The sequence below is a fragment of the Miniopterus natalensis genome, chromosome 1 (assembly GCF_054644295.1).
Source record: "Miniopterus natalensis isolate mMinNat1 chromosome 1, mMinNat1.hap1, whole genome shotgun sequence".
NCBI lineage: Eukaryota > Metazoa > Chordata > Mammalia > Chiroptera > Miniopteridae > Miniopterus > Miniopterus natalensis.
Window position 1 is genome coordinate 85,867,176 of NC_142081.1, and position 72,089 is coordinate 85,939,264.

Consider the following 72,089-nt stretch of genomic DNA (forward strand, 5'->3'; position numbering starts at 1 on the left):
TGTTGCTCTGTATAGTTCCTATAAATATGCTGTAATCAAATATAATCAATTATATAGTATTTGTATCTTTTACCCTGATGCAAAGTCTGGGGTGAAAGAAAGAACATGGGGTTTAGTGTTACATAACATCCAGATGCATTTTTACTTCTTTCTTTTTTCTTTCTCTTTCTCTTTTTTTTTCTTTCTTTCTTCTTTCCTTTTTTATTTTTTGCCTTTTACTAGTGTGATTTGGAAAAGCTACTCAATCCCTCTGAGCTTATTTATGAAGCCAGGATGCTTAGTAAAGATGGTTCTTATTCCAGTGTTTAAATGGAGAAAATATTGAGACTTTATGAAAACAAATGGCATATACAGAGTGATAAAATGTAATGTCTTCAAGCAGGGGAACTTCAGTGCAGGCCTTGGTGGTGGTTGGGTATTTCTTTCAACTGACTAGGGCTCTAGTTAGAAACAGAAACCCCTGGTCTGTGCGTGGAGAAACCTGGCTAACTAGTTCAGCAAGTTGAAGCCATATCACTGTGGTTTTTCTTTTTAAGATACCAAACTTTTGGGTTTTCTCTCGTGGCTCTTTACACTTTATTTATTACATCATAAGCTGTGTGGTAGTGGTTTCACTTTTACCATGTGAACTGGATTATTCCACTGCAAATCTCCCTGGGGTTCTTGGAAGAAAATTGATAAGAAACAGGACATTTTCAGGAAATACCCAACTAAGGAATTGTTGAATATTTCATATAGTTTGCAGAGGTCTTAACTGTTTCTCTAGAAAGGTCAGTTTAAGGGCCTGTTTTTATGTCTCAGGGGCTTTCATGGAGTGCTTATTTTCAGAACACTGGAACAGACAGGAATAAGCCTAATTTGTAATGTCTGTGGGCCTTTAGCTGTGAGGCTTCTTAGGCAGGCTTCTCTTTTCCTAACCCAGCTGGGTTGCCATAGACCAAGCAGAAGTGGCTTGACCCAGCAAGAAAACGTGGGCTCCATCCCAAGGAGCGAGAGCACACTGTTCCCAGCAGTCACAGGTCCCCATCCAAGCTGGTTTCCTCTGCCTTGTGGCAGGCACTTCGCCCACAAGAGGACAGTCTCACCACAGCTTGGCTGCAGCAGCATTTCCAGAGAGGGGAACAAGGGAGCTAGTGACAGATGGCTCTGAGAGGGACAACAGCCTGCACAGGAAAGAAACATGGTAAAGCAATCTTGCTTCCCTCTTTTCTTCTTTCTTTTTTTTCTTCCTTTACTTTTTTAAAGAGAAGAAGATACGAGTTAGTATAAAATGTGGCAAGAGTAGAAATGAGTATTTCTGTACTGGTGACTATGTGTCTGAGTTCATGAGCTTGTTGAGGTCTCAGTGCCTAAAATTCATTAAAAGATGGGGTCACAATTAAAAGTGAATCAATAAGCTTCTTTGTAATCTGAGTAAAAATTAGTATAAACAAATTTAGCAAACATAGCAAATATTTTTTTTTAACAAATATAGCAAAAGAGCATTAACTTATTCTCTGTGAAGAAAAGTGATTAACGCTTACAATAACTAGATTAGGTGAGGTGTTTTTCATGTGGAAAGACAACCTCTTTAGGAAAGTGTGGAATTCCATGGGATCACACACACAGGCACACACACACGCATACATACACACAGTGATGGTCTCCAGCAGTGGTTCTCAGGGTTAGCTTATCTAACAGCTTGTAAAAAATGCAGATTCTTGAATGCTACCCCTCAATAATCTGATTAATAAATAAGTCTGGCAGTACAACCCAGAACTCTTTCTCTCTCTTTTTAAAACTTTTCTCATTTTTTAAATTATTTAAAAATATTTTTTAATGTTCAATATTACTTTGTATTAGTTTCAAGTATACAGTATATTGGCTAGACAATCATATAACTTTACAAAGCGTTTCCCCCATAAGTCTAGTACACACCTGACACCATGTATGGTTATTACATTATTGACTATATTCCCTATGCTGTACTTTACATTCCTGTGACTGTTTTGTAACTACCAATTTGTACTTTTTTAAAAAATTGATTTTAGAGAGAGGAAAGGAGAGAGGGTGGGGGGAAGAGAAACACTGAGCCACTGTTCCACCCATTCATGCACTCACTGGTTGACTCCTACACACGCCCAGACGGGGATCCAACCTGCAACCCTGGCACATTAGGATGATTCTCCAACCAACCAAGCTAACCAGCCAGGGCCCAATTCATACTTCTTAATCCCTTCACCTTTTTCATCCAGTCCCCTAACCCCTCTCCCCTATCTCTGGCAACCATCAGTCTTAGAACTCTTTATATTTTAGTAAACTCATCAAATGTTTCTGATGCCAGAATAAGGGCCCTGGATAAACTCTGGAAACCCTAGCCTCCCCCTAAAAAGAGAAGTAGAACTTAATGTGAAATATACAAAGTCAAAGCTGATGGTCACACTTAAAAACATTTGCTTACAAGCAGGTGTACTTGACTTTAGCGTCCATGATTTTAAATCTGCCACTTCATATTAACAAAATAGCAACATTTGCTTAGGAAAAAAAAATCACAGGGGAAAGAGAAAAGTTGTCAATGCTCCTTGTTTACATAGAGCATGTGAGTGAAGAATATAACAAAACTTTCGATTAAGGCAACTTTGTAGCTCAGAGCTCTTCAATTCACTGAACAGTTCCTGTGGTCCTAATTGAAATATTTTCCATGGTTTAAGGCCTGTCCAACATCCCTCTGTGTTTTGAGGTACCTGAATTATTCTCTAAGGGTCTTTTGTAGGTTTTTTGAAAAAAATTAAAATATATTTTTCCTTGAGAGACCCCCCCCGCCCTCCCCCGCCCACACCCACACATACCCACACACACAAGCTTGGACTGTTGGTCACCTTAATTACTATTCTACCTTTACATACAGCTTTTTTTTTTTTTTTTTTTTTTTTTAACTTTTGGCAAATTATTTCATTTCTCTGTGCCTCAATTTCTTTTCAAAAAAATTTTTAAATTGATTTTAGAGAGAGAAGAAGGAAGAGGGAGAGAGAGAGAAACATCGATGTGAAAGAGAGAAACATCAATCAGTTGCCTCATGTACACTCCCAGACTGGGAATCGAATTGAATCCTCAACCCTTCTGTGCATAGACAATGCTCCAACTAACTGAGCCATACTGGCCAAGGCAGTGCCTCAGTTTCATTACCCATAAAATGAAGGACGATAATAGCTTATTTTATCAATTCTAAACTGAACATTTCCCCCATAGTTTAATATCTCTGAAATCAGAGTATGCCTCACCATTTACAGTGAAAAAGCATTGCATCTGAGATTAATTGGTAGCATTTTTCTTAGAGGTGCATAAAATAATGGAGTGTCTTATAATGATGATGTCTTAGAATAAATGATATATGAGAATAATACCTACATCCTAGGGTTTTGTGGGGGTTCAGTTAAGAAACAAGATGCTTAGAATCTTTTTGTTTGTTTGTTTAAAATATTACAGGTGTCCCTTTTTTCTCCTCAATGACCCATTCCATCCCATCCCACCCCCCTCCCCAGGCCCTCTCCACACCATAGTCTGTGTCCCTGGGTAGTGCATAGCATGCATATGAGTTCTTTGGTAAGATGCTTAAAATCTTGACTGGCTAATATTTTGATCATTTAATGAACACAATCTATTAGTGTTCTAATATGTAGATGGATTATGAATGAACTGGTCCCTCCTTGTTGTGCCTTTCAATTATTTCCAATATTTCTACCATTATAGACTGCACTGATTATTCTTGTGTGTAAAGCTTTATGTGCATCTCTAAATAGGATAGGTTCCTTAAAGTGGAATTATTAGGTAAAAAACATGAGCATATTGAAGGGATGGACTTATAATCACAGTGACTAGAAAGTCAGTCATACCAGGGTTAAAATGACCACTTACCACGTGATCGTGGTCATTTTATTTAACCTTTCTACATTTCAGATTTTGCATCTATAAAATGAGAATAGCATTCACAAGCATATTGTGAGGTTTAAATAAGGTGATGCAATCAGACACAATACCATACTGGCCCACAGGAAGTTCAAAATCAAAGTAAACTATTTTTTACTTGTATAGAGAGGCAGCGCCCTGCCTGGCTTCCTGCTGCGCTGGTTTGGGAAGAGTATGCCTCGCGTTTCGTAAACCACCGGTTTTCAACAGTGACTCCGTGTGGCCACAATGGAAACAGCAGCAGCAGAAAATAGACGTGTCATCAGAAACTATCCGATTGATTCATCCGTTTTTTTCTCCTGGTGTTTGTTGACAAGACCGTCCATTGGGATGACAGGAGCCTGTGCCTGAGACTCTTGAACCACCTGAGACAGACAGACTCAGGAAAGGGATAATGAACGCTGCCAATCTGAATATGAGAGCGAGCCTGAGCAATTGCTTTTTATTTTTATTCTTAATATATCTTTATTGATTTCAGAGAAAGGAAGGAAGGGGGGGAGAGAGAGATAGAAACATCAATGATGAGAGGGCCATTGATCGGCTGCCTCCTGCACGCCCCCAACTGGAGATCGAGCCCGCACCCCGGGCATGTGCCCTGACCGGGAATCGAACCGCAATCTCCTGGATCCTAGGTCCATGCTCAACCGCTGAGCCGCGCCCAGTCGGGCTGGATTGCTTTAAATACTGAAAGATGATGATCTCATTTAGATCTTATAGGTATATATTAACTGGTGAAAGAATTCACCATTATTTCTACAGAAACAGCATTTACCTCTCTGAATAATATAATCATGAGAAACCACTTTGGCATTTTTACTTGTACCTTATAAATCCTAACAAGTTCTAAGACTGAATTTTAGTTAATGGTTGGGATTGGCATGGTGTTACCCAAACTGTAATTCATAAAGGGCCTTCTGGGTTGAACTTCTGGAGAGATTAGGACTAGTGTTTATAAATACAACCAGAGTGGTTATATAAAGAACACATTGAATATATTAACCAACTGGCTTGTCAGATTATGGATTTACATATTTCGTAAATTTTATTTTAGAGACCATTAGGCCAATCTTAATTCCATGGTTTCTACAATCTACTCATAAGGTTAAACAAAAGAAAATATGATTTTAAAATAAGCTTTTACTTTATTAAGTCTATGAATATCTAGAACTATAAGATGCAAGTAACAGTTGAAAATTAACATTGATAGTAAAACCATAAACCCCCAAAGAAATGGATATGAATAGTCAGTTGGAATTATAGTAAGTTTAGAATATGTGATTATAAAGATCTATATGATATTTAAAGGTGTTTAACCACATTTAAAAATTTATATAACTTCATTAACAAAGTTATATGGAAGGTCTGAAGTGTTTAAAGGTAGTTCCTTCTCTGCCCCTGTATAAATACAGTACAAAATTAAAAGGGTGCAAAAAGGTGGACAGTGAAAAGAGAGTTTCCCTGCCTTCCCTATTAACTACTCAATTTATCACCTCTGAAGCAAACTATAGATCTGAAGGTATTTTACATTTTTTTCTAATTGTTAAATTTTTATTTAATAGCTGGATAACATAACAAGAAAAACCAGTGACTTCATTTTTAGCAGCAGTCTGTATTTCTTTTTACTTGGACCCCTTGGTTAAAAAAAAAAAAAAAAAAAAGTAGAGTAATTCTTTGTCAATAGAGTACATTTTGCAAAAGTGTCAAATAATTTCCTTGAAAATTTTCCCAATATGAAAGTAATATGTATTCAATATAGAGAATTTAGAAAAAAAAACAGACAAAAATAATTAAAATAAAAACATTTTGACCTGGCATTTGACCCAGTGACCCCCACTTCTAGGAATATATCCTAAGGAACCCGAAACACCAATTACAAAGAACTTATGCACTCCTATGTTCGTAGCAGCGTAATTTACAATAGCTAAGATATGGAAACAGCCCAAGTGCCCATCAATAGATGAGTGGATAAACAAGCTGTGGGACATTTACACATGGAATACTATGCAGCTGTAAAAAAGAAGGATCTTTTATCTTTTGGCACAGCATGGAGGGAACTAGAAAGTATTATGATAAGTGAAATAAGCCACTCAGAGAAAGATAAATACCACATGATCTCACTTATATGTGGAATATAATAAACAAAATAAACTGATGAACAAAATGGATCCAGAGACATAGAAGCATGGAACAGACTAAAGGATTTCAGAGGGAAGTGGGTGGGGGAGTGAGTGGGGAGAGATTAATCAAAGAACTTATATGTTTATAAGCATAACCCATGGACATAGACATTGGTGTGGGGAAGGCCTGGGGGTGGGATGGATGTGGGGTGGAGGGGATCAATTCAATGGGGATAAAAAGGGGACATCTATAATATTTTCAACAATAACGATAAAGAAACTTAACAAAAAAAGATTCATTGCATAGTGAAAAAATACGAGCATATGTTTCCATTTTATTATAGGGCAAAGAATCATTTAAATATATTATTATTCTATGTCACAAATTGAAGACAGCTCTGAAAATAAATGTTAAAATCTCAAGAACATTGTCAAATGTTCAGTTAAGATACTGAATAGTCAAAACATCAAAACACAAATGTGTAATCATTTATCATATTTCCCTTAGCTTGTCTAAAAGTGTTAAGCCTAAATTTCTGTTATTTCCTATTATTTATACCATATTTATACCATAATATTTAAATATTTTCAGCTTACTTTTCACACAAGCAAAGATTACTTCCCCTAACCTTTGCTTCTTCAATTAAAATACCAGGAATATCTTTTCAAAAACAAACAAACAAAATTCCACATTTTTAATTAAGAAGTATTTTAAATATTTAAAATAAAATTTAAATTATGTGTTTAAAATCTTTAAAAATTCAAAGGTATAAATAATCCTCTTTCCATACTTGCCTTCCAGCCTTCAGTTTCATTTCCAAAGTCAAACAAGGCTACCAGTTTTTTGTATATCCTTCCAGAGATAGTCTGTATGTATACAAGCAAATGTGTTGTGTTTGTGTGTATGTGTATAGTGTCCTACCCATTGTTTGTTTTACTTAGCAATTTTAATAATATATCTTGAAGATAGTTACAGATGAAAATAAAGAGCCTCCTTATTTATTTAGGTTATTATCTCTTGCTATAAGAAATCAGCTGCAAGATTGAGCAAGTATATCTATACAATAAATTTCTAGAAGTAGAACTCTAGATCAACGCTTATATGCATTTGTAATTCTGACAAATATCGCCAAACTATCTGAAGGACATTTTAGAAGGTTGTTTGTCAAGTAGTTCAAAGAAACTCAGACATGGTTTACATTTTAATTTTTATTACAAATTGTGTTTTCATAAATAATAGAGTGGAAAAGAAGCCCCCTACAGGGTTTTGAAAAAAGGGAATGGCATGATCACAACATTCTAGCCAGTGGGCTGAGGACAGACTATACTGAGCTTGGTAAAAAGAGGCAAATCAATTATGAGGTTATAGCAAAAATATAGGCAAGTTGAATGCAGCAACATGTAAAAAAGATTATACACCATGACCTGGTGGGGTAATTGTAGGAATGCAAGGTTGCCTTAACATCTGAAGATCAATTAATGCAATACGCCATATTAAAGGAATAAAAAACAAAACCATAACATCATCTTGATTGATGAAGGATAAGAAGATAACAATTGACAAAATGCAACACCCTTTCATGATAAAAATGCTTAACAAACAGAAAGAGAAAGTAACTTCTTCAACTTGGTAAAGGACATCTGCAAAACAGTCACAGCCAAGATCACACCTTATGGTGAAAGACTGAATCATTTTCACTAAGAACAGGAACATTATAAGGATGTGCATTCTCACTACTTCCATTCAACATTGTAGCCAGGGTAATTGGGCAAGAAAATAAAAGCTTCCAGATTGTAAAGGAAGAAATAAAACTGTCTCTCTTTACAAGATGACATGATTTTGTATATAGAAAAATCTAAGTCCCTACAAAAAAACAAAAACTATTAGTACTAATAAATAAGTAAGAGAGATTATAAGATATAATGTCAATATACAAAGATTAATTCTATTTCTATAAATTTGGGTGAACAATCCAAAAACAAAATTGAGAAAACATCTCTATTTAGAATTGCGTCACAAAGAATTATTTAGAAATAAATGTAATAAGATTGTAAAGCTTATACACTGAAAACTGGAAAACATTGTTGAAAGAAATTAAAGAAGAACTAAATAAATGGAAGGATCTCCCATGTTCATGTTTTAGAAGATTTAATATTGTGAAGATGACAATACTACTGAAATTGATCTACAGAGTCAACACAATCCCTATCAAAATCCTACCTGCCTTTTTAGCAGCAACTGACTAGTTCGTCCTAAAATTTATATGGAAATGCAGGGACTCTTAATAGCCAAAACAATTATAAAAAAGCACAAAGTTTGAGGACTCACACTTCTTGATTTTAAAACTTTCTACAAAGCTACAGTAATTAAGACAGTGTGGTACTATAAGAATAGACATAGAGGTCAATGAACTAGAGGCAAGAATCCAGAAATAAACCCAGGTGGTTTTTGATCAACTGATTTCAATAAGTATGACAATACAATTTAATGGGGGATAGGAGAGTCTTTACAACAAATAGTTCTGGGACAATTGGATATTTACATCCAAAAACATGAAGTTGGGCCCCTACCTCATACCATATACAATGATTAAATCAAAATGGATCAAAGACCTAAATGTAAGAGCTAAAAATATTTTAAAAATCTTAGAAATAGGTATAAATCTTCATAATCTTGAATTAGGCAATGTTCCTTAAATATGACACTAAAAGCATAAGCAATAAAAGAAAAAATAAATAAATGGATTCCATCAAAATTATCTTTATGTTTCAAAGAAAACCATCAAGAAAGTGAAATTCATCCCTCAGAATGGGATAAAGCAAATCAAATACCTGATAAGGGATTTATATACAGAATATGTAAAGAACTTTTAGAACAATAATAAAAAGACAATTGAATTTAAAAATATCTGCTCTGGAAAAACATTTCTCCAAAGAAAACACACAAATAGCCAATAATCACATGAAGAGAGCTCAACATTCATCAAATCAAAGGTAAGATACTACTTCAGACTCATTAGGATGACTATTTAAAAAAAACACACACACAGAAAATAACAAGCATTGGTAAGAACGTGCAGAAATTGGAACCCTTGTACACTAGTAGTGGGAATGAAAATGTACAGTTGCTTTGAAAATAGCCTAGTAGTTACTCAAAAGATTAAATATAGAGTTATAAGACCCAGTACTTCCACCCAAGAGAAGTGAAAACATATGTGCACACAAAAGCTTGCACATGAATGTTCATAGCAGCATTATTTATAATAGAAAAAAGATGTAAACAACCCAAATGTCCATTAAGGGCTGAATAGATAATCATATGTGGCATATCATTTGTTAAAAACAAGACAACAGGCTTTACATGGACTTGCTTATGCTAAGCCCCAAGTCACCAAACCAACTTAATTACAATTTCAGCTCTGCTAGAAATGGAATCAAACCAGTCATCGCCTGATCAGCACTATCTAGGAAATCTGCCCGGTAGACCTCTGCCATTCCCTCAAGTAAAGTCGCTTTGCAATATCCAACCTGCTTTTTTGCTAGTGTAACTTCCTTGTTCTCCCTCCCTTCTGCCTATAAAAGTCTTTTATTTTGTACAGATCCTTGGAGCTCCTTTCTATTCGCTAGATTGGCTACTTCCCAATTTAAATTAATTTTTGCTCAAATAAACATTTTTAATATGCCTCAATTTATCTTTATCACCATATGAAGAAATATTACTTGGCCATAGAAAGGAATGAAGTACTGAAAGATGCTGCAACATGGATGAATCTTGAAAGAACCAGTCACAAAAAACCAACATATTGCATGACTCTATTTGTATGAAATGTCTAGTAGAGGCAATTCCGTAGAGACAGAAAGTAGACAAGCGGTCACTAAGGGCTGGGGGGAGGTGGTGGTGATGATGTGGGCGTGGGTGACGGCTAACGAGCACAAGGTTCCTCGTGGAGGTGATGGTCTGCAGAATGACTGTGGTGCATTTTGTACAACTTTGTTACTGTACTAAAAACAAAAACCATTGCATGGTATACCTAAAGAGGCGAACTGTTTAGTATATGGATTAAATAACAATAAATTTGTTTACAAGAAAAAAAGAAAAATGAACCCCGTACCAGACCACCTGGGTTTAACGCCCATCTCTGCCCCTGACTGGCTGTGTGACTTTAGGAATATTAGTTAACTTGAGTATGCCTTCACCTCCCCATAAACAGAGATTATTAATAATAGTTCCTACCTCACAGGCTTGTTGTAAGGATTAGAGTCAATACATGAAAAGACTTAGAACAGCGTCTGGTAGAGAAAAACTGTCGTCACTTATACCCAAAGTATAAATTCTCAAGATAGTATCTCCTCCTCATGACCTTGCTCTGTTTCTTTTCACGACTATTTGAAAGAGAACGTGGCACGCTCAATCTTTCGGGTCTTCTTTTACAGAACAGTGGGAGAGCGGAAATAAAACATTGCTGGAAGCTCCAGCGTCTTCATTCGGACTTACTAGCCGCCTTTATAGCGGACGCCTTCCACCTGGTTTGACCCTCTAGGCTTCCCATTCTTTTGGCGTCAGCGCGCATGCGCGGAAGCCGCTTGCCCTTTTGTCTCAGCGCTTCTGCGGTTCTGACAATGGCGGCTCGCGGCGTGGGCAAGTTGACCCTTTTACACCGGTGTGCTCAGAGAAGTCGGCTCCTGCGTCCAGCCCACAGGCTTCTGAGCTGCCCAGGAACGGTGGCCGCAGACGCCAAGAGAGAAGAGCAGTCCTCGGGGAGCGCGAAGACAGGTGATGGCGTCGTGGCCTCGGTTTGCTCTATAGCCCGGTCCGACCGCGGGCGAGGGAAGGGGGAAGAGACTGGGATCGCGGGCGAACGTGTGGCCCGTGGAAACGGCCGTGGAACCTTTGGCAATAGGGTGAGGCTGATGTCCTGTGCTCCTCTGATATCACTAGGGCGACCTGGGGCAGTCTCTGTTGCGCGTGGTGGTGGTGGGCGTGTGATGTCATTTTCTTGGCGGACTCCTGTGCACCGTAGTAAAATTGCTTAAACCTCTAAAGTTCAGGTCGAGAGCACAATTTGCTAGTATTTTACAATCTGGCGAAATAATGTTCCCAATAATGTCATGGATGCCACACACCGGTGAGTGACTTCATGATTCACAGTTGTATCTGATTTTGATACAAATTGCTGATAGAGGCCAAGTATAGTGAAATCTTGATGAATAACCAGGGTTCCTGGCTTTCAGATGTAGGGCTTTGCCAATGAAGTGTACTGCTTTTGACTTCTTTTATCCGTTTTACGCAAAATAAACCTGGTAACAGATTTGCATGCAGTGGAACAGGCTGTTGCCCCGCAGGCATTCTGAATGTATATGCTTGTGTATTGACAAGCCCACTATTACTGAACCCCTCTTGTGGTCCAAGAACTGTGTAGGTTATTTGCAACCCTTAAAACAGTCTAGCAAGAAATGTGTCAGTGTCTCCATTTTACAGATGTAGAAAGAGGCTCAAAGAGCTGAATGTCTTTTGCAGTAACTCAGTCACATTAGCTGAGTTAATTTAGACTCAAGTGGAGCTGTAAACAAAATGTGTTGAATTCATATTTCTTGGAGCTGTAGTTTTAAGATATGAAGTTGTTTCTGGGAACAGTTCTAAAGTAAGCTAAGCAAGCAAAATATTTTCCCATAAATAAATGATAGGATTGCTTTCCTCATCAGACTCAACAGTGAGAAATGTTGGTTAATATGACATTTCGTTGGACTGCTGATTGGATTGTATTTAGAAGATGCTTCTGTTAAAAATTCTTAAGGAACTGAAAATTTGACTAAGGATTATACCAGAGAAAGTATTAGAATTTAACATCTGTATAGTTATTTTATTTAAATTTCAGAGTGCTTTTGTATGCTCTGAAAAAATATGACTCTTTAAAGTAGGTATGGAAGGAATTACTATTACGTTATTTGATAGATGAGGAAATAGGCTAGTCCAAATGGCTAGGTGCTACTTACCCAGCTGTAAGGTAAGAATAAAACCTTCTGATTCCAAGGCTACTCACTTATTACAGCTTTATTGTTTTTCTTAAGTGTGTTTCATTTTGTATCATTAGGCTAATATAACTGGCTAAGCATTCAGGGACTCCTTTGGGGCATAACAAGTAACAAAATCCTCATTTGAATTTCTTCAGTTTTAAAAAGAGATGATAACTACACTTTCTACTCACTTAGAAGCATATAATTTTATAATTGAAAGGAACTTGAGAAATATCCAATTCAGTTTTTCACTCAGTGTGGGAACTCATTGCCGAAACATCCCTAGTAATATTTTCTAGTAACAAGGAAGACACTGTTTCATAAATAAGGAATTTGATTTTTGGTCAAGTTCTAATGGTTGAAAAATGTTTATAATGAGCTAAAATCTACCAATTTCCCATTTCCATGTTAACCTTAGTTTTGACATAGTTTTCATGTGAGTAGTGGAAGGAAACCTGGTTTAAGAATAATAATTACGTAGTATATTTTCAGGACTCTTGGGTGCAGGTGACAGAAACGAATTCAGATTAGCTTCAGTAGAAAAGGGAGTAATACCAAACCCTATAACCAAACTCCAGAAAGAGACATAGTTGCTTTAAGGTTGACTGGATGGATGTGATCTGTGTGAGGTATTGTTTTCCTCAGCTGTTGTTTGGTGGCCTCATTATCTGATTCTTCTACTTGGAGATGTTGATGGTGGGGACCATGGCCACCAGTAGGTCCGTGTTCACGTGTTCATAGCTTTCTTCAAATGAAGGGAAGAATAAAAATAATCGTTTACCTGAATTTGAAAAATTCTAAGAAAGAGCTTTTTATTGATCTATGAGGATGTCTTGGAGTTTGCTGAAATCAAGGCACAGTGTGTTTGCAGTATTTCCTTTATTAGTTTTATAACAACCTTTTGAAAGAAAATGAGGCTAAAGGCCTCTTTTATTTCCATGCATCAGTTACATTTTCTATTTAATCTCTTTGGAATTTTGTCGAGTGTACTGATACTAGATTTGGTGGATTATAATCTCTAGAATATACCATTCCAGAGTTTTAGAAGAAGCACTTTTAAGCCACCCAACTATAAGTTAAGCATGTTGGATTAAAAAATGAGTTCCTGCCCTGGCCAGTTTGGCTCAGTGGTTAGAGTGTGGGCCCTTGGACTGAAGGGTCCCATGTTCATTCCGGCCAAGGGTATGCACCTCAGTTGCAGGCTGATCCCTGGTCCTGGTCTAGGTGCGAGTGCTGTAGGCAACCATTCGATGTGTCTCACATCAATGTTTCTCTCTCTGTCCCTCCCACTCTGAAAAGCAACGGAAAAAATGTCCTTGGATGAGGATTGAAAAGATTTTTTTTTTTAAGTGAGTTCCTGAGATTTAGTGTTTGGCTTTAACTTGATTTTCTTTTTCCTTATACTTGGTTCACTTGTTGATCTTTTCTTTGTGGTCAGTGGATCAGTAGTGTTTAATTCTTGACTATCTCAGCTCTTGTCTCCATTTCCTGTGATTATAAAACCCCTAACCTCTAGAGTGGTTTTCAATAAAAATAAAAAAATGTACCCTATATTTCTTTAGTAAAATTATCATGAGCTCTTTATGAGCAGCAACTAGGTTTTAAATTCTTTGATTTCCCTGCGCACATTATAGTTGATAATTCATTGTTAATTGTTTGAGCCTGATTAAGACCCTAACAAAGAAAAACTGTCATAACTTCACTATATTAAACTTCTAACCTCATTGTCTCATTACACTCAAGCTTGTGAAATTTCAGGCTGTGAAATGTTACAACTTACACAGATTTTATATGTGTGTATTTGTGGAAATGTTAAATGAGTGACTTTACTTTCCTGCTTTTGCTTTTAAAATTTTGTGGAACTCTTTTTAGCACTATGCATTGAATATAGTAAATCAAAACAGAGAAAGTAGACAGTTTTAATGATAGTCACAAGAGAATGGTAAAATGAAAATTGAAGTAGTATAGCTTTGTCCTTAGAAGAGAAGAAAGAAGATAAAATTAGGATAAAGTTGGCTTTAGTTAGATATAAAATTTTTATGTACCTTATCAAAATGTGCTTTAAATTTTACACAGGTATGTGTAAATGGTTTTGTCTCATTCATAGGCTCTGAAGACGGGACTCCCAAAAAGAGATTCTCTGAGGTGCAGAAAGAAAGACGAGAACAGGCACAGCGGACTATTTTAATACTTTGCCCAAATAAAATCAGTGAAAAAAAGTTTCTCAAGTATTTATCCCAACATGGACCTATTAATAATCATTTCTTCTTTGAAAGCTTTGTAAGTATTTGAAAAACAGTATAACTTATTTTTATTTCTTGCCTTTTGCAGTATGATAAAGTTACATTCTCTTTTGCTATCCTACATTTTTTTCTTATCTAAATTTCTTTAATGAGGTATTTTTTGAGATATGAGAATAGGACTCCTTACTGGAGGATTACAGAATTATAAGCAGTGTATAAGCGAAGGATTTCATTATTTGAATACTTTAAGTAATCCCATTGTCTTAGGGATAAAGGCCAGTGGGAGGGATTTTTGTTTTGCCTTTTAATTTTCTATTTTAGCATTCTTTTCAGCTTTTCTTGACTATTACCACTTTATAGTAGTCCTGTTTTTAATCTGTTCATAATGATTAAAACCAATGCTCCTGTTAGAAGCGTATCATTTGCAAATTTTAAAAATTACTATTTTCTCATGTTAGGATAATTGCTTTGAAATATGAACTAAAATATTGTGGTAAATATATCATTTTGAAATGTGTTCTATTTTTATGTTTTTGATACAGGGTCTTTATGCTGTTGTAGAATTTTGTCAAAAGGAAAGTGTAACTTCTCTGCAGAATGTAACTCGTACTCCGAGCCTGGGCACAGAGGCTGCAATTCCATTCAGATCACGTTTCTTCAATTTTAAGTTGAAGAATCCATCAAACCAGACTTCTGAACAGTCATGTATACCATGTAGTAATCAGTCTCCTCCTTCAAACAAGAAGCTTTTTGAATTACTTTGTGATGCTGAAAGTGTAAGTTTATAGGTATACTTCCCCAACTTTAAAAAATGTATTTGCATTATTTTGTATATTACGAGTTCTTATTATTAAATATTCAAACTACAGAATATGTTGAGTGAACAGTGGAAGTAGTCCTTCCCCATTCCCTGCCCACAATTCCCATTTGTACTCCTCAGAAGTAATCACATTCTTCCAAAGTTTTGGGCCATTAGACTATTCAGGCTTTCTTTCTCTTGTCAACATAATGACATAATTTGTATGTGGCATTATTCTCCAAATTTTAAAATATCTTTTTTCTGGTTTTGTCTGTTTTTTTCCACTTTAATAATGTTTATGTTAGTTTTGGTTTTATTAGACTTGTCAGAGGTTTAGCTAGTTTAGTAGTCCTTTCAAAGAATCAGTTCATGGTTTTATTTATCAAATTAACAGTTTGGTTTGATTTTCTAATTTTTAAAATTTTATTTCTGGCCTTTCATAGTTCTTTTATTTTCTTAATATTTTCAAATATGGACATTTAAGGCTATGATTTGTATTTTAAATATTTAATTCCAGCCCACACCTTCAAAATGTAATCATTTTAGCATCAGTCATATGACTGATGCTAGTATACACACACACACACACACAATATACACACATACACGTATATAAGATTGTTATTTTAGGGAACATAGATCTTGGGCCTTCATTACTTGAAGCAATGCTTATTTCTGGTGTTTCTTGCCTTTAACATTAGTTCTTCTGTCCCCCCCCCCCAACTTTTTAAAAAATGTCTAGCTTTTTGGTTGTTTTTGACCTCCACTTCTAAGCATTTTAATATTTTCATTTTCCTAAAACAATACTTTGTACTCATTGCCTAAGAAAAGTAGTAGTTTTAATTCTGGTTAACTTTTATTTTGCTAGTGTCATTATTTCTCAGTGCTTTTTAAAGGGTATTTTAAAAAATCTTTTAAGGGTGAAGAAAAAAGATTGCATATTTTTAAGGTAGGTCTCCAATGTCATTAAATCTCTAGAAGTAAAATGAGAATTATTTTATATGACTTGTACATTTTCTATATTTTTTGTTTTTGTTTTGGCCAGCTAGATAGATGATCAGCTGAACACGCTCTTGAAGGAGTTCCAGCTCACAGAGGAGAACACAAAGCTCCGCTATCTCACCTGTTCTCTCATTGAAGACATAGCAGCTGCATATTTTCCAGATTGTGCAGTCAGACCCTTTGGCTCTTCAGTGAACGGTTTTGGGAAATTAGGATGTGATTTGGACATGTTTTTGGATCTAGATGAAATTGGAAAATTCAGTGCTCAGAAGGTAATTATATTTCTTTAGATACTAAAATTAAGATATTAGAAAAGTAAAGAAAATCTATTTATAAAATTATAACTTGACTTCTAAACTTAGTAAGTATTGTGGTTAAAGAATATGGTCTATTTGATATTGATTCTTTGGAATTGTAGTCTTTCTTTGTATTTGTTTAATATGTGATAATTTTTTTGGTGATTATTGTATACAAACAATATGGTTCTTTTCAAGAGTTCAGAAGTTTTTTGGTGAGGCTAAAATTACTTATTGTGTTATTCAAATTATCTGTATCTTAACTAATTTCTTATCTGTGTGATCTAGTTATTGAAATGTTTTTGAATCTCATGGTGTTTGGCTTTGTTAACTTCTTAGAATTCTTTTGATTTTTTTGTTTCGTTCAATGGCTATATTAGGTACATATAGGTATATGGTTATTATATCTTATTGGGGTCATTTATCATTAAATTATGTTATTTCTAAATGCTTTTTTCTTCAGTTCTTTTGTTTGTTTAGATGGCCACTTGCTATTTGCCTCACATGTCTTTTATGTTTTTCTTTTCCGCTTTTATATATGTTACATTTTGGTTATATCTCTCATAAACAACAAATCACTAAATTTTATGCTTTTACTCAAATCTGTGAGTCTTTAGTTCAATGTATTTGTTTATTATTAATGATAATTTTTGGATTAATTTCTAATTTTTATTTTCTATTTTTAATACTTTTTCATTACTTTTTATTCCCTTTCTTTCCTCCTGCTATTGGATTAATGCTTTCTTTATTCCCACCTCCCCTTTTCTCACAGTTTAGAATTTATATATTCCATTCATATTCTTATTAACCTTCATGTCTAACAGTAAAGTTAACCAATATCTCTGCCATCCTCCCCAGAACTGTAAGGGATGTGTTAATTACAACTTTGAAAAGGCTTCTGTGTTTTTATAAAGTGTTAGATTTTTTGACTGTCTTTTCTTATGTATTTTTAACTATTAGTCATCTCTACGTGGATATCCAATTGACACTTCAGAGTTAACATTTTGAAAACAAAACTTATTTTTATCTCTTGTAAATATCCTTTATACATTTTAATAAATGTTCTTACATATGCTTAATTAGCAGTATTTTAGCTTTCCTCACTTTTGCCATCTTTTTTTGTTTGTTTTTGTTAATCCTCACCCAAGGATATTTTTTCCATTAATTTTTAGAGATAGTGGTGGAAGGGGGTGCAGGGAGAGACATCAGTGTGAAAGAGACACATTGATTGGTTGCCTTCTGCATGAGCCCTGACCAGGGTGCGGGATCGAACCTAAGATCCTTTGGTGCCCAGGCTAACACTCTAACCAGTGAGCCACACTGGCCAGGGTGTCTTCTTAATTCTGCTTCTAAGTTACCTTTTGTGTTCCCTTAATTTACATCCTCAAAGCTATGGTCACACAGTCCCTTATAAACTCTCACTTAGATTATTGTCACAACATCCTGCTTTCTACTTCTTTATTTCTTGTGTCATGTCTTGGTATTCCAACCTTCAGTCTGTACAGCATACTAGCGTTCTTAAAACACAGGTTGGGTCTTCTCATAAACTTAGAATGGTTCATCTCTTTAGCTTAGTATTGAAATGATTTGCCTCTTAATTTTAGTAATCATTTATCATGACATATTTTCACACACCTAGTTTTCTACTTACATAATTTAATTATCATTTCCAGACTTTTAGAATATGAATAATAACCAAACACTTCTTCTGTCCCTTCAGAGAGGAGTCCTTTCTTCCTCCATTCCCGGACTGTCAGGTGTCAATTCTTGCAGCTTTCAAGGCCTAGTTCTGATGCTGCCTTTTTTATTTTTATTTTTTGTAATTTTTTCATTAATTTTTAGAGAGAATGGAAGGGAGGGAGAGAGAGAGAAACATTGCTGTGAGAGAGACACATTGATTGCTTGCCTCCTGCATGTGCCCTGATTGGAGCTGGGGATTGAACCAGCAACCCAGGTACATGCCCTTGACTGGGAATCAAACTCATGACCCTTTGATGTGCAGCTGACACTGATCACTGAGCCACACCGGCCAGGGCATGACTCTGCCATCTTGAAACTGTCCGTGATTTTTTTTTTCTCCAGTCCAATCAAAATTAATCACTTCTGTGTTGTTATATCTTCTATTTCTGTCTGTCTATAAATCCCATGTTATGTTTAGTTAGTGGTTGATATATGTCTTACTGTATCATAAACTTCGGAAGGACAGGTACCCTGGCTATTCATTTTGTATCCCACATAGTACCTTGCATACTTAATATGCTCCATATACACTTACTGAATTGAAACTGGCCAAAGAATACAAATCACATAAAAATGAATGGATAAGTCTTATACTAACATGTACTTGAAATTAAATTTCTGACCAAGATACTCAGTTGTGTTAGACTCTTTTAAATAAAAGACTTGACTGAATAATCAAGGAGCTTAGTAATGTGTTGTAATATTTGAAAGCCTAGGTTCTGTAGCCAGACTCTGTAATTCTACTTACTAGCTGTATGATCCTGGGTAAGTTATTTACCATCTCTGTGCCTCAGATGTCCTAGCTATAAAATTGGGACATTACTGTAGTATCTGTCTCATACAGTGCTTGAAGGGATTGATTGTGCTAATGTATGTGAAATACTTAGGACAGTGTTAAGTACTTAATAAGTGTACAGATGTTGACCACTATCAGCAATAGTCGTATTAATTTATTATATAAGTAAGAAACAAAATTTTCTGTTGGAAGCTGAGAGAGGAGTTGGAAACTTATAGTTGGGTCTTAGATTTCTGAAATACAGCTAGTACTTAGAAAAAGATATTTTAACTAATATAGTGCTCCATTCTCAGTAAACAGTGTGGCATTATTTTGTATGTAGGTTTAACTTTGCTGTGTAGTTAAGAATGTATACTTTGAAATATTTGCTTAACATTATAATTGCTTTGCTAATAGAAACATTAAAAATGAAATATAATGAAAAACATAAAGCACTTTATTTATTTGTTTGTTTGTTTATTTATTTATTTTTATTAATTTCAGAGAGAGGAAGGGAGAGGAAGAGAGAGAGTTGAAGCATCAATGATGAGAGAGAATCGTTGATCGGCTGCCTCCCACACGTCCCTGACTGGAGATCGAGCCTGCAACCCGGGCATGTGCCCTGACTGGGAATCTAACTGAGATCTCCTGGATCCTAGGTCATTGTTCAACCACTGAGCCACACCCGGCCGGGCACATAAGCTCTTTTAAATTCATCAAATTCTTAGCAAAGCTTAGCAAATTCTTTGAAAGCTTTATGCACTCTCCTTCTTCCTTTTACTTCTGAGTACTTTGTGCCTGAGTTGAGGGCAGTTAGGAAGCATGTGTTAGACTGTTGATTGCCTTATGCACTATGTGGACTGTCCTGTGTAGCACAGGCACTAAACAGATGATTTACTTATTTACTTACTAAAATTGTAAATTTTCATAAATTTTTTAATGTTTGAAAGATGCTTACATGTGAAATGTGTCATCTAACTTATCACAGAGATTATTTTAGCACAAAATCCTAAGTTAAAACTTGCCTTTGCTCTTTCAGTTTTTCTTTTTCTAATAGGTTTCTATATCCTAGTGGATTTAAGTAACAGAGGTAAAAATTGGTAGCTAAGTCCTATTTTCTGTTAACTAAATTATTGCTGTGCTCAAGGTACTTAACTTCTGTTTTATTTTTGTTAGATAGAGGCATAATACTAGTGAGATTAGGAAGAACATGCAATAATATTTTAAGAATTTATCTGAAATTAAGTAGTGCTATGAGGAATAACAACATTAAAAAGAAATATTTATTGCACTGGCCAGGGGACTTAGTCAGTTGGAGTGTTGTCCCATACACCAAAAGGTTTTGGGTTTGATTCCCTGTCAGGGCACATACCTAGGTTGCAGGTTTGATCCCAGTCAGGGCACATATGGGAGGCAACCAACTGATATTCCCTCCCTCTCCTCCTCCCCACCTCTCCCCCCTCCTACTCTCCCCCTCTCTCCCTCTCTCCCTCTCTCCCCCTCTCCCCCTCTCCCCCTCTCCCCCTCTCCCCCTCTCCCCCTCTCCCCCTCTCCCCCTCTCCCCCTCTCCCCCTCTCCCCCTCTCCCCCTCTCCTCCTCTCTTCCTCTCCCCCTTCCTCTCTCTCTAAAATCAATAAAAACATATCCTTGGGTAAGCATTAAAAAAATTATTCATTGATTTAGCTGTCTATGAAGAATTTTTCTAACTTTTGTCTATCTGATAGAGGAGAGTAATTTTTAAGAGGACCTTACTTTTGCTCATAATTGCAGTTTTTTATTTCTGTGCAGAATTCATGTGTCTATCTACCTCATGTGATTCTCCATCTCTTGCTTCTTATGTTAGCCAGATTAGACTAGTTATGCTTTGGTAAATGACTCCCAATTTCAGTGACTTACACATCACTGGTTATCTTTTGGTAAGGCTATGTGGCCAAAGCAAGTCAGCAGGACACTCTAGATATTGTGTCTCTCCAGCACCCAGGCTGACCACGGTTTCATCTCCTGTGCACCTGCTATCACTGAAGCAGTGGGAAGGCAAAGTGGAGGATTGAGCTCTGGGTTTTTAAGCCTCTGCCTAGAAGTGATGCATGAAGCCTCTGCTCACAGTTCATTGGCAAAGCAGGTCATTTGACTGTGCTTAACCACAGAGGGGAAGGAACATGATACCTTAATTGTCAGAAAGTCGTTGCAGAAATTTTGGTGAATAGCTTTAATAACTGTCACATTCCTGCTCGTAGTTCACAGTTTCTCCAATTTCCTGGCTCCTAAATCCATTACAGTAAACTCTTGATTTTTTTTTTTTAATCTTCATTCTTAAAAGTATTACAGATGTCCTCCTTTTTTACCCATTGACCCCTTCTACCCTGCACCATGATCTCACGTAACATGTTGAATCTAAAGAACATAATGAACTGATGAACAAAATAGGTTCACTGACATAGAAGCATGGAACAGACTGACGATTCTCAGAGAGAAGGCAGGGGTGAGTGGGTAGGAAGGGAGAGATTAACCAAAGAATTTATATGCATAAATGCATAACCCAAGGACACAGACAATAGTGTGAGTAAACTCTTGATTTAATGGACATTGGATTTAAGGGACAGAATTTCCGGTCCATATGTCATATGTGAAAATTAACACCCTGTTAATTATGAAATGATTTTAACTAAGATTTGCTTAAAATTACATTAACAGGTTATTTTTTGTTATTCATTGTTTTTAACAAATTTTAGTGAATAGACCATATGTTGGAAAATACACTGTAGTAATTTTGCCGACATAAATATTACATATCTACAATTATAGTCTATACATTTCAATCCAAGAGTCACCGCTCATAACGTTCAGCGAATGATCCGCATGGGATCACACCGCATTACAGGTGGTAATTGGTTCTGTTGTCGCCTGATGTGACTTTCTACAGCAGTTTTAACTTGGTGTCCTACTTAACTTGGTGCCCTATAATGCACTAAGCCATGGCCCAGCTGTGTGCGTTTGTTTACTCGCAGTGACGTGAATGCAGGCATTTACTAGACCTATTCAGAATAAATTTAAAATTACTTAATACATATAGAAAGCTTTTCTGTGAAATTAAACTTTTCATACATACTTAATTTTAATTACACAAATGTGTCTACGTAAGTAAAAACAGGTAAACTAATTTGTCAATTTTTAAACATACTCATTCAGAAAACCTACTTTATTATATAACCAACTTTCGGCTTTATCAGACACTCCATTGCCTAAATAAGTTCATTATATCGAGGTTTTATTGTACTTAGGCCTGTTTTTCACTGGTGTCATTTTTCACTTCTGTTACTGCAATGATTTTATTCTCATTTATATTATTTAATTTTTAAAAAATCTCATCTCCTTTCTTCTGAGTGTTCTAACCCTTCCTTTGCAGCTGAGTCCAGCATTTCTCCTCTACCATTTAGTTTGATACTATTCTCTCTATTGCTTTCTTTTGTCATCCTTAGATGATTTGATCCCAGATATGTCTTTTTTCTTGTAGACCTGCATAATCTTTCTTAAATTTATTGGGGTGACATTGGTCAGTAAAATTACGTTTCAAGTGTACAATTCTATAATACATCATTTGTATATTGCATTGTGTGTTTACCACCCAAAATCAAATCTCTTCTGTCACCAAATATTTTACCCCCTTTACCATTTACCATCTCCCCTACTCTCCCACCCTTCTTTCTATCTGGTAACCACCACTGTTTTCTGTGTCTATGAGTTTTTGTTTGTTTGTTTGTCTTGTTTGTTCATTTGCTGCTTTCAGTTTTGTATCCCACATTTGAGTGAAATCATAGGTTCTTGACTTTTTTCCGTTTTGACTTATTTCGCTTAGCATAATATTCTTAAGATCCATGTTGTCGCAAATGACAGTATTTCCTTTTTTCTTATGGCTGAGTAGTATTTCATTGTATGTATGTACCACTTCTTTATCCAGACATCTATTGAAGGGCACTTTGTTTGTTTCCATGTGTTGATCACCATGAATAATACTGCAATAAACATATGGATGCATATATCTTTATGAATGAATGTTTTCGGTTTGATGCCAAGAAGTGGGGTTGTTGGGTCATATGGTAACTCTATTCTTAATTTTTTGAGCAACCTCCATACTGTTTTCCATAGTGGCTATACCAGTTTACATTCCCACCAGCAGTGACTTGAGGGTTCCTTTTTTTTTTTCTTTTAAATATATCTTTATTGATTTAAGAGAGAGGAAGGGAGAGGGAGAGAGAGAGACAGAAACATCAACGACAAGAGTCATTGATTGAGCCCGCAACCCGAGCATGTGCCCTGACCGGGAATCGAACCCTGATCGCCTGGATCCTAGGTCGACACTCAGCCGCTGAGCCACACCCGGCTGGGCGAGGGTTCCTTTTTTCTTCACAACCTCTCCAACACTTATTTTACTTGTCTTTTTGATGATAGCCCTTCTAACAGATGTGAGGTGGTATCTTACTGTAGTTTTGATTTGCATTTCCCTAATAGGTAGTGAAGTTGAGTATCTTTTCATATATCTGCTGGCCGTTTGTATGTCTTCTTGGGAGAAGTCAGACCTACTTAATTTTGATAGAAGATGTTTTCCTTTCTTTGCTTTTTCATTAAGGAGCTCTATACTTTATTGATTCCTCTTGTTTGGGTTTTTCCTTCCATATAAATTTGTGTGTTTATATTTTAAAACAATGGACAAGGAAACAAAAGTTAGAAAGATGTTATAATAAAGGAACTAAACTAGATTTTTGAAATTTTAACGTTTTTAAGGGATATCTATTTTTTAATATAATACAGAAGTTTGCTAGTAAATAGAAATCTATCTAGATGGCAAAACTCAGTAGAGAAAATATAACATGTTGATTTGTGGGGATTGTTTGTATACATGTCACATTTGTGTATTTTTAAATCTTTTTTTCTGATCATAAAGTAATAGTTACAAAAATGTATAATGTAAATATCTCTGATGGTCCCACCACCTCCAGAGATAACTACTCTGAATAGTTTATTTTATTCTGGATTTTTTTTCTTTTCATGTAGAAATGCTTTTTTTCCCTTCTTCTTTTAAAGAGGACTTGATTGATTTTTAGAGAGAGAGGAAGAAAGAGCTTAACATCAGCTACCTCCTGCATACCCCCTCCTGGAGATTGAGCCTGCAACCTCTGCATGTGCTCTGACCACAACCTCTCAGTGCACTGGATGATGCCCAACCAACTGAGACTAGAAATGCCTAGTTTTTTTAACACAAAGTTGATCTTTATAGATTATAACTTAATCTACACAGATAACTTGATGCCGCCCCCCCTTCCTCCCCAGTTAATAGGGTTTTGGCAGTTCAATCTACTGCATCATTTTCAATGGCTACAAAATATTCCCTGGAATGAATGTATGATAGTTTACTTAACCAGGCCTTTATTTTTTAGACAACTAGGGTGGTATCTTTTTTCCCACTTTATTGCCAACTATATTAGGTAATATCCTTTGATTGTACATAGTAGAAATCAATCCAAACTAGCTTAAACAAAGGAAAAACAGTAGTAAAGGAAGCATTATAGAACCCAGGGCCAGGGACATGGATGAGCCTTAGGAAAGAACTAGAACTGGGAAGTGTAAACTATCTAGAATTCATCAAGTGTTCTTTCTTTTCTCTCTCCCCACAAGTTTGCTTTTAAAATCTTTCTCCCCTTCATTCTGTTCTCCCTCTCCTTCCATTGATTTTCTTTACATTTTCATCTTGGGATATAGAATGCAGCTGCCTTAAAACTTGTGAGTTACATACTTCAGCCACACAATTGTCTCTAAACCTCAGTTCCAATTCGTAATAGAGATCTCTGGATGAATGAATAGTACACTCCTACAGTGCTTAGATCACCTGCCCAGGCCTGGTCCACTCAGCTGAGTAAGGGGGTGGATTTCCATGATTAACATTTTTGGGGCCTGGATCCTTTTAGTAGGAATGAGTTCCAGAAGAGAGTGTTTGAGGTTGGAGAGCCTCACAGATAATGCTGCATGAATGAAGCTTTGTAAATTGATTCATTTATGCAAGTTTTCGTTTGGGGTAATGTCCTTGTATTTTAATAGCTAGATCAAAGTATACATTCTGTCAGCCTTTCTGTCTTTGCCAGACTGATAAATGAAAAGTCTCATTATTTTAATTTCTCTTGTTTCTAGAAAACAAGAACATCTTTTACTATGTTTCTTAGTTAGTTTTTTGTTCTGTTAATTTCTTATTCAAGTCTTTTTCCCATTTTTTTAATTGGGTTTTCCTCCCTTTTGTATGTATAAAACCTTTATAAATTAGGGAAAGTAGCCCTTTATGTGTCTTTTATCTAGTAGTGAATGTATGTTTTGCCTTAAGATTGTTTTAATTTTTATGTAATCATATTTCTTCTTTTGTGTGTTCTAGAATTTTTTGTAATGCTTAGAGAATCCTTCAGTACTATGAGATTATAAAAATATTCACTCATTGTGCTTTTTACATTTAAGTTTTTGATTCATGTTGAATTTACTTTGGTTTTTGGACCAAAGTAGGCACTTAGGGTTTTTGTTTTTTTTAATAATGCATTTGTTGAATACTAATTTTCCCCCAGTAATTTGCAGAGTTCATTTTATTAAGTATTACATTCTTATATATAGTTTAGTCTGTTTATACTGTCCTTTCTTGTGTTGATCTACTGATCTTGGGCATGTACTATCAAGTCTGCTTTTGGCTGTATTGTTTTTTGTTTTTGTTTTGTTTGTTTATTTTTGCCAGGAATGATTTAGAGCATTCTTTTGAAAAAGTTTATGTAAGAAATTCCTTTTTATAAAAAGCTCCTATTTACAAATGTTTTTATTACTCAGGCCTCAGGAAATTTTCTGGTGGAATTTCAAGTGAAAAATGTTCCTTCAGAAAGAATCGCAACTCAGAAGATCCTGTCTGTGATAGGAGAATGCCTTGACCACTTTGGCCCTGGTTGTGTGGGTGTACAAAAAATATTAAATGCTCGGTGTCCCCTGGTGAGGTTCTCACACCAGGCCTCTGGATTTCAGTGTGATTTGACTACTAACAATAGGTATGATCTCTTGAGTTTATCATCTTAAATGTGAATATTGTAAGGGATTAGCATAGTTTTTCTTGTACAGAACAGTTTAGTGGCTTTGGATTCTTAGACATACTTTAATAATAATCTTTTAAAGATTTGAATGCTCGGATTGAAAAGTAGGAAATACTTTCTCTTATGCTATACATACTAGTTTTTTGGTATTTGTAAATAAAATGTTAGGATATTGTGTTAAAATGTTATCATACCTAACATCATCTTCTGGAAGAATTGTTATTTCATTGATCGTAATTACTTATGCTGCCTGATAACATAAATGTACCTATAGTACATAGTCTTCTCTATATATACTTAGAAAATAGAGTGGCAACTTGAGTTTGACCTCTGAATTACCTCCAGATACAGTCAACTTTGTGTCCTAAACAAATACAGTATTTACTTAAGTCAGAAAGTAGTGTGAGCAGCTTTCGACTGTGTTGTTTCTGTTCTGTAGCATATTTTCATACTCTCATTACTTTTTTGTTCTTATTAGGGAAGACTTTTTAATTGAGAAGTTTATTTTTTAACTCTAGTATTCTCACTGAATGCATTTCATTTCACTATATTATCTATTACATAAGTAATCATAACTAAAAAGGTTCAGAAAATTCTACCTAGAGCAGTTTTAATTAAACTCAAGTGTTCACCAACAAGACAGCGCTGAGTACTTCTGCATTTCTTTCAAGTAGCCCATGGAGTAAAAATAAGTAAAAATATGTACTGAACTTTCTAACATTATGTTTTCTTTCTAATATCTAAAATAGAACAAAATGACATTTATATTTGTCTGTGATAGTGTTATTCTCATTATCTTGTTGGGACAGGTTTTTAAAAATTTGTTTTAATGTGCTTCAGGGTTTTAATCCTTGCATTATTTTTTTATTTTAGATATTTTACACTATTTGGTATTTATTTTTAGCTTCATTTACATAGATAAAACATTTTTATCCTAAAATAAAGATAACATTATCACAAGTTGCATAAAAACACAGAGCTTTTATAAAAATGATTTAGACATTTTGAAGTTGATACTGTTAAATGATTTTGTGCCCTCTGTTCTTTGAGAAATTACAAGACATGTTTTTGATCAGTAGGAACTTAAATATTTACAATTACTTCTTATTGCCCGGCTGGGCGTGGCTCAGCGGTTGAGCGTCGACCTAGGATCCAGGCGATCGGGGTTCAATTCCCGGTCAGGGCACATGCCTGGGTTGTAGGCTCGATCAATGACTCTCTCATCATTGATGTTTCTGTCTCTCTCTCTCCCTCTCCCTTCCTCTCTCTGAAATCAATGAAGATATTAAGAAAAAAAAATTTTAAATTACTTATTAATCTTTACATTATAACATTATGACTAGGAAACTTATGGAAAATAGACTCTGAAGTTTGATTTCTTAATAGACACTTTATCCTTGTGGGTTTTGGTTTTTATAAGTAGTAGACTTAAGTAATTTTGGTTGAATTTTAAGACATTTATACTTGATAAAATAAGTAGAATATTTAAATAACGATGGTGTAAAACTGAGGAGCAAAGCCCCTCACTTACTTTTATTGATAGTTATTAAAGAGCACTTATATAGTGTTTCACTTATTTAAGTCATGTTTAGGAACTTTGATTTAAAAATTTTAAGTTTTAGAACTACATTGTAATTGTCAACATTTAGAAGAATGTTTTAATGGTAATGAATGTATTTGATATTCAACCATTCACATTAAATTTTATATTGCAAATACATCATACTTTTGATTATCTGGTCTTGGTGTTCTGAATACATTCAGATATAGGAAGATATATTTAGATATGTTTCCAGATATGTGCTTTATTCTACTTTGGGAATCATAATTTGGGGGGTTGAAAATTTTTTTAATTTTTCTCTTTGGAAGGATTGCCTTGAAAAGTTCTGAGCTCCTTTATATATACGGTGCCCTGGACTCACGAGTGAGAGCCTTGGTGTTCAGTATCCGCTGCTGGGCTCGAGCACATTCATTAACAAGTAGTATTCCTGGTGCTTGGATTACAAATTTCTCCCTTACAATGATGGTCATCTTTTTTCTCCAGAGGAGATCACCCCCTATTCTTCCAACACTGGACTACTTAAAAACCCTAGCAGGTAAGACTAAAAGCAGTCTCTTTTCTTTCTGACGTTTTGAGTGAATGTAATTACCATGTTGTGTGCTTATCAATCATGTAATTTGGTTTCTGTAATTTTAAAGCCCTGTGAATCTAAAATTTTTCTAAGCCTTTGAGGGGTCATCAGAGCAGATGATTTGCGAAACTGAGGCCTGTCGAATTTTTTGAGAATTTTGTTTTGTTTTTACGTATTTGACAAGGTTGTTTATAACTATCATGAGACCGCAAACAGTTGGAGCCTCTCCATTAGTTTGACCAAGCTTGGAAAAAGAAGCATATCCAAGATACAGCTTTTGAGTGGATCACAGATTCATAGATGGCTTTCTAAATCCGAAGCTATTTCCAGATCTCTATCAGTTTCTAAAAATTGTTTCATGATGTTTTAAGATCCTAAATTTTTTTTAATTTAAAGTTTATAAGCAATCTTAGATAAATTTTAAAATTAGTATACTATTTGTATTATAAAAATTTGAAATTTTGGTAGATTGCTCGAGGAGATATGAAGTATTAAAATACTAACTTCTATAAGGCAGATAATTTAGGGATACACTCAAAATGTATGTACACTCTGTAGCCTACCCATCCCATATATTGCTGCCAGAAAATTCTTTTAAAATACATCTTTAAATCTTCCCAGTTTAAAGTGACATTGAAAGGGGTTTTATTCCTTATAGAATAAACCTCAGTTTACTTAGCTTGTTGTTTAGAACTTTCACCTGTTTAGCCACAACTCAGTTTTCCAACCTCTTCTCCCACCATTCCTCTTCATGTGTTCCATATTCCTGCTAATACTGTAATTACTCTCATAACATTTTTTCTTAGCTCTTGTTCATACTATTCGTTTTTTCCTGGTTCTGTAAATTCTCTCTTCCATGCCACTTTCCCTTTATCCAAATTATAACTAATCTTTTCCTTTCCTGTGAACACTGTATAAGTACAGCTTGAAATTGAGCTCTAAAAAGAGCTCAATGTGATAGGTTAATGAAAAGTAGGAAGTTTTCAGGTGGAGTGGTGGTCATTTTCTCACTTTTGAGGTTGAAATAAAGGTCAACATCCATATCTGTGGTCATATTGTTTGGTGTCATTCATTCACTAAATATTGGTTACTTTGTTTGGTGTTATTTTTGGTACAGTGGGGATATGGAGGATATTCTCAGGAATTCAGTGTAGTACAGAGGTTAAAGTTCTATTATTTTGGGAAAAGAATATGATTTGTGAACAAATTTAAAATGACACGTTTTCATTCCAAATCTATTTTAAAATAAATTTAAACTCATATCTTAGGGCGTCAAAACAGATGAAACTAGTTTTGGAATTCTTTAGTTTTCTACTTCAAAATACCAAATTGGTTGTTTAAAGTTTTTCACATTTTTAAACATGGTAAGAGAAATTTTCAGGCTGCTTTTTCAGTTGCTTCTCTGTGCATAACACATTGCCAATAAATGCAAAGATACTTAGTTTTTGAAGTTCTAGCAATATCTTGAAATCGCTATAAAAGAATTTTTTACATTTGATATTCAGATAGAGACTATCTATTTGTATCTTTTTAAAATGAAAAATATTTTGCTTGCTTGCTTGTTTTTTAATAGAGGACAGCATGAATTTCTGGAACACAGTCCAGCACTTCTAGAACTTTGTTAACCACTGTTTAGAACCTAAAGTAAGTTCAAGTCCAGACTTGATAGTGCCGCATTTAGGGCCCTTTGTGAGCTTCTTTTTTCTCCTCTTCTGCATTCATTCCGGTGTGCGGTGCTTCCGCACTTTGAACTTCTTGCTGATCCTCAGGTGTTTGTCCTTTTTCACATCTCTGTCCCTTTGCCTGAAACCGTGTTCTCCCTGCCTCCTCTTTTGACATGGAGACTTCTTCAAGATTCAGCCCTGGAAGAGAGAAGGGAAACCCAGTGCAAGGTATCATTTGTTCGGTCTTTCCTGCTTGATTAGAGTTTTTTGTTTAGGATCCCTGTTCTTTCCCATGAGGAGTTAAAGGCTTGAGGAAGAAATGACTAGGTAGCATCTTTAACAAATTTGATGCAGAGACCCTACCTAACATAGAGAAGCGCTCTGATTGGTAGCTTTGTGTACCTAGTAACAGTTTATTGAGTGTTAACTCTGTGTCAGGCGCCTGGCTAATAAATTTTATGCATCATCTCATTCAATTCTTCAGCAAACCTTATGGGGCAGAATTACCATTTGCAACTTATAGGTGAAGAAACAGAGGCTTTGAGAGAGTATCTAAATTTCCTAAGGTCACATAGTTAGAACATGCTAGAGCCAGAATTCAAATCTAGGCACTTTTCAGAGCTTATACTTTTATTTTTTAGCTGAAATAGAATACACATAGAAGTACATATATATATTGATATTCATAAACTGAATGCATCCCTGTAATTGCCATCAGATTGAATAAAGCACCCTAGAAGCACCAGCTGGGCTTCCTTCCAGTCACTATATACTTTCCGCCGCCCCAGCCTCTTTCGTAGTGTAGACTAATTTGACCTGTTATTCTAATGCAAAAGGCATCATGTAGTATGTCATTGTGATGTTTTTCCTCTCAACATTATTTTTAGGAGATTCATTCATATCATTAGTGTATTGTACACCATTTGTTTCCATCACTATGTAGTATTTTGTTATGTAAATATACCAATTTTTTTTTTAATTCTATTTTTGTTGGGCATTTGGGTAATAGGAAGTTTGGGACTATTACAGGTAGTGTTAGTGTGAAAATTCTAGCACATTTCTTTTGGTGAACACGGGTGCTTGTTTCTGTCAAGTATATAGTAGGAATGGAATTTATTTTTCCTTTTTAAATCAGAGCCTTTATTATTATTTTATTTTTTCAATTGCAGTTTACATTCAGTATTATTTTGTATTAGTTGCAGGTGTAGGGCACACTGGTTAGACAATCATCACTTTACAAAGTGTTCCCCTGATATAGGAGAGGAATTTCTGAATTGTAGAATTTGGGTATATTCAACTTTAGAGACATTACCAAGCAGTTTTCCAAAGTGTAAACCCCCACAGGCATTGTATACAAGTTCTAATTGCTGCGTGTCTTTGCAATACCTGGTGCTATCTTTTTCTTATGGTAGCTATTCTTAATGCATGTGTAGCTTTGATTTTCTTTTCCCTATTGACTAATGAAGTTGAGCACCTTTTCATATATTTATTAGCCATTTTGGAATCTCTTGTAAGGTTTCTTTAAGTCTTTCACCTATATTTTATTGGATTATCTATCATTTTCTATTTATAGGAATTCTTTATATATTTTGTATGTGAGTCCTTTGTCACATATTCTGTATGTACGTGTTTATCTATATATCTTATATATATACTGTGGTTCCCTTTTCATTCTCTAAATGTCTGATGAAAAAAAACCTGTTTTTTAAAGTTCAGTTCTATCATAGTTACACATGCACATAGATAAAGAGTAAAAATGTTCTACTAACTTTGTAGCAATAACACCCTCTGAGCTTGTTCCTCCTACTTCTTTTGCCTCTCCCTGTGGGCATCACTATTAACTCAAACAGCTGATCTGTTTGATATTTTAAACCATACATATTTCTAAAATAAAATACTTGAATTGCAGTGTCTTAACTTTTAGGTTTAGGCACCATCCATGACTTCTTTTATGGAAGAAGAGGAATTAACTCTTTCCTCCTGTAGCCTCCACCACATCCTCCTAATATTTTGAATGTATCTATAGCATAATTTTGGAATGCACTCTTTACATTATTATGACTTTGTAAACATTATTCATATTTGATCCATGAAGTAAACTAAAATTAATTTTCTTTCTGGCCCAATTTTTTATATTTTTGGAGTTAATAGTTTTTTTGTTTTGTTTTAAATGTTTTTATTGATTTCAGAGAGAGGAAGGGAGAAGGTGAGGGAGATAGAAATATCAGTGATGAGAGTCATTGATTGGCTGCCTCTTGCACTGGGGATCAAGCCCCAAACCCAGGTATGTGCCCTCACCGGGAACCAAACTGTGACCTCCAGGTTGACAGCATTCAACCACTGAGCCATGCTGGCCGGACTGTAGTTAATAGTTTTTAAAACTACTTATTTTCTTGATTTTTTTTGGTTTATTTGTTTTTTGTTTGCTTAGCTTTTTTATGTGCTTTACAGTAATTGAGTCTCCAACTTGCTACTAGTTGTCAGAATAAATCTTTTCTTGAAGCAGCAAATATTCTATTTATTCTTCTCTGCCTAGCCTCTTTTTTTCTAAATAGTTTTTCATTTTATTTTGTATAGTCTCATGTTAGAGGCCTTCCTCAGATGTCTGATAATCTTTGAATTTCTGCTCATGTTGGAGTAAGAAACCAGAAAGTTAATTTGAATCTCTGAGCTTAGGTGGAGTTTGTTGACTGTGATTAATGTTCATTGTAGGGCAGTTTGGCTGGACTGTTTTCATTTGGGGGAATTTTAGATGTTACTGTCTCTGGGTCATTCCTTCTGAGCTATTCATATTCCCCAGAAATGACTTTTAATCTTTTTTTTTTCTGGAAGAATAGGCCTGGCTACTAGCATAGTGAAGTTAGGGAAGAAGAGATCTGGGGGACTTGAAGTGCTTCTTTAACCGTCAAGCTTCCAGTCTTCCAATCAGACCTGGTCCTCCAATCCCTGAACCCTCAGGGGCTCTTGTATATATCTGGTTTTCTTCTTCACTTTCTTACTGCTGGGTTAGGATTCAGTATTTTCACATCCACTAAGTCATTTGCTACTTGTCCATCTCTCTTCAACTAAAATTTTTTTATTGCTCTTACCTCTTTTGTTCTCTATCTTTAAGATTTAGTATCATTTTACTGTCATTTTAGTGATGTTTTAGGAAGAGGTGAAGATAGATTCTTGTGTTTATTTCAGCATCTTTAGCCTGTGCTTTTAACCAGTATATAGGCTGCCTCCCAGAGAGGCTGAGTGTTATTGGAACATAAGACATGGTTGGAGGAGCAGGTAGGACTTTACCTTGTCTGTTGATTTACCTTGTCCCTTTCTAATTTCTCTGATGGTTATAGATAAGCATTCAAAATCAGACATCAGCGATCATTCAGACCATTGGTTCTGTGCCTGCCATATGTTAGACACTTGTGTATTAGACCAGGTGGAGAGGCAGTAATGGACAGAACAGTGGCCTTTGTAGTCCCAGACTGGTGTCGGGGAGTAGACAGCATACATACGGTCAAAATGAAGTCAGATTAGTGTTAAAGGGACAGAAGGGCGGAGCACCAACCTTGGAGGTAAGGAATGCTTTCAGATAGAGGTGGCCGTTTATTTGCTTTTTGAAAATTGGGAGTTTGCCAGCAGTATTGTGCTGTGGAAAGTAGATTAGAATGGTGAGGGATTTTATGGTAGTTGTATATTTATCAATAATTAGGGAGATGATATCTTTATATCTAAAGGTATAAAGACTTGGAAAAGGGGAATGCTTACGTCCACTGTGCTGTTAAATTTGTTGTACTGAATTCCAATCTCTTTAGAGTACTGCATTTTAGAAATTTCTTGGTTTTTTCAAAACTCTTAGAGCATCAGTTTGTGTCGTTTCAATGGATTATTAAAAATAATGCGTAGAAAGGTGCTAAGAATTGAAATGGAGATCAAAATAAATACTGATCAAAGATAGTGCTGCTAAGATTTGAATTGCTGAAAGATGGGAATTGTCTACATTTTCATTCATAACTAGAAAATTGATTACCTCAAAAGATAGATTAAGAATCGTTGGTTATTGATAGACAATTCTAGTAGGCTAAAGTAAATGTAATGTTCATTGCACTGTAGTATAATAAGTCTAAATTTTTTAAATGGAATTTTAAATCCTATTAACTGTAAATATATATAACACAGTAATAATAGGAAACATTAATCTATAACTTGGATCTTTTAATTACAGATTTATTTTCTGAAGTAGAAAATATCTTTGAAAAATAATGAGAAATATTTTTTATTTTTGTTTATGTAAGATGCAGAAGATAAATGTATAATAGAAGGCCACAACTGCACATTTATTTGTGACTTGAATCAAATTAAACCTTCAGGAAACACAGAAACACTAGGTACGTATTTTCTTTCTTCTCTTTTCTTTCGTCCTTTCTTTTTTGTTCTTTTTGGATTGAAACAGACTTTCCTCTTATTTTCTTTTTTTGCAGAATTACTACTGAAGGAATTTTTTGAATATTTTGGAAATTTCGCTTTCAATAAAAATTCCATAAATATTCGACAGGTAAATGATATTCTAATATTTAGTGATTAGGTATCTGTTCTCCTACTGTACTAATATTTAATTAGTTTAGTTTTCAAAGTACTCTAACAAATGTTATTAGATTTCAACTCTACAGTAATAGATACTAATAAGGAAATTGGTACCTAGAGGAGCTGTATAACTTGACTAAAATCAGTCACCTAGTTTTTTTGGAAGAGCAATAGCTGGCTCTTTCAACATCTAATACTGTATCTTTCAAAATGTAGAATATATTCTGAAAAGTTTTCTAGAAAGCGTAATTTTACGTACAGTTCCTTTAAAACTGGATTTGTGTTCCTAAACAACAAATTGGTATCTGATCTCAAAGATATATTTTAGTGATTCCCTCAGTTTGAGCTCTTAGGATTTAATTTACTTAGGCAAGTGAATTTATGATTTGTTTCCTGTGAATAGCTGGAATGATAAGACATTTCTCTGAAAAAGAAAATTAGAGCAGACCCCTAGGCAAAATTTGTTTATAAATGGGAGGTACTTTGCCGGAGCCTGCCGGCAGTCGAGCAGTAACCTGATTGAGGGGGTGAGGATTGGAAAAGAAAGACAAGAGACAGGATGGGATCAGGAGGGCTTCAGTACGTGACTGAGCCCCGAGTTTATTTTTCAGCTTGTACTTATAGCGCACTTAATGCGGAAGCACATAAACTTAGTGATCCTTGCCCAGTTTCTGCTCTCCGTCCAGTTCCTTGTTCTTACATGCCCATTCTTGTCTCGTACATACATCATTGGTAGCTGGGACATGCTACATGCCCATTCTTGTCTCGTTCATACATCATTGGTAGCTGGGACATGCTGCACTTCTAACCCGGCCACGGTTCCTGGATCAAGGTACCTCCTCATGCAAGCATTGTTAATCTTAAGCTTAGCCAAGTCCCTAAGGAGGGGGAGCGGGGGGAGCAGGGCGAGTGCTAGCACCGCTGCCCACCACTCGGGTCAATGCCTCAGAGATTTCTCTCTCGATGACACTAGGGCAAGCGGGCCTCCCGGGTCTTTTTCCCTGGGCAGCACCTCGCCGGCTCCCCACAGTACTTGAGATAGTTCTCTGCTGGGGTTTGTTCTGTTTATCATTTGGACATTTGGTTACAACCCTTGTAAGAGTGGCTTTATAAAACACAGTCAAATTTGCTGTTTCTTCAACTCAGCTTTGTTCATTCTTTCCTAACCTCTGTCTTGCTGATGGAGATTTTGCTTTTAAAAAGTATGGGAAAGAGACACCGAGCTCTGGAATGCAATCTGATTATAATTAGATTCCAGGTTAGAAAAAGGTCACTGAACAGATGAAGTTCTTGACCCTTTTTGTGCTCTTACCCCTAGAGCTCAAGGATGGTGGACAAGCAGGAGCCCTGCTGAGCAGTGGCATGAGAAAGTTAGGGAATAAACAGGTGCTCACGCACATTGGGGAATCTTGACCATTTGTATTGTAATTTTTAAGTAACGTGTGATATCATTTGAAAGAGGAAAAGATATCAGCTAATGGATCATTGCTGCTCATATGAGTCATAGCTTCCGTTTTTTATTATTTTATTTCTTCGAGATGTCATACCTGCTAGGGCCTTATTTAAGTTGGATCTTTAGGTGTGATGAAATAGGAAATTTATAATGTTAAAATGAATAATGAATAATATTTTGTTCCTTCCTTTCTGATTTTATACATAGGAAATGTTAATTACTATATTTAATTTAAAGATTCTAATTTTGTGTGCCTCTCTTCCCACTATAGTAGATATGTTTTTAGCAAGTCTCAAAAATAAATGTGTCTTTACCTTATATTCTGCCCTTTTTTTTAAAAAAAAAAATTTTTTTCCTTCCCAGCTCTATCCTTTTAGGTAAAACATTTGTTATTTTAAGATACTTTTATTGATTGGCTTAATTCAGATACTCTTATCTGAACATCATCATCCATCGCTCATAAACCAAATTGATTTTTCTCTAAAGAACATTCATAAAACTACAATACAGAAGTACACACACACACACAGACACACACACATACACACAAATGCATAACACGCATATATACCTAATCCTCTTAGGAAAGAACTTTACTCTGTAAAGTTAGTCCTGGTATTTTACATTGTTTTTATTTTTAATTTTTATTGATTTTAGAGAGAGAGAAACATCAATTGGTTGCCTCCCCCATGAGTCCCGACAGGATCAAACCCGAAACCTGGGTATGTGCCCTGACTGGGAATCTAACCTGCCACCTTTTGGTGTGCGGGACAACGCTCTAAACAACTGAGCCACACCGGTCAGGTCTTACATGTTTTTGATGCTTTATTAAACCAAACTCTTCTTATATCTGAGCCTTTCATGTATGTATGTATTTTTTTCATCCTTGTAATAATCTATAGGGAAGGGAACAGAACAAACCTGAACCTTCTCCACTGCACATTCAGAATCCTTTTGAAACTTCTCTCAATATCAGCAAAAATGTAAGTCAAAGCCAGCTGCAAAAATTTGTGGATCTGGCCAGAGAAAGTGCCTGGATTCTACATCAGGAAGATAAAGATCACCCTTCCCCACCAAGTAATCAGCCATGGGGGCTGGCAGCCCTGTTGCTGCCTTCTGTAGCAAAAAGTATGTCTAATGCCAAGAAGAAAAGGAAGAAGCCTGCGAGTGAAAGAATTAAAAACTTGTTGGAATCCATAAAAAGTAGCAGTACAGAAAATTCCACAAACACCAATGGGAAAAGAACAGTTAGTACACAGGCATAATGGTTACTGCTTTGCTTCAAGAACTGGTTTTATTCTATACAGTGATCTTTGGACTGCCTGGAAGAACTGGTATGGAATTTCCACAAAGCTCAACTTTCATCTGATGTCTCTTTTCATGATCTTCCATCTTCTCTCTGGGCCTTTTACCTGGTCTGAAGTTCTGGGACATTTCAGGCTCATCAAGCTGCTACCCAGTGGCACTTTATTAAAACGGCAGCCACAAGGAACAGGTGAAAGAAGACTGGAATGTACTTTAGTTGATAAACTATACGAAGTGAATGATAATAATCAGTTTTAGATCACACCATTGTTGATACCCATTTTAATCCCTGGTATGTACATACACATTCAGTGAGTAAAATAAAAATTCAAATGTTGGTAGTACTCTTTTTGTATTCTTCAAGCCAAAGTGCTCTTATTCACATATAAATTAAAACAGGTTGGTAATGATTTTGAAAAATGTTCATGTTTTTAAAAGATATGAATACAGACACTTCAGTCACTATGTTCAAGGTATTCTACGCCCTATTGGTACATTGTATTTTAAATATTATTTAGTTATTTTAAAAAAGAAAACCCCGTTTCTATTAATATGTAATATCTCTAATATTTCTTCAGTTCTCTTTTGAGAACTCCTTTCTTCCTGTAGGAAATAGATGTGTATTAAAATGTAATTCCATTACATTTCCTGTGGAGTAACTTTCATTTTAAGAAGCAAAAAGTGTAGTGTTTGAAAACATGGACTTGGGCTAGACTGGCTTCATAGTAAATCACTCAGTCTCTCCGGGCACCTAGTTGTTTGATCTGTGAAGGGATGATAATGGTGCCTACCCACAGCTTGTGAAGACTGGGTGAGTTACATACGCAGAGTGCCACATCAGGAGCCCGGCACGTAGTACTGGGTACTTCTCTTTAACTATTCCTTTCTTGTGTTTGTGGTGTGTGACTATTATTCTTGGCTCCTCAAAATTCAGATTAGAGTGTGTAGTAGTTTTCAAAATAGTTTCTCATGTAAATTTGCAGTCAGAAACTATAATGAGCTCTGCTTGGGATGTTTTGGGAAGCTAATAGTATTGTTATAAAGCAATTAAATTCTGTGCATAGCCAAGTCTGAAGCCAACAAATAGGTATCAGTATTATTTTATACAAATGGTGCCTTTAAAACCCATTTTTCACTTGTTCTTTAATTAGGTTTATTTTTTGGGGGGGCTAGAAATCTGTATCAAGAATTGAAAAGAGATTTTAAAAGCATAATTATTTAAGAGTTTCTAAATGACATGATTTTTTTGTTCATTATTTAGAAATTTTCCATTTGGTATTAAGTCTAAAGTAGTCATATAAATAAAAGTGTGTATATGTATTAGCATTTTCTTTTTTATAGAACAGTTGACACTATAGGTCTATTCTGCTTTTCAAAATCAAATTTAATTGTGCTAAATTTTAATTTGCAATGTTCTTTTATATAGTTTTAATTCTAGTTTACTAAATGTGGGCAACCAAATTTAATGTTTTCTCACAAGTTCATTGTGCCACATTCCAAATTTTTAAAAGGTTTTTATTACATTTTATAGATAATCAATTAATTGTCATTGTCATTTTTTAGTAAAAAATAATTTTTTAAGGTTTTTTTCTAGCTATTACTAGACTTTCAGTAGCTTTCACTTACAATGAGTTTTATTCAGCATATGAAAGTAGTCTCGATATGATCTATACTGATCAGACTGATTTCAGTTATACATCATTCCAGATTTAAAGTATAATTTCTAGTATACTTTTTATATACTAGTATAATTCCTGGAGTTATTTCCCATCTTTAGGAAATTAGAGAATTGGCCAGAGACATTCTAGGAAAGCACTGTATAATCTCTCATTCACAAACCTTTAGTCTTCATAGAGGACAAGAGAGAATAAAGACAATTGAAGTAGGACTTTCTTCTTCCTCTCATTTCCTCTTGCCTCTTTTTTTGCTCTCAGGCTATGGTCAGGTTATAATAGAATTTGATTGTTTCAAGTCACTTCATGTTCTTAGAAATTCCTTGGCCTTAAAAGTACAGCTCTCTTCAGTTCATTATGGCCTGCTGTTGCCACAGTAGGGGAAAGCTACATTTGCATGTGTCATTTAAGCCAGCCCAGTGAACATCTGCAGCAAAGCCTGGAGGACAAGCAACCTAGCAGTGACAGCTTATTCAAGTAGCAGCTCTCCACTTCCCAGAGTTTGGCATGATTCACATGATTCAATTGGTGAGTAGCTGTTACTGTATTTTGATTTAGTCCCTTCAGGAAAGATTGTAGGTGTGGAAACTTCAAAGTGCTGTAGAAATGTAGAAACCTTTTCTACCCGAGCTTATCAGAAAGGGCTTTATCAGATAGGATAGGTTAGGGAAGGTCTTGAAGGGATGGTAGGTGGACCGAGGGAGGAGCACAGGCACTATTGTTCTGGGAAAAGAGGACAGCCTTCTTAGTCTGGAAGAGGGAAGCATAGCTGGAGAACTGACAGTTCAGACTGGGATGTGGTTTTCACTGTGGTACTCAGAAGTAAGTGAGATTGTGAAGGACTGCCGATGGCAAGTTACAAGAAGTTGAATGTACATGGTGGGGCAAAAGTAGGCTTACAGTTATAAACTGTTTATTCTGAAACAGTTTATTCTTATATCATTATTTATTAATTAATGCATTATTTTCCATACTAACAACTGTAAACCTACTTTTGCCCCACCCTGTATTTTCAGTGGTAAAGTGTTGAAGGTTTTGGTGTAAAAGATGAATAAAAATTAAAGCAGTGCTCTTAGACAACCTGTTGATACCAAGTAGTTTTAGATCATGGCTTTTTTTTTTCTTTTTCTTCAAAATTGAATACCGTAGGTCTCAGTAAGTTAGGTAAAATTTGGCTGTTAAATTTTACATAAAGGTCCAGAAGCTGATGCTCATATACCTTGGAAGAATCTTCTTAACATTTAATAAGGAAGTCAAAATTAAGTAGTTTAAAGCTATCATCAGGAAATAATCAGGTCATGACACATAGTTTTTTGTAAAGCCTTATTAATGAGAGAGTCTTTGTAATACGTAGTTGGGGAGGAATGAAAACATGACCAGAAATCATTTTTCACCTTGAGATGATGTTGGAAAATTTATTGTAAATACTTGAAAGGCTTATTTTGGTTTCTGTGCTGAGTTCAATAACTTGTGGGTGCATGTTACAAAGAACATGAACATTATAATGTTCCTCTGGGATTCCCATGGAGCAATTCCCAGAAAATGTCTATCTTAGGTAAAATTTTTAATTTGAAGAATCTATGATACAGGATACATAACATCTCCACAATTTAATTAAAAATACAGTGTTTGTATTTTAAATGTGATCCCTGTGTTATCTGTATGTATATGTGTCCATCTACTTTTAAGAACAAAGTGAAGTCAAAATTAGGTTAAAGGTATTACTTTTTATGTCTATCCATAGATGAATAAATTTAAACAATTTTTTTGAATGACAAAGTTTCTAAACTCTGAGAATGTGGTGCTGAGACATTTTAAAGGGCATTGCAAAGATATAACTTGAAGAAGTAGATGTTACACTACGAAGAATACTTAGTATTACCTAATTTTTAATACTATTAGTGATTAGTAGTTCCATAATTACCAAATTAGTGATATCTAATTTGGAACAGGACAAGTCTAAATTAATGAAAAATATAAATTATAGATTGTTATTTTTTCTCAGTTTTATTTTAAAGTAGGGTACATTGAAAACTTACTATAGTGGATGTTATCAAGTAAAACAGCAAATTAATGAAAAGATTACAAATTAGGTTTGCATTACATTCTGCATTACCAAAATTCTTTAACATAAACTTGTCAGGTACAATCAAAGTGTTACATTTTTTAAGCTTTTCCTATTGTAAAGTTATCGGTACTTGGCTTAAATTAATGCAGCTTAATGATTAATGTTTTAATTAATATTTGCTTAGTGTACACATGGACTTGGGAATGTGGTGTAGATAGCATTATGACATGTTCTCAAAATTGTCTTTAAACAGAGTAAAATGTGGGTTATGAAGCTGGCTGATGTCTTGCAATGGAATATTAGACTCAAAGCTTGATTTTTTTACTCCATCTAATATGTATATTGTAATTCTATAATACATATGATAATCATAAAACAAACTTCACTTTGTTTTTTTTTTCTTTTGCCAATTAATTTTGGTGATTTAGAAGGGCTGTTTTTTAATGACTTATGTGGTAATGTCCCTTCACACCTTCTTCCCATCATTGTCTAACTGAGCCTACAGTAAGCACCTTTAGTTTCTGTGCTTGATTCTTTGGCATTACTGGTTATAAAGTTATTAGTATTGAGTGGTTTCTTTCAGCTTTATATAACTGAGTTTTTTAAAAAGAGAACCATAGCACCTTTTGCATATATTTAAAATTTTTTTTTTTTGTTATTGATTGATTTTTAGAGAGATGCATATTTTTAATTTGATTTTTTTTTTTTTTTTAAAGAAGTAACTACATTTAAAATGACATTGAGCAGTAGCACTTCATTTATCTGTTGTAGAGAGGTAAGATGGGTTCAAAATAGACACATTTTTCAGATAATATTGATCTCCATAGCTTTGGCATCACCTTGGGGCATATGACTGTCAAGTCATTGTCCTAGACCCACCCTGTAGAACTTCATCTTTATTGTGCACTGGACTTTGTGCTTTAATTAGAGTTCTTTAACTCCAGTTCAGCCTATGTTAAATTAAAATTGTTATCTTCCTTAAAATTGGCTAACTTCATAATTTGCCTATTTCTGTTGTTAGTGCCATTGTTTTCTGTCACCATAGCTCAAATTCTGGGATCCTTTAAACTCCTTTTCCCCCCTCATTTGATTAACTTTTTCTCTCTATTTCTGTTGCCATTAGATTAGTTTATGTCTTTATTCTCTTCTAATTTAACACAATACTAATTTATTAGCTCGTTTTCCAACCTAATGGTTTCCCTTTTTTGTTTACCCATTTAAACCATCACTTTTCAAAGTAGGATTCAAGAAAGTATATTTTGTGGTAAGTCAATATTAAGTTATCTGTTTGTTTATTGTGATTCTAAAGATACCTTGGAATTATACAGAGCCTTAAGGTCATTCTAAATATCAGTGAGTATTTTTGTACAAGTGTACAAAATATTGATTAAAGGGTCTAATAATTAAAAAGCACAGGATTTTTTTCCTGTAACATCCAGAAGGTATTCTATTTGTAAACTCCATTGACTTTTTTTTTTTTTGAAGATTTTTTTAATTTTAATTTTATTTTTAGAGAGAGAGAGGAAGGTGGAGAGAGAAGCATCAATGTGAGAGTGATCAGCTGCCTCCTTCAAGCTCTCACATGGCCAGGAATCAAACAGGCAACCTTTGGGTGCATGGGACGATGCCCAACCAACTGAGCCGCACCGGCCAGGTCTCCTCCACTGATTTCTTAACATTTTCAGACTTCTCTAATATGATACTTAATCCTAAAATACCGGTGGAGTAGAGTCATTTATTCAGTAAACATACACCCATGCTTACTACATGTAGCAGATACCATAAATGAAGACACACTACTAAGATATGAAAGGTTTGAATGGCTGGAAAACTGATTTTTATTCTTGAATAGAAAGGCTTAGTATATGGGTAACAGTTCTACCTACATATATTTATGAATTGATAATGCAATCAAAATTTCTATCAGCATTTTTTGCAGAAATTTGAAAGTCACCAGAAGTGTATCTGGAAGAATAATTATACAAGAATATCTAGGAAAGAAAATTTTTAATTTTGGTAAGTAATATTAAAATATAAGACAAGTAACTTAATGCTATTGGTTTGAGGTAGACTAATCAATAAAACAGTCCAGAAATATACTCAAGATATATGTGGGAATTTAGTATATATGCTAAAAGGCAGTATATAAACTCATTGGCAAGATGGATTATTCAGCAAGTTGTGTTGGGACAACTCTTAGCTATTGGAAAAAAGTAGTTTGATTCCATTCTCAATCTTACACCCTAATAAATTCCAAATGAGTCGGAATTTAAATGTGGACGGGGGAAGGTGGCATCATAAAGTAAAAAGTGTTGGGTGAATATTATAAACTTGGAATAAGAGAGTATTTTTTAAAGAATCATATGGCTCAGTAGTTGAGCACTGACCCATGCACTAAGAGGTTGCTGGTTCGATTCCCAGTCAGGGTACATGTCTGGGTAGCAGGCTCCATCCCTGATGTGGGGCATGTAGGAGGCATCAGTGTCTCGCTCTCACTGATGTTTCTATCTCTCCCTCTTCCTCTCTCTCTAAAATCAATTAAACAAACAAACATAAAGAATGGCATGCATTGCCCTGGCCAGTTTGGCTCATTGTTTAGAGAGCATCGACCCATGGACTAAAGGGTCCTAGTTCGATTCCAGCCAAGGGCACATACTTCAGTTGCAGGCTCAATCCCTGGCCCTTTTTGGGGGTGGGGGAGAGTGCAGGAGGCAACCAATGGATGTGTCTCACATCAATGTTTTTCTCCCACTCTCTCTGAAAAGCAATGGAAAAAATATCCTCAGGTGAGGATTAAAAAAAAAAAAATGGCATGCATTTATAAAAGAATACAGTTGGCCCTTAACACGGGTTTGAACTTTGAAGGTCCTTATATGTGGATTTTTTTCCCTTGACTGGCACAGTTCAGTTGACTTTTGAAGTTCAAACAAGAGTTGTTCAAGGGTTCAACTGCACTGGGAGTTGGGAATCCGTGAATGTGGAAGGCCAACTAGTTATACATGATTTTCGAGTAAGCAGGTCAGTGCTCTTAACCCTGGTGGTCAAGGGTCAACTGTATATTGATAAATTTGACTAAATGGGAAGCTGTACCACACACACACACACACACAGCTTAAAAATTCCTATACTAATGAAAAAGGGCTAATTTTTCTAATAAACAATGAGCTCTACAAATCTGTAAGTAATAGACAAAAACAAAGGCTAAGATAGCTTATTAAAGCAATTAAAATGGACAAGTAAACAGTATGATGGCGAGCTTACTAATAATTATGTAAATTAGTTACGGAGAATTTTGAACAGTCACAAACTGAAAAGCATAATGAGCTTGCATATAAATCACCTGTTTTAACAACTAACTTATAGAAAATTGTCTTTAATTTATAACCCCATTTACTTACCCTTTGTGTATTATTTTAAATTCCAATCATTCTACCATTTCATAAATACATCAGCATCTCCAAAAGATAACTTTCTTGTTTTTAAAAAAAGTTTTAAAATGTTTTTATTGATTTTAGGAAAAGAGAGGAAGAGAAGCATCAATGTGAGAGAGAAACATCGATCAGTTGCCTCCCATGTGCACCCTAACTGGGATCTGAACTCGCAACCTACCTGGGCATGTGTCCTGACTGGGAATCAAACCAGTGACCTCTTGGTGTACAGGAGAGCGCTCAACCAACTGAGCCACACCAGTCAGGGCAAAAACTTTTTCTAACAAGTACACAAACCATTATCAAACCTAAATGGAACAAAAAAACAATAATTTTAGTGTTCAAATTTTTTAGTTGTCTTCTGGATACCACAGTTCTTTTCTCCCCCAGGTACATTTGTTTGAATCGGGATCTAGTTACTGACTGCATATTGTAATTGGCTGATCTGTTTCTGAAGTCTCTTGGAGTAATTCTCGTATCATGTCTTAAAAAGCCCACAATTGTAAGGAACTTCCCATGTTGTGGATTGTACTGATTATATCAGCACTAATGATTATGTGTTGTGGAGTTGTTCAATATTACTTAATAACCTAAAAATACCTTTTATCAGTTTTAGAAAGCTTTGAACCATATTCTTCCTCTATTTTCTATCCTTTTTTCTCTTCATCCTGGATATTTCTTTCTGACCTGTATTACTGTTTACCACTTATTTCTTCAGCTCTACCTATTTTTTTAAACCTATTACTGAATTATCAGCTTTAATAGTTTTTGTGTTTTGTTTGTTTGTCTTTTCAGTTCTAGAATTCCCACTTGGTACCTTAAGTATTTTTTCCTAATTTTCTGACAAAATTCTTAATCTTTGATTTTCTTGTATAAAACAGTTATTTTAAAGTCTGTGACTGATGCTGGATTCTCTGGTTCCCCTGTGGACCTCTCTGTTTTTCATGATGTTGATCTCTCCTAGTACACTTAGTTGTTGTTATTTTGTATGTTGGCATTATATATGAAAAATAGTAGCAATTATTTCAGGGAGGTTGGGGAGGATGATTTAGTTTTGCATGGAGAAGACAGGTAGGAGTACTTAACGATCCTGGATCACTCGAATTCAGAAAGGCACAAGATTTTGAAGTTGGATTCAGGTTCCAGATTCTAGTTCATCTTTACTCAGATTTTGGCCCATCCAAAGTCAGGACCCTTCTTGATGGTAGGCCCTGAACTCCAGCTTTGGCCTCCTTTCCTTATGAGTCTTTGCTCAAGTCTGAATTTCTGAATTGCCTTATCAGCAGATGGCCCTATGGGAAAAGCAGCCCCAAATGCTAGGCTTACCTGGGTAAGTTTACTTCTCCACAGCTCTATAATTTTTCACTGCTTGGTTAGCATTCAGATTTTTGTTTTGCCCAGCTTTTCCAGTTTTCAGTAAGAGAATTGGTGTGTATTACCTAGTCTGCCATTACTGGAAACCACTGAGTTCTTTGTGATTCCAACTTTCTGATCCTTATATATGTTGTTAACTTTATAGGAATGTTGTAGGTTATGCATTTAGTTTGCTTTCTTGTAAAGAGCTTTCAAGTGCTATCTCACTTGTCAACATGTATTGAGTTGGGCTTTGGGTAACAGTGCAAACACCTGGCTGGAATGAATGCCTAGTTCACCCCTAAGGAAACAGGGTACTGTGCATGTTTTGTGCTCTGCATCAGAAATCAGAAAGTGCCAGCATTTATTTCTGGACTGTGATTTCCTCATAGAGGATTTTGTACATGCCAGTTCAGTGTTTAAACTTATGCCATGTTTGAATGAGTGCAAAATGCCTAAATAAGAATGAAGAAAATAGTTTCTTTTTCCAACCATATTGAGAGACCTCAAACAAATATGAAATACAATTTTTCTTCCAGTTTTCCAAAATATTTATCTGGGATGAGACAAGAGTGAAGCGTTTTAGGCCAAACTGCATCTTGAAAATTTTATGATTTATAAGAGAAGGTATAGAAATTTTCTTTTGAACTTTAAGCCTGTGTTATTATCAAGATATCTTATCCATTAACAAAATTTTAGTGCAGTTTTACATTTTACACCAGTGAAATAACTTAAGTGTTTCTATCTTATGAGTCAGTTATTTTTCTGTTTGACTATTTCATATTTGTAGTTTTTCAGCCTATATTTATTTTTATGTAACAGAGAAGAAGCAATTAAAAAATAGCTGTCATTGTGAGTTTTTAAACTTTTATTTATAATTTGCTGCATATATTCTAGCATCATTATATTGCCAGGGACTTTAATTTAATCCTTTAAATATTTAATAAAATAATTTTTGAAAACAGAAATTATTTGAAATGATCTTGATTGCTCTGAGCAAAAACAGTACTTCAAACTTCTTGATGCTTCAAGATGAAAGTTGTATTAAGTAATATTTGAATTTAAATGTGGTTTAAAATGTTTCTTAGTTCTAAAGCCCTGTGTAGTACCTGTTTTTCAAGCAATATTAGCTATATTTGATCTTCTAGATGAAGAAAGACTTGACTATGATTATGTACATATAAATATGTACAGTACCATCCTGGAATAAATCTTAATAGATTCATAAAGTATGTGCAGCATGATTTAGAAAATATTTTTTAGGTCATTAAATTTAGTTACATAAGCTACAGTCTGTTTTAAATTCTGTGTAATTAAATCTGTTTTGTTGTGTGTGTTTTTGAAAAAAAAATTTCATTACACTGGGAAGTGTATAGTAGTTGTTTTCCAAGGCTGTCAAAAGCATACCCAATCACATATTAAGGAAAAGTTTGAAATATTAGTTTAGCCTTTCAACTTAATGACAGTTATCATCATGTAATTTTCTTAACTGTACTTGAAAGCCTTAAGAACACTCTAATACTTGATTTTGCTACATGTTTCTTATAGTACCTCCTGTGTTCAAATGCAATTCTTTTCTCTGATATGGAATAAACTATGAAGTAAAGGAACCTGGCACATATTTAGTAATCAATAAACATTACTTCCTTTCCTTTACCCCCTTCCTACCCCCCCACTGTCTTAGTCCATGATTTTAAAATATTAGTAGAAATAGTACCAAGAAAAATTTAAGAGCTCAGCTTCCATTTAAATCTTTAAACTTCTTTTTCTAAAAAAACAAGATTAAAATTAATGCGTAATGTTGTAGGCAGAATTCTATGATGGCCCTAAGATTCCTGCCCCCTTGAGTATACATCCTGTATAATCCTCTGTCCTTGAGTGTGGCCAGATCTGTGAATCTGATGGAATTGTCACTCTCCTTGATGGGGCTGTATTAAATGACAAAGATGGTGGTTGAATCATTCCTTTGATTGTTAGGATCTAAGACTCCTTACCAGACTAGAGAGAAAAATTCCTGCTGGTTTTGAAGAAGTAGCTGCTATGTTACGGAGGACCTCATGGCTAGGACCTGAGGATGACTTCTAAGAGCTGAGAGCAATCCCTGCCAGCAGCTAGCAAGAAGTCAGGCACTGCAGTTCCAGCCAAAAGGAAACAGAGATAATAGAGTTGATCCTGAACAACATTGTTTGAACTGTGCGGGTCCACTTATATGTGGATTTTTTTCAATAAATACAGTCCTTTATATCTGCAGGTTTTGCATCTGTGGATTAAACCAGTCAGGGATTGAAAACAGTATTTTCACATTCTCAACTGCAGTTTTCCTATTTGGGTGTTCAAATCTAAAGCTGCTTTCAGAGGAAGAGAATAAGCTTAGACATAGATGCACAAAATTATTTTCATTAAACCTAAAAAAATACAAAAATGTTCAAATTAAGTTTTCTGCTATGTAAATTAATGTTAGATCAAAAGCTTTTATTATTTAAAGAAAACTAAGAACCACATTTCCAGTTGTTCTGTTTCCTGATCAGTAATTAGAATGCCTGCCCAAGCTTTCTTGCCTTACTACTGTAACAGCTGTAATTAATATCAACTCCATAATTGGCCTAGTGCATGTGGTAGGTATTTTCTTGACACATGAAAAATAGCTTACTGGCAATAGATATTTGTCAACACATTGAAAATTATTTTTTTCTCATTCGGAAGAAAAATGTAAAAGGTCACTTTATTCATTAAGATCAGTATAAAGCACTTTTATAGTATGCTTAAAAAAAAACCAAGAATGCCTTTTTAATTGACATATTGGTCATTAAAATGATTCAAAGGCCAAAGAAATACCTTCTTTTGGACAATTATAAGGTCATTATGTTAATTTAGTTTATAGTGTAATTAGTGAAAACCAAAGTTTACTAATATAATAAAAATTGAATAGGTTAAAAAATTAACCTTGAGTCATTATATAACTTACAGATAAAAACATTTTAATAAAAAGGGACTTCTTCCAGCCAAGATGAAGTAACAGGAACTGGACTCACTCTCCTATGTAATAACTAAAATACCAGACAAACAGTATGAAAACAAAACAAAAACACAGTTTTCATGAATTTGGACGTAAAGGAAAAAAGAAGTGAGCCCTGAGAGATGGAAAAGAAATGAAGTGAGCCATGTGTTTTTCCCAGCTTACTGCTTGAGAGTTTCCAGCTGCAGCTCCGGAAAGAAACAAAAGGACATCCTGACTCAAGAAAATGGAAACCAAGGTTCTTGTGGTGCGGAATACTGGAAAGGGAGGGAGGTACACAGGTAGAATATAGGTGGATCATATTTCTAAACCATTCTGCCATCTCTGCCTTCTTTTTTAATTTAAAAAAGCCATGTAACAAAAGATCAGTTTATATATTTCTTTGAATTATGTAATAAAAAATTTAAATATACAAATTACATTCCACAACCCGGGCATGTGCCCTGACCGGGAATCGAACCCTGTTCACCTGGATCCTAGGTTGATGCTCAACTGCTGAGCTACGCCCGGCCGGGCAGTATACCTATCTTAAAAATCTGTTAGCTGATGGACTTAAAGAGCAAGTGTTGAAACAACCAAAACATTGAATTATAGTTATTCTTAAAACATCCTAATTTTGCCAATATGTCCCAAGCTGTGAGTTACAGGAACAACCTCCAGAAACAAAGTCAGGGTTGGGCGGGTCAAAGCACACAGGACCAGCTTTTGATAAAGATGCTTTTCCTTTGGACCTGTAATTACTTTAAATATGCTACATATCCTCGAGATTCTTAAAATAACTTTCAATAGAGATAAATAACTTCTATAAACCTTTCCTTATGTAAAGCATCCACGTGTAGTTAAATATTATGACAATGAAAGTATAAGTAAAAGAAACTCAGTTGAATGACTGTACAATGACATTTTAAAAGTCCAATAATTTGACATGCAGGAAAAGTGCATCAATTCTTAAGAATAGTCAGCATTAATTAGTTTCCGTTCTGTCTCCTTAGAATCTAGTTTAAATATCACACTACCCTTCATCCTATGAAATTGTGACATTCAGTATAAACTGATGTAAACATTTAAATCCTGTATCTCTAAACTACAGTCATTAAACAAACACTCTAAAAGGTATTTTCACTTGGTCACTGAAAAATCACAAGTCAGACTTCCAAAATGTCTGCTTGGTACGGATTTGGAATCAGCAGCAAAATTATTTAAAGTATTTTGTCATTTTATTTTTTAAATATATCTTTATTGATTTCAGAGAGAGGAAAGGAGAGGGAGAGAGAGAGATAGAAACATCAATGATGAGAGTCATTGATCGGCTGCAGCCCGCAACCCGGGCAGGTGCCCTGACCGGGAATTGAACCCTGATGGCCTGGATCCAAGGTCGATGCTTAACCACTGAGCCATGCCCAGCCGGGCAAAGTATTTTGTCATTTTAAACACATTTAAACTGGATGAAATAAATTAGTCCTGTGTGCTGTAGAGACAAGGTTTGCATAAACAAAGTAACAGCCAATCCTTTAACAAGAAGTACCCAAGTTTGGAAAATAGTATTTTTGAGCCAAATTCTGTTCAACAAAATCCATTAGAATGATATAAAAATATTTACTTTTTTACAGTTTTTATACCATTAGAACAGGAAACTTTTAAAAAATATAAGTATGAATGAAAAAAAAAGTAAAATACTTCTACTCAATGGTAGTTCTGTCTAGTCAATAATTAAACCCACGTTCCAACTTCAGAAAGTATTTTTGCCCAGCATTCATCTTATCACTTCTGCTATAGTCTCTCTCCCTTGTACCAACTTATTAAATAACTCATGTAACTTGCAACTTCAACTGTGGTACTAATCAAAATGGAAAAGAAACCATTGTTTCAAAGCTGGTGGTGGCTCCTGCCAGCAGCACAGAAGGGAACTAGCTGCCTCTCCCAGGCGTGTGCTCGGTGTTCCTGGGGAAGGTGGGTCTGTGAGAGGCCTGGGAAGTTCTGAGCAGCCTTGGGTTTATAGTTAGAGTGCCATTTAAAGTAATATAATGTCATGGTGACCTGGAATGTCTCCAAGAAAAGTCCTTTTGGTCTCAATTCCTTGATATCAGTTCTATTTTTTTGGTGGTGGTTTTGTCAACAGTTGTAGAGTTTACAGATCAATGAGTAAAATACTCATTAAAAAACATTCTAATTGCATACAGTGCATGCTTTGATAGTTCAAAACTCTCCAAATGGAGATATTAGGTAATTATTTTATTTTAAATTATTAAATGAGTATTTAATCTCTTTAAATTACATATTAAAACTTTAATGGAAAACACACAGAAATTTAGTTTAAAGTACTATTAAAGATTTATGTGATTTATGAAAAGAAACACAGTTAGGATGAAGGTCACACTCCCTTAGTGTCAGGGTTCCTGTCTCCCACCTAGCGCTAGCCACTGGACGCTTTCGAAGCACAGAGAGACCTACAAGGTAGATGGAGAAATATGTGTGTGTATTTCTCCACATGAAATTTAAATGTAACTATGAATTTTATTCTGACAAACAAGACCCAGAATGTTACTTCATCAATTTTCACGTAGTTGAACAAATAACATTTAGCAATGTTTTGTTTACTAATTTTTTGTATACATATAGAAATCTCAGATACGTGAAAATGTTTTTCAGATCATACTTCTATCTCTTCACAACTTTAAAGGTAATTATAATTGTCAAACTCTGACTATTCCATGTGATTTGATGTATCTGTACAGAAAGAGTAAGATAAAAACATTGAGTAGAATTAAATAGCTCGTTTGCAGAAACTGACCTATCGCATGTGCTGTGTGTGCTCCTGCAGAGTGCACGGGTCATTCCTGCAGCAACCAAAACGGCAGAATCTCTCTACACATAGATTCAAGTTTCCTGCAACGATTCCAATCTCTGGCAATACTTTCAAGCTTGGATTTCTAGATGCGATAGGCGTTTTGTTACATATACCAATACTTTACCCTTAAACGTTTATGCTTTCCAACCATTTGAACAGTGTGGTGAGAGTTGGCGTGATACCTTCTTAGGATCTGCAGAATCCTCTGTGAGCTGAACGCTGCAACCCCCAGCGCACCACTGAAAAGCCCGTGAGAGAGAGCGAGCACTCCACTGTGCTTTAGTGGGATTGCCTGCAAGTTTGGGGGCATAACCATATATAGGAAAGTAGCTGCTATTATAAGGATGGCTCCAAGAAAAAAGACACTGGTTGGCACACAATCTTGTAGCCAAAAATAGGATATCAGTGTTGATAATATTATGGATAAAGAGGTCACAAATCCTTTTAAAATATCTGCATACTTGATAACAGTAGTTATTACAAGGCCTCCCAGTGCCTGAAGAGAAACAACTATCCAGGTCAGTCGGTTGTATCCCTGAAAAAAACATTCTTCGATACCAATTCTCCATCATAAACATATATACCCATCAATCCAAATATACTCCCAAAGAAACCCAGCTGAATGTTCCTGATCCACACCGACTGCTTGGTCTCTCTCAAGATTTTCATGAAGTAAACGTTGGCAAAGCCGCTTGAAAAGCAGGCGGTGAGAACGGCTGTGAGGCCCATAAACTGCGAGCTGGCAGAGTGCCTTTGAGTCCAGCTCCTGAGAGTCGGAGGGCTACAGTACAAAAGCCACTCTGGTCATCAGAATTACCAGGGAGAGCCACTCCTAATTTTTTTACTAAGCATAGACACAGAAAACAGTGCCGTGGTAAGAATTTTCAACTGATAGGTAACCTGGTAGGTAGCTGCATCTAGATTTGACAGTGCCATGTAGAGTAGATTATTCCAAAGAGTATATATCCCTGATGGAATAGCAAGTTTAATCGTTTCCATAGGTTTATCGAGGATTTCATCACTTAGTATTCGATTCAGTGCTCTTAGACTACATTGGCTGTCTTTGTAGATTAATCAAGTGCAGGCCATTATCTTCAGAATTTCAGCTACAACCACTGCTGTGGAAGACAGATAGTGAGGTCCCTCCTCTTTCAAAGCCCTGGAATAGCTCATCGTTAGGACCAAACTGGTCGTCTGGAAGACCAAGATTCCCAAGAAAGGTCTTTCAGGTTGGCAGACATTGTTTTATCTGCATCTGCCTGTCCCGCAACTTGGAGCCGGGCACCCAGGGCTGTCATCCCACCGGGTCCCCACTGCCCCTGCCACCAGCAGTGTAGGGCCCATCTCTGCCTTTTCATTGGAGAGCTTAATCTATTTTTATTTAAAACAATTACTGATTAGTTCTGCCATTTTGCTGTTTGTTTTTTATGTTGGTTCCCCCCCCCCCAATTCCTCCATTACTGCCTTGTTTAGTGTTTATTTGTTCTAGCATACTATTTTGATTCTCTTATTTACTTTTCTGTATATTTTTTACTTAATGGTTATACTGGTGATTAAAATTAACATCTCAAATTGATAACAATCTAGTTTGAATTAATACCAATTTAGCTTCAATAGTATATAAAAATCTATGCTCTAATATAGTTCTGTCCCCCTTTTATGTCAAATTGTCACAAATTACATCTCTTATACATGTATGGCCATTACATAGATTTATAATTATTAATATTAAATCATATGGAAAATAAGATTTACAAAAAATATATATAACAATGCCGGCTTTTCTATTTACCCATGTGGTTACCTTTATTGGTGTTATTTCTTCATATGGCTTTGAGTTATGTATAGTGTCCTTTCATTTAAGCATTTCTTGTAGGACAAGTCTACATCTGACTAACTACTTGAGGTTTTGTTTCTCTAAGAAATATTTATTGCTCCTTCATTTTTTGAAGGATAGTTTTGCCAGGTAAAATATTCTTGTTTGACAGTTTTGTTTTGTTTTTCTTTCAGCACTTTAAATATATTATCAACTGCCTCTAGCATCCAGGGTTTCTGATAAGAAATTAGCTGTTAATCTTACTGAGGATTCCTTGTACACAATAAATTACTTTTTTTTTTGGTGCTTTCAAGATACTTTTGCTTTGGTGTTTTAATTATAATGTGTGTTAGTATGAGTCTCTTTGAACTTATCCTAACTGGAGTTTGATGAGCTTCTTGAATGTGTATATTTATATCTTTCACTAAATTTGGGGAATTTTAAGCCATTATTTCTTTAACAATTCTTTCTGCCCCCCTTTACTCTCTTCTCTTCTTGGATTTCTCTTTGTATATGTTGGCAAGCTTGATTATCTGTCAAGTTCTGTCTCCTTTTCCTCATTTTTTTCCCCTGCTCTCCAAACTGGATAATCTCAATTTACCTAGTTTAAAATTCACTGATTCTTTCTTCTTCATGCTCAGAGCTCTTGTTATGCCCTTCCAGTGAAATTTTATTTTAATTGTTATAATTTTCGGCTCCAAATTATTTGGTTCCTAGTTATGGTTTTTATCTCTTAATTGATATTCTCTATTTGGTGAGACATTGTTCTCCTGGTTTTATTTACTTCTTTGTTGTGGCTAAGGGGATTTCTTGGTGCCATGTTATGCTAGCCTGGGGCTGGAATGACACAGGTAAAATGTGTCCTATATTTTTCTCTGCAGCCATCCTGGGTTTTTATGCTCCACTGGGTTCTGCAGCTTCTTAATTGTACTCCAGAGTCTTCCCAGAGCTATTTTAGTCTGTGAGTAGTTTTTAAATTATTGTTTTTGTAGAGATTTAGGGTTGGACCTTCTAGTCAGCCACTCTGCTGATTTCCTATTTATATCTTCTTTATTATATTCTGATTATATGAAATATACTTTTTATCTTTATATTTTATATTATGTATCTTTATTGAAGTATTTAGTCAAATATTTTACAATAAAATTGAGTTCATTTTTTTTAATTGACATAACTACATAATATGTAGGACATACTGATTTGATACATTTATATTATAGTGTGACTGCCATTGTAGCATTAGCTAACACTTCTGTCACATCATAGAATTGTTGTTTCTTCTATGATGGGGACAATTAAGATCTAATCTCTTGAAAATTTAATGTTGATAATACAGTTTTGTTGTCTATAGTCACTGTGCTGTGTATTAGATCTCCAGGACTTGATTATCTGTGAGTTGCGAGAATGCGCCCTTGAACAATAGCTCTCCCATGCCCATTCCCCTGCCCCTAACCCCTAGCAGCCACCATTTATTCTCTGCCTTTTGAGTTTAGTTCTTTTTAGATTCTACATATAAGAAACATCATACAGTATTTTTCTTTCTCTGTCTGACTTATCTCACTTAGCTTGATGTCCTCAAGGCCCATATGTGGTATAGAGTAAATATCCTTTCATTTAAATAAAAGGAGAAGAGTGGTAGATAGTGTTTTAATTTTGCCAGTACAGGTTGATTATATACATACGAGATGTGACACCAGAATAAAATAATGCTTCAAATATTATAAAGTAATAATACTTGGTCCTGAAATGTATCAATAAACTGTAATGCGTTTTTGACGTAATATTCATTATGATGTATGTTTCCTGGCATAAATGTTAATCTACAAAGAGTTTTTGGTTGTGACTAAGAAAAGAATTTACATAATTAGTCTTGGATAGGAAAATTTTAGACATGAATTTAATAGTAATATTTGCTAATAAGAGTTGCGGTACAACATATCCAAACAGAAAAGCAATGGTACTTCGTGCTTTTTGACAGCTTACCTTATGACAGATAGTAAGGCTCCATATTGGTCAATAGGTCAGAATCACAATGTCAGTATATGGGTAAATTGAAGCTATTATTTCAATTTTGATTGTATGATTTTAGAATCGCAAGTGGATACATGAATGAATTTAGGGTCAAATCAGACATATAACAAAAGAATGGTAGTTTGCTTCATTTAAGAGTGTCCTGTACATTTCTTCTGTCTCAGCTTTATTCCTTCAAGCCAGGAGGAAAGAGAATTTAGCTTAAAGAATACATACTCTTCTTGGCAGAGAGCACCTGTCGCTACAGAGAGCATACAGAGGGTTAGTTGTGCAGTGTCACCTTAAAAAACAATTCAGCATGACCAGAACAAAAGCAGACTTTTGGTACTAAGAAAACTATTTCTGTATAAAACCTAATGACTTCTGTTTTTCTTTACTTCTTAAGCATACTGCTTGTGTTGACTAGGAATCTTATTCTTAACAGGGCTGATATTCTCTGAAAATGATGGCATTAGGCTCCAAGTAGTGGCTTCACAGGGCTCCCTGGAAGCTCATTGAAATGTTCATTATTCTCATGTGTGCCCAAATGATTTAAGAGCAATAGGACCTGTGTCAGCATGTGCATTTTCCTCCACTGAGGGAATAAGTCATAGGTTACTTGTGGAAGAAACATAGATGAGGCCTTATTTTAAAAGTTGTAGGGAAATGACAGGACTCGAATTGCAGGTGCTCTTGCCTCAATTTACTCTGAGATATTAGTATCCTGTTATATTGTAAAAAGTACATTACATAATACTATCAAATGATAATGACTACTTATACAACAACCTTACTGTATTTTGTGTCTGAAAGTATCTTCTGATACTAAAAATGGAAAGTTGGCCTGATTTATTAACCTATATATATAGAATTTGATTCCTTTATTTCCCTGGTGCTCCAGCTCCAATCCATCATCATGTCCTGTGGGCTGTTCTCCAGAGCACAGCCCAAGTTGTCTGCTCCCCATCATCCCGTGTACTAATACCCTGGCTCAAGTTGTCATCACCTCCTGAATGCTCTTCTCACTTCCGATACTAATTTCCCTCTTTCCATATACACACAGGAGCTAGTATATCGGTCTGCTAAGGCTTCCATAACAAAATGCCATAGACCGGGAAGCTTAGACAACAGAGATTTATTTTCACACAGCTCTGAAGTCCAGACTCAAGATGCCATGAGGGCTGCTTTCTGGTAAGAGCTCTCTTCCTGACTTGCAAATGGCTTCCTTCTCACTGTGGAGAGAGATATCTCTGGTGTTTCTTCCACTTCTTATAAGGCCAACAGTCCTATTAGATTAGTTCCCCAACCTCATGACCTTGTTTAACCTAATTAACCTCCAAATACAGTTACCTAATTAACCTCCAAATACAGTTAGGGCTTCAATATATGAATTTGATGGGGATATAATTCAGCCCATAACAGTTAAATGGATCTTTAAAAAGTTAAAATCAGATCATGTGAGTCCCCGCCCCCCCAATTCCCCAATGGCTTTCTTTCACTCTGAAAATGAAACCCAAACTCCTTGCCTTGACTTACAAAGCTGTGTGTAATCAGGACTACCCATCTTAACCCAAAGCCATGTTGCACAACTCCAGGAATTGTGGGTCCCATACAAGAGAATCATTTATGAGCAGACCCTCGTCTACTACTCTAGGTGTCTTGATATAGTATTGTCAGGCAAGCTCTCTGGTCACCTGCAGAGGCAGATGGACCTCCCCTCATCCAAAGTTTGGTTCAGATGTCCAGACAGATGATACACATACACGCTCCAAGAGGGCATAACAAAGTTTATCACTTACTTACTTGAGGTCTTTGGGAAGAGCAGGGCAGGCCTCCTAAGCAGGTCTGAAATGGCTGGAGAGAGCAAGGAAAGGAGACTGGCAGGGGCTTTCACTGTGGATAGGGGGTGGAGCAGGGGTGGCTAGGATAGCACCTTGACTGTTTGAATCTCCTGCCAGCATCAAAGGAGGGCACATCCAGCTTTTCTTTTCAGCTTGTCAGTTCGAAGAGGGAGGGGTGAGGTGAGGCTTACAAGTTCTCAGCCATCAAAAACACCAAAACATGAAGTCGAACTTCTTGTTACACTCCCCTGGCTTCTTGTTCTTCAAGAGGTCTTGACTCTGTGGCCCTTTGTTCTTCCATATAATTTTAAGGATCAGTATGTCAAATCCCATAAAAAGACGTTAGCATTTTTATCAGAATCACATTGACTCTATATATGAGTTAAGAGAACCTCTGACATCGTTAGATATTAAGTCTTTCCATCTAAGAACAGTACATATCTAAATTTTAAAAAATTGTTCAAAAAAAATAATTTCCCCCAATCTTTTTGTAGTATTTAGTCATAGCTATGTTATGTAATATTTAGTCATAGCTATGTCTGGTTACTTTTATAAAATTCTGTACTATGAAATTACATTTCTAACTGAATCTTAACTTCAACACATTGATTTTGTATTCAGTGACCTTGTTAAATTCTCACTCATTTTATGTATAGATTCACTTGTCTTTCCTATGTATAGAATCATAGCATCTGCAAATAAGGACAGTTTGGTTTCTCCTTACCCAGTGTTTATAGTACCAATTTCTGTTGCTGCTTTTGCTGCACTGGACATGCCTGTTAGTACTCCACTGACAAGAAATGATGCTGGAGGGCATCCTCTTCCCATGTGTGATACTAACGGGACAAATGACATTTGCTCTTAAGTGTTTTTGTGAATGCCTCATATCAGGTTAAGAAAGTTCCCTTGTATTCCTAGTTGGCTAAGAATTTTTATCAAGAATAGGTGTGAGTTGTCAAAACTGTTTTTTTTGCCTGTTAGTGTGCTTTATGCTTTCCTGATGAAAGCCAGACATGATGTGCTGGGTAAAAGGAACTCTGGTAAATAGGCTTTCAATAATGTGAAGTGTAGGAGGAGGGAAAGTGTTCTGTTGTCCTATGATTAGCTCTCAGTCTTTTAGTATGTTGTGGTCCTGGGCTGTGAACTTTAGAAGTGGTTCTCAGACCCTCCCTCCATCCCGGCCTCCCTTAGGTGGGACGGGATGGCTAGAGAAGGCTGGAGTTGTGTTTTTTCCATCCTACACAGAACGCTAGAGGGGGCTGGACCCGGATACTTCCCTTATCTCACACAGATGGCTAGAGCCTGGTGAAGTTGGGCATTTCCTTCACCCAGGTTGGTCAAGCTTAAATAAAACCCCCAATAGTTCTGGTAAACCCATTTCTCTTGAGGGCAGGCCTTGTTCTGAAGAACAGAACGCTCTGGTGTATTTCAATATGATGACTTTTCCTTTCTCCCTGCCAGAAAAGAGGAGGGGATTTTTCCTGACATTTATTGTGAGAAGTGGGTATGGCTCCTGGAGCTTAAAATCACAAAAGTGTGCCCCTCTCCTCCCCACAGGACTTTTAACTCAAATTTGTCCACACTGAGCCTCTAGCAATTCATCAATTACAGTTTAGGGTTCTTCTACCCTCGTACTGGTTCTCATGGATGTTTCAGCTCCAGTAAGCTGTAATTTTCTATTTTTGCCTGTCTTTCCCTGTAGTGTTTGGGGTGCAGTAGTTTGTATGTGACCTTACATTGATGGATCTAGGAAGAGTTGCTGATCTTTCAGGTTGTTCAGCTTTTTACTCATTCTGAAAATGGGGTGGTAACTTCTAAGCTCCTTCTATGCCAGATTGGAAAACAAAAGCTATGTAATGTGATGCTATTTTTTTATTTGCTTAAATTTTAGAATTATTATACAAAGTTTATCCTTATGTAGTGACTGTCTTTTGTCCCTAATAATCCTTCCTGTTCTATTGTATGTTAATATAGTAACCTCAATTTTTTTGAGTGGTATTTTACTGGTATGTCATTATCCATTCTTTCATTTTCAATATTTAATATTTTCAATATTCTGGTGTCCCTGTGGGCAATTGTATTTTTTTCCACTCTTGTTATCTCTGTTTATCAACTCAAGAGGTTAGTACATAAACATTTATTGTGATTATTTATATATTTGAACTTGTTTCTATTCTTTGCTTTTGTATTTCTTTTGCTCATCTGTTTTCTCCCCTTTTAAATTGAATATTTGCTCTTTATTTTTTAAGTTTAATTGCTTTTATCCACCCTGGCATTTTTACACTATTTCTATTCTTTAGTGGTTACTCTTAAAATTTTACCATACATATTTATCCAAGTCTAAACTCTCCCAAACCACACAAAACACTTTAACTTTGTTTACTCTTCTCCAACTTGTATACTCTTGTTACCTGATATTTTAATTCTGATTTCTTCTTAATCCTAAAGATGAAACCTTATTATTTTATAGAAATGGTATTTATATATAAAACATGTTTACTACTTGACTTGTTCTACATTTCTACTTGCGTTTTATATTTATTTATTTATTTATTTATTTATTTATTTATTTATTTATTTATTTATTAAAATATATCTTTATTGATTTCAGAGAGAGGAAAGGAGAGGGAGAGACAGATAGAAACATCAATGATGAGAGAGTCATTGATCGAGCCCACAACTCGGGCATGTGCCCTGACCGGGAATCGAACCCCTATCACCTGGATCCCAGGTCGACGCTCAACCGCTGAGCCATGCCCAGCCAGACTCTGAATTTTAGAAATGCTATAATTTTCTTTCTTCCCTAGTGTAAATCTCTTGGTGGAATTCTATCAGTTTTTGAATATCTGAAAGTATTTCTACTTCACCTTAATTCTGGAATGATCATTCTGCTTAATTCTCAAAGATTTTGGTTATATTCAATCAGCATTTTGAAGACATTCCATGGTATTCTAGTATCTGGTATCGCTATTGAAAAATTTGTTGTTAGTTCATAGGCAATTCTTTCTGAGTGAGTTGTTTTTCCCTTTTTCTGTTTGTTTTAGATGTTCTGTAGTCTATTATAATATGTTTATCATGGATTTTTCTTAAACTTACCCTCCTTGGATTATATTGTGTTTCTTAATGTGGATTCATGTATTTTTATCAGTTCTAGAAAATTATCAACAAGTTGTAGTCAAACATTCTCTCCTTGATATCCGTGTATGCCCCTCCCTCCTGTGAGACTGATTAGATAAAGAATAGACATTCTCATTTCTATCCTCATCTCTTAATTTCTGTGGTAGAACTAGTGATTTGTTCATATTTCCCAGCTTCCTTTGCTGTTAAGTTTGGCCTGAGTTCTGGCCAATGGAGTTTAGGTAGAAGTAATGTAAGCCATTCCTGTGCACAAAAATTTCCCATATAAAAACATAAACAAATATTGGGAAATTGAATTCAGTAATGAAAAGTATAATACATTGTGACTGAGTGGTGTTTACACCAGAAATGTAAGGTTAGTTTTATATTTTAAAATCAGAGTAAGGAAAAAAAAAGTATGATTATCTCAATAGATGCAACAACCTACAGCTAACATCATAATACTAAATTTCTGAATGTTTTCTATTAAATTATAGAGAATGTATAGTATTAACACTACCATAAAACATTACTGAAAGTCCTAGCCGGTGTAAGCAGGCAAGAAAAGAGAAATTTGAAAACACTGGGAAGAAAATAGTTAAAGAAGTAGAATCCTGTTGAGCTGCCCAAATTTGACAGAATTTTTATTGAGAACACTCTGATTTAGCTAGGTACACAGCACCATAGTAGGAGGCCTATAGAATAAGCAAAGGGCATTACAGGTAGGAGTCACAATAATCAGTTGCATTTCTATACCCTAACAACAAGCAATCTGAAAAGAAAATTAATAAAACAATTCCATTTATAATAGCATGAAAAAAATAAAATACTTAGGGAAAAACCTAATCAAGGAGGTGAAAGACTTATACTCAGAAAACTATAAAACATTTCTGTAAGAAATTAAAGACACAAATAAATGGAATAACATCCCATGTTCATGGATTGGAAGAAAATACTGTTAAGATATCAATGATATCCAAAGCAATCTACAGTTTCTTTGTAACCCCTAGCCAAACCCTAATGTTTTATAAGATCTATCCTAAACTTCATGGGAAATTTTAAGTGACTCTGAGTAGCCTAAAACATCTTGAAAAAGAAGATCAAAATTGAAGGACTTCCACTTTCTGATTTCAAAATGTATCACAAAATTACTAGTGACATAAAGACAGACATGGAATAGAATAGAGAGTCTGAAAATAACCCTCCCATATATGGTCAATTTACTTCTGACAAGAGTGCCAAGACTAGTCAATGGGGAAAGAAGTGTCTTTTCAACAAATGTTGGGAAAACTGGATACACACATGCAACAGAATGAGGTTGGACCCTAATCTTACACCATATACAAACATTAACTCAAAATGAATAAAGACCTAACTGTAAGACCAGAATTTAAAACCTAGATGAAAACAGGAGAAAAGCTTCATGGCATTGGCTCTGCCAATGATTTCTTATAAATGACAACAAAAGCATAGGTAACAAAAGAAAAATAGATGAATTCTACTTCATCAAAATTAAAAACCACAACTTTTATGCATCATAGTGTTACTGTAGGCAGCCATAAGTTGGAGCAGGGGCCTGGCTGGCTACTTTGGAGAAGTGGGCTGTACAGGGGCTATGCAAAGGACACAGGTGCACTGGGGTCCAGGGGTGCCCAGTGGATTCCAGCTGACTCAGCAGGATGTCCTGGGATCGTGTCCAGCACTGGGAGGTGGGCCGAAGGCTGCAGCATCTCCAGGCTTCCTGATGGTGAGTTCTGTAACTTCCCTTCTCACTACCATAGACAGTGAGTCTCCCACATTGGCCAAGATGGTGCATGGGGAGGTTCTTACACTGAGCACGCCAAAAGCTAGAAAGATGAATGGACAGGGCCTGAGCTCAGCAAAAAGCTAGCAAGATAACTAAATAGAAAGAAAAAAAATCCATCCCCTCCCTTTCCTTATGAGAACTGCAGGTTTGAATAGGAATGGGGGATGGTCTTTGAGATGGGAGTCCACCATTCTCCCAGATCATGCACTTGAATAACACCTTTCCTTTTGCACCATCTCACAAGTTTGACCTTCATTGTGGCAGGCAGCTGAATCTGTGTTTTTGATTACAGTTTTTAGCAACTCTGCAGAGACAGCATGAACCTTGTTAAGTCCCAGAGGGCCTGGGCTGGGGTCCCAGCTGCCTGTAGCAGGCCAACCCCTGAGCGGGACTGTGGGGACTTCCCATCAGCTGCTGAAAGCTTTTCTCAGGAAATTTCCCTGCACTCCTTCTCAAGGCTTCAGCCACCTGAAATGCTTGTCTGGTGAAAGGAAATGGTTTTCTGAGAAGTAGATGGACCCCAAAACAAAGTAAGTTGAACCAGCATGCACAGCAGGGGTCCCCTATCCCTGCTACTTGGGCTTTGTGCCACTCTGGCTTTGTGTCATTTGGGTCCAGTCAGGACCACTTGCGGTATTGGTTGGTAGGAGATAAGACACTAGGACTTACTTGTTAGCGCTTGTTTGGACTAATGGAATTATGGATCCAAGTTTTCTTCATATGTTTCCACTTTGTCTGGTGTCTTTTTATGGTTATGGTTTTGGGTTTGTAGTTTCATGTCATCAGGGGTTGTTCTGTTTCAACTCCTGAAGGGAGCACACTGGACTGAATTTTAGCAGAACGGTGTCCCCCTTGAAGACCTGGCAGGGCACCTAATTTGGTCAGGGAGCATCTCTATTCGAAGCAGGACAATTACCTTTCAGGCAATATCCTATAGGTGAAAAATAAACCAGGAAGGCCAGCCTGCTGGCCATTACTGGGCCCATACTCCCATTTTCCATTCAGATTTACTAAATTGGAAGAATTCCAACCCCTCACATAGGGAGGATCCTCAGAAAATGGCAGATCTTATTACCTCCATTTTTGCCTCTCACCATCCAAACTGGGCAGATGTACAAGCTCTCCTTAACATCCTGCTAATAACAGATGGAAGGTGGCTATAGATAAGACTAATGAAGAGCCTCATTGCCTCTACCAAGAGAATCCCAATGGAACTCCTAACCTGGCCAGGACAATTCCCTTGACAGAGCCCACTGGTACCTAAATAGTGGGGGCTTAGCCTTCCTAGACCATTACAAAAGGTGATTTTCGGAAGGACTTAATAAAGGGGTGCCTAAACAAAAGAGTCTGAACGTGATATGTGCCATTCAACAGAAACCATAACAAGATCCTTCTGGACTTTTAGAAGTCTTGTATCAGACTTATCAAAAGCACACTGATGCTGACCCACAGGCACCAGAAAATGTCCGGATGGTAAACATGACTTTTATTGGGCAAAGTGCTCCAATATTAGAAGGAAGCTCCAATGTTTAGACCGGGCATTGAGAGTGAATCCCCCCCAATGTGCAGCTGGTGGACAAAGCCTTTAAAGTTTACCGTGCCCAGAAAACAAGGAAATAAAGCAGGTCACCTTTTTCTTAGAAATGGTGTGGGGAAACCAGAAGGAGAGGCAGGCCTGAAAGGGAAAGGGGAAAGACTCACTGGGTGCTAATCAATGTGCCTATTGCAAAGAGAAAGACCAATGGAGACAGGATTCCCCAGAACTAAAAAAGAAAAAGGAAAAACACTCTCGCTGAGAAATGTTAGAAAAAAATGATGAATCTGATGACAAATGAGGAGGCCCAGGGCCTCCCCTAGACACCTCCATACCAATTACTATTTCCCCACAGGGGGCCTGGGTACAACTGACAGTGGGGAACAAGCTAACTGACTTCCTCATAGATATGGGAGCTACATACTCAGTGCTAAATACAAAACTTATGAAGAAAAGTTCAGCTGTGGTGATGGTTACTGGAGTGATCAGACAATGACAAAAACAGGCATTCCTTCAGCCTCCAAATTGCCAACTTGGGGATAAAAAACTTACGCATAGTTTTCTCTACGCGCTAGGCTCCCTATTTCTTTGTTGGGCTGAGATTTACTTTGTAAGTTGTACGCACAAATAACTTTCCCCTTGTGAAGCACCAGTTATGCTTAGGAGTCCCACCAGAATATACTCTCCAGCTCCAGATGCTCCTAACTTGCCCTGAAGGGCCTGGAGGGAACACTTCCCACCTGAGACCTATAAGCAGGTTGATTAAGCTGTTTGCGCCAACATAAACCCGGGCAGGGCAGTTAACATCTGAACTGTGAAAACCTAAAAGAAGAGGTGCAGATCCCACAGAAAAAAATAATACCCCCTTAAAAAGGAAGCGTTAGAGGGAATTCAACCAGTATTGCAGAAATTCTTAAAATCAGGGTTAATTGAGCCATGCCAGTCTCCCTGTAATACCTCCATTTTTTTCCAGTCAGATAGCCCCACTCTGATGAATATTGATTTGCACAGGACGTTAGGGCCATAAATGATGTTGTTCAGGACATTCATCCTATGATGCCCAACCCTTATACTTTGTTGACCACAGTGCCCAGGGATAGCAAATGCTTTTCAGTTTTTGCCTTGAAGGATGCTTTTTTCTGCAACCAATAAATGAATAGGCTCAACTACAAGCCACCCCACTTCTTGGGGCTTTAATTCCCCACCTGGACTTGTCACAATTTAAACCCTGTTACACAGAACAAGATGATGAATGGCATGTGAATGGGGATTCTCTAACACTGACCCTTATTCTATATGGAAGATCAACACTCATGGTATGATCTTACATGCATCTTGGAGACCCAACTACAGGGAAGAATGAGAAAATGAACCACACAATGAAGAAGACCCTAATGAAAATATGCCAGGGAACACATTTGAAATGGGACCAGGCACTCCCTATTGCCTTGCTCTGGATTAGGGTAGTGCCCCAAAGTGGGCTTAAGCCCTTTTAAAATAGTTTATGGGAGACCCTTTCAAGTTTCTGTTTTAAGAACACCCCCTTTAGATTTAGAATATCAATTAAAAAAATCAAACAATATGCACAACATTTAGGCAAATCCTAAAAACTTTGCTCAAGTTTGCTCATTGCAGGTCTATCTACCTGTCTAACGACCCCTTATACCTGTTCCAGCTATGAAATTGAGTCTTACTAAAGACCTGGAAGACACAAGGTCCTGAACAGCAGTTAGCTGAGCAGTGGACCACTCCCTATGATGTACTACTGACAATGCACTCTTCCCTAAAGCTCATGGGAATCAGGCCTTGGATCCACCAAACAGATAAAACAGGCGCTGCCTAAGGAGGACTCAGGTCTTGGCTGCTGCTGTTGATACTGCAAAGGAAAGCTGGACCTGCACCTCTGAAAGAGTTTGAAAATTCCTCTTTCAGAAAACGATAGTGACCCCCAAAGCTAAGTGACAATTATTATTTTTTGACAATTGCTATACTTTATGTCCACACTTGGACTGATAATGCCTTTGTCTGCATTTCCCAGACAGTGGCTTCCTCAGCAAACTTTTCCCACTGTTGGGTGTGCCACTCAAAGCCCCACTCAGAGTTAGATCATGGGGACCCGTTAGTCTCTCCAGTTTCTGATTTCACTGCAATTCTCCTGCTATACTAGGCATACCTCTCACTAAGTATTTGATTGCTTATCTACACAATAGGTCTCACTTTGGAAGCCCACCTGCAACACTCTTACCAGCTTCGCTTGTTCAGTAGTGCCATCCTCTAGACACCATGTATGCTGCCTTCCAAAGACAGCAATCCTCCTCCCTCATCTAAAGGCTTCCCTTCATTCTTGACCCCCACCCCTTCCTTTAGTAGACAGCAAGAATCTCTAGACCTGGTGATAGGTAAGACTACACCCCTTGATGGAAGGAAGAAACTACAGAAGATGAGACTTCCATCCACTTACTCTTGAAGGGGGAATTGTTACCATAGGCAGCTGTCAGCCAGAGCACTGGCTTAGCTGGCCACTTTGAAGGCTGGACAGAGGACACAGGCATACCTGAATCAGTGGGTGCTACATGGACTCCAACTAGCTCCCCGGGATGTGTGGGTGCCATGTTCAGCATCAGATGGTGGGCTGAAGGATGTGGCATCTGCAGGTGCCCTGATGGTGGGTCCTGCAGCCTCCCCCCCAACTATCATAGACAGGGAGCACCCGCCTCCCCCATTGGCCAAGATGGCACAGGGGAAAGTTCTTACACTGAGCAGGTCAAAAGCTAGAAAGATGAATGAACAGGGCTCAGCACACCAAAAGCTATAAAGATAATTGAATAGAAAAAAAAAAAAAAGCCCTCCCATCCCTATTAGAACTGCAGGCTTGAGCAGGAAGGGGAGATGGTCTTTGAGATGGGAGTCCACCATTCTCCCAGGTCGCGACACCAGAATAAAACCTCTTTCCTGTTGCACCATCACCTGTTCCACAAGTTTGGTTTTTGTTGTGTCAGGCAGTGGAACCTGCATTTTCATTTACAATAGGACAATATCAATAGGTGAAAAGGTCTCCCACGGAATGGGAGAAAATATTTGCAAACCTTATGTCTGATAAAGGATTAATAAACAGAATTCTTTACTTCAGCAGATCAAACTGTTTCTAGCTGTTCCCTTTGCCTAACATAGTCATCTCTAATTTTTAAAGTCTTCTCTATCATTTTTCAACTTAAATATCACCTGTGCAGAAAGGCCCTCCCTGAGCACCAAATCTAAGGTATTCACTCAAGGTTTTCATTGTTATCATGCACAAAATTTTCATTCTCTGCACATTATTTAATATTTAATATCTTTTCTTGATTATTTATTTTTTTGTTTGTTTTCTTTTCTGCCACCCACTGTCCTATGGAATGTGATTGCCTTAAATACAAAGGCTTATTTACCACTCTTTTCCCAATGCCTAGAAAAGTACTCCAAATATTTGTTAAACGAATGATAAATTTTTAAGTTACCTGTTAAATAATGACATGAGCATGCAGATATTCAAATCCCGCTATCTTGACTATAAATTAAAATTAACATTTAACTCTCAAGTCTCCAAGTCCAATGTAAAGAGAAACAAGAAAATATTTAGCTGAAGCTAAAGTTATTCACTTATTTATTTACTCAACAATATTTATTGAGCATGTATGACAACGCTAAGTGTTGGAGAGACAGTGACTATGAACATACCCTTGAGGAGCTCACTTTCTAATATGAGGCATTATATATATAATTTTATTTATTTATTTATACATACAAATATACATACACATATAAATGAATGTCTGTACTAAGCACTATCGGAGCACAGTTGAAGGGGAGGTTGTGTTGGCAGCTCCTTCATGGCTCATGAAAACTTTACTGAAGAGTTGATGTTTTCACTGAATGTGGTGAGACTGAATACCATAAAACTGGTTCAAAGGTAGCGTGAGGGGAAAACTCTAGAGCAACACTCAGCACTATCCAATAGAAATATGATGTGAGCCACAAACATAAGCCAAATATATAACTTAAACTTTGTAGTAGCCATATTAAAAAGTAAAAAGAAATATATCAAATTTAATTTTAATGATATATTTTTAACTCAATATATCCAAAACAACATTTCAACATATAATTGTTATTAAAAGTTTGAAATTTATACAATTTTTTATTCTAAGATTTGATATCTGGTGTGTATTTTACCTTGTAAGCACATCCCCATTTAGACTAGCCACATTTCATGTGCTCAATAGTCACATGTGGCTACTGGTGCCATATTGGACACCACAGACCTTGTGGAACATAACAGTCATTCTGGCTAGATGAAAATATAGGCCAGAACAGTGCATCTCAAACTATGTCTGATGTGGGACCAGTGTTTTTGTTTTTGAAATTTCCAAGCTATTTTGGACTGACATTTTGTAACCTACTACTAGAAAAAAATAAAAATGAAATAAAAAATAAAATGTATAATGCAAACTCAACTTTTAAATATCATATTCCTTAGACATAAAATTATATACATTCTCACTTTTAATTTCTATACTTATCTCACCATGGACCACTCTAGAATGTGGTGGTGCTCTCTTGCTCTCTGACCAATTGTGTTAATCCCTGCAAAATGGGAAACGCCTCACTTTTAGTTGACCAACAAGATAGTATGTCCCTGGTGATCTGATGCTCAGAATCCCCAGGTAGGCCTTTAGCATTGCTTCCGCCTGAAAACAGTGGAGTAGCGCTGCCGTAATTTGTCAGTAAACAAGCCTATGCGTGCACTCCACAAATTCTGTTTGCATGGTGTCCATTGTCTCTCTGAGTCTGGTTAATATTTTATTTTTGTTTTCCAAGCCTTAAAGAAAGTCTCTCAAAGACAATTACCCCTCTCAATCTTCTTAGCACAAACTCCATAAGAGTATGGTTTTAACTTTCTGTCCTTAAAAAAAATTATAGCTGGGACTTAGAGTTTGAGCCAAAGTCATGTTTAATGTAGGATTCAAATATACTGAAAGAATAGTGAGGAAGGTCAATTGGAGGCCTCACTGAATGCCTGAAGGAACTTTTCCAGGGGGAGAATGGGCGAGAAGCGTTGAGACCAGCACTGTGACAAGAGACAGCGTTCTTCATTACTCATTCTTCAGTGTTTATTGAGTACCTGCTGTGTGCTATGTACTTTATGTAGATTATTACCTTTAACCCTTCCCCTGAAATGAGCTTGAAGGTATGCCTCCTTTAATATCATTTAATTATTTTGAGGTAAACTTTCACACAGTTCCAAATTCAAACTTTACAGAGGGACATACAGCAGGTCCTCAAGTAACATCATTTCTTTCTATGTCATTTCATTATAACGTTGATGAGATGCCATAGAAACTTAACTCTTGTTTATATCAATTAGCCTATGGTAAAATTGGTTTTATTAGCTGTCATTTTACTTAAAGTCACAGAACCTATCCTGAATATTTGCTGTATTATGAAAATTTAGTGAAAAGTCTTCATTTTACCCTGCCCCACACAACCCAGATGTATCTTGCCTCTGGCTGCCCAGTTTTATCCATTTCTTGCATCTCTCCCTGACATCTTTTATGCTTATATAAAAACATTTGTATATATTTTCTTTTTCTGCTTCTGTGCCTCCCCACTTTTGTCATAGTATCTCAGAAATTATTGCATATCACATATTGTTTCCTCATCTACTCCTATAGCTGCATAAATTTTCATTGAATGGATGTTATAATTTATTTAACAACCCTACTATTGTCAGACATTCATTTCCAAGCTTTTGCAATTACAAACAATCCTGCCAATAATATATTTGTATTATTGTCTTTTGTTTCATGTATTAATGTATCTGTAGGATAAATTCCTAGAAGTAGGTTTCTTGTGTCAAAAGGTTTGTGCATTTGTAATTTAGAGAGTACTTCCAAATAGCCCTCTCAACAATGTAGGAGAATGCGTTATTGTATAGCCCCATCAACAGTGTATCATTTGCAAATATCAATAAAAAATGGTCTCATAGCCCAGCTGGGTGTGGCTCAGCAGCTGAGCATCGACCTAGGATCCAGGAGACCTCAGTTCGATTCCCGGTCAGGGCACATACCCAGGTGGCAGGCTCGATCCCCAATTGGGGATGTGCAGGAGGCAGCCGATCAATGATTCTCTCTCATCATTGATGTTTCAACTCTCTCTCTCCCTTCCTCTTTCTGAAATCAATAAAGATATATATTTTTTAAAAATGATCTCATAGTTTTACTTTGCATTTTCTTTATTATGAGTGAGCTGGAGTATCTTTTAAAGTTTTGGACTCATGTGAACTATTTTGTGAATTGTTTACTTCCTTAGTAAAAAAATTGGCCATGAAGTGGTTGTGTTTTTCTTTTGTTTGCTGTTTGTCTTTTGACTTTGCGATTGTGGTTTTTGCCACTTAGAAATGTTTTATTTTTATATGGCAAAGTATATCAAATTTTTGTTTAGGGTTAAGAGAGCTTTCTCTATTTCAAGATTATTTTTAAAAATTATCTTGTTTCTTCTAATACTTTTTAAAATGTTATTGCTTTCATTTAAATCTTTGCTGTATCTAAAATTTGTCCAAGTATGATATGTTAAATAGATATCCTTTTTTTTTTTTCTAGATGGCTATCCAGTTGTACCAACACCATTGAGTAAACCATACATCTTTTTCTCATGGATTTTAAATTCTTCTTTTATTATATAATACATTACAATTTGTATTGGGATCTACTTCTGATTTTCTATGTTCTTACATTATTTGTCTATTCATATTGCCAGTATTACACTGTTTTAACATTATAGCTTTATAATTTGTTTTAACACATATTTTTCTCTAATTGCTTTTATTTTTTAGAAACTTCCTATCTAAGTTTGTTTGTTTACTTTTTATATGACCTTTAGAATCAGTTTGCCAAGTTTCATGAAAATGTGGTTGGGTGTTTTAAACTATGATTATATTAAATTAATAGATTGATTTAGGAAGTTTTCAACTGTATGAGGTTGAGTTGGCCTATCTAAAAACATAGTATACCCTTCCATTTGTTTAGGTTCTCTTCTCTCAGCAGTGTGTTTAAAGTGTTCATCATATAAATCATGCCTGTTTTTTGTGTAGTGTATTTCTAGGTGGTTTACCCTTTAGCTGCTATGAAAATGGGGGTTTTTCTCCCTTTACATCTCTGACTGTTTTTGTTAGTCCCATTTTTACCAAGAGTAAATGGACACTAAGAGAAGTGACACTTCCACCAGCACATGGCGGAGATGAAATTTAACCCCAGGTTTTCTGATTATACCCTTTGCCCCAGCTTGTAGATAGAAACAATCCACTCTTTGATATATACTTGGATAACAAAATATATTATTACTATCTCATATTTGTTTCTTCTTAGCTAAAGCTTAAAGGAACCTCAAGACATGATTTCACCCACTCTCATTTTACTGATGAGAAAAATGATGCAGACTATCAAGGAGCTCACTTTAAAATTTATAGGAAAAGGAAGGAAAACTAGGTTCTGTGAGATCCTTCATCCTGCTTTACCAATTCCCTTTCCATGAAGCTACTTGAGAACATGCGGAGGGAGGCCTTTGTCTATTGGAGCTGGATATAATGGCTTGCAGCCCTGATTTTGGCTTTCTAATTAGTAATGCTATTTCAATCACCCCCTGCTGAACTTTTTCACAGAACTGAAAATTACAAGGGCTGTTTCTATTTTCTACGCTTGTTTAAAGTACTGTTTTTCTCTGCGACCATAGAATGCACAAAAGGAAGTTTTTAAATTTAGGTGTGTTTTTGTTTTTTTATGTCAACACATTTCATTTCGTATTGAAAAAACTAACCTACACTTTGTTGACTGGGGTCTTCGATTCTTTTAAGGAAGCCAAGAATGAAAAGTACGCAGTTAATACCATCATAAACCTGCAGAGGGAGCTCGATGGACTTTTTTTCTCCAATGTGTCTATGTCTTGGTTAGTGTAGGAGATTTTAGAGCTGTATATCCATCCCACAGCTCTGGAAATTTATGAACTACATATTTTTAGAGTCAGGGTAATTTTTTCTTTCCCTACTGCTTCTCTGTGTAATGGATTACCACCCTGGGAGTGGGGGGTCAGTGCATAGAGGGTTTTATTTAAATGTACTCCACAGTGCTTCTGAAAGGCTCTGGAAAATCTCTCTTCTAGGGATAGACCACAAGACGTCTTCTGACTTCTTGAGAACTAAATCTCCTTGCAGCCTCTAGAGAGAGCCATTGCCTTTTCCACATGGGCTGCCATCCTGTTAAAATTGTTTTGTTTTTTTAATTATAAATGTAATATATGCTCATTGTAGACAATTTTGAAAATTGAAAGCACATTAAAGAAGAAAAAAATGTTACCCATAATATCCAACCCAGAGCTAACCACTG

At 36.0% G+C, this 72,089-nt stretch overlaps 1 protein-coding gene and 1 pseudogene across 1 annotated transcript; one reads left to right on the forward strand and one right to left on the reverse strand.

Moving 5' to 3' along the window:
• The first annotated feature begins 10,631 nt into the window (after positions 1-10,631).
• On the forward strand, positions 10,632-38,344 carry MTPAP (mitochondrial poly(A) polymerase). Its single transcript, XM_016196326.2, has 9 exons — positions 10,632-10,836; positions 14,185-14,357; positions 14,863-15,096; positions 16,169-16,393; positions 25,788-25,999; positions 27,911-28,137; positions 34,118-34,210; positions 34,304-34,377; positions 36,762-38,344. Exons 1-9 carry the CDS (start codon positions 10,632-10,634, stop codon positions 37,122-37,124), a joined length of 1,806 nt encoding a protein of 601 aa, XP_016051812.2. The 3' UTR covers positions 37,125-38,344.
• Positions 38,345-51,684: 13,340 nt separating this feature from the next.
• On the reverse strand, positions 51,685-52,791 carry LOC107524425 (UDP-N-acetylglucosamine transporter pseudogene; annotated as a pseudogene).
• Positions 52,792-72,089: the final 19,298 nt, after the last annotated feature.

Bases quoted from the DNA above. Each gene is read 5' to 3' on its own strand.
- MTPAP (XM_016196326.2), top strand. From the start codon at position 10,632: ATGCGCGGAAGCCGCTTGCCCTTTTGTCTCAGCGCTTCTGCGGTTCTG. The intron at 10,837-14,184 runs GTGATGGCGTCG...TCTCATTCATAG, and splicing joins CTCGGGGAGCGCGAAGACAG to GCTCTGAAGACGGGACTCCC. The intron at 14,358-14,862 runs GTAAGTATTTGA...TTTTTGATACAG, and splicing joins ATTTCTTCTTTGAAAGCTTT to GGTCTTTATGCTGTTGTAGA.